The sequence below is a fragment of the Nicotiana tabacum genome, chromosome 12, assembly GCF_000715075.1.
Source record: "Nicotiana tabacum cultivar K326 chromosome 12, ASM71507v2, whole genome shotgun sequence".
NCBI lineage: Eukaryota > Viridiplantae > Streptophyta > Magnoliopsida > Solanales > Solanaceae > Nicotiana > Nicotiana tabacum.
In genome coordinates, this window is record NC_134091.1 from 48,677,783 (window position 1) to 48,749,871 (window position 72,089).

The window sequence follows — 72,089 nt, forward strand, 5'->3', positions numbered from 1 at the left end:
GACTTTAATTGGTTGTAATATAGGCTGCGGAATGGGTGGAATACATTTAGATATAAGAGTGATTACACCTCCCTAAGCACTTTAATAAATATATTTAACCTTTCAAACCCCCACGCTTATGTCAAACCATAACTCCACCTTCACATCAATATACATTAACTCCCTACTTCTTTAAGCACAATTACATCAAGAGATACCACTATCAATGAATATTTTGCACAACAATACAACTATTTTTTTTCTTTTCTTTGCTTTTCCAATTCAAGTGGCTCTTACTTTTTCAAACATTGCACCTTTCTCCTATTTCAATAGTTCCTCTCAAAAGCCACCAACCACCCCACACTTCAACTTTTACAAAGTTCATATCAAATTCAAGTGCTCAAGAGGTACAAGGTTCAAATAGATGGTCAATTCAAACAAATGGATAAGGCTTGTAATGTGGTTGCCAAAGAAACAAGATTACATGCTCAAAGGGGTTAACTAAGATACATAACAATTAGGTGGGTAATAACATATAATTGGCTCAACAAAGAAACGCCTATATCACTTCCAAGACTGAACAAAACTACTATTTCGCTATGCAAACACACGGGGCAAGTTTTAGACATCAAATGTAATGCTAATACAAAACCTCACACACATATGGTACATAACTCACTCAATATTGGACCATCAAGATACTCTAGTCAAAGCAGTTAAGCAAAGTTAAAATCATACAATTTAAGATACTTATACAAGAGTCAAAAACTGAGCCTAAGCATCACAACTAAAACACTCACTATTCTCAAGGCATAACAAAGTCAAGAGATATTGCTTCAATTTCAAATCACAGCACAAGGTTTTCTACTATTCTACAAACCAAAAACTAACTACACCTGGTTCAAACAAAACCCTTGGAAAAGAACCGCGACACAAAAAAAAAATCAAGGGTGAATTGTTACAATACAAATTCCAGTTGTGTGTTGCTGCCAAAGCTAGGAATACTCTGACTGTCACCATCTTGACTACAAGAGAAAAGGTTTCCTGGTAATCTAGCCCTTCAATCTGATTATTACCTTTGGCGACTAATCGAGCCTTTTATCTCTCAACCTCTCAATTGGCTCTATACATCATTTTGAATAACCACTTACATCCAATAGGTACCTTGCATGCTGGTAAATCTACTAATCACCGAGTGCCATTTTCTTTGAGGTCAGTCAACTCTTAGGTCATGGCTTCAACCCACTTGGGATCTGCTGCTGCTTCCTCATAGCTTACAAGCTCCTTCAGGCTGGTGATTTTGGAGAGATAGGATCTATACTTGACTGAAACACCAGCATGACTCAAGTAGTATTGCATTGGATACTTGCAAGAGAGTCTGTCAACTGAACTTGTCAATGACCTATTACATACATAATCCTGCATCCATAAAAATTCCTTCACAATCCTGCCTGATTTCCTGAGCTGACCTTCTGGATTAGTGGGGATAACTGCTTCTTAGGATAGTTGTACTTGCTGCTATGCATCTTCAAGGATTGGTTAATGTGATAGGGATGGTGTCTCTGTAATAGATTATGCTTCTTGAGTGCATGTATCTTCAGTTAGAGGAGTTGGTGCTGCTGAACCATCATTAGTGTGAGCAGGTACATCATGGATACTGGTGGATTGCTCTATCACTCTATTGGGAAAAACCTGTAGCTTCCCTTCCTTTAAAAATTAAAAAGAGAAGATGTGCTCCATGAACTTCACATCCCTGCTAACGTAAAAGGTGTTAGTCAAGATGTTATATAGTTTGTAGCCTTTCAGGGATGACGAATATCCCATCAGAATAACTCAAATAGCTCTTGCTACAAATTTGTCCCCTCCTACCAGGAGTTTAGCAAAACAAAGGCATCATACGGTCCTCATATACTGCAAGGATGGTACTTTCCCATACATCATCTCGAAAGAGGATTTGCCTGACAGTACTGATAAAGGGAGTCTATTAATCACATATATTGTTGCCTGCACACACTCTCCCCATAACTTGAGAGGTAAATGACCCTGCAATCTCATTGCCCTAGCTACCTCTAGTATTTATCTGTGTTTCCTTTCCACCACATCATTTTGTTGTGGGGTGTAGACACAAGAAATCTTATGAATCATTCTATAAGAATGATATAAATTGCTACATTCAAAATTAAAAACTCAGATCCATTGTCACTTCTTAGAATTTTGACTGTTGCACCAAATTGAGTCTTTATTAAGGCAAAAACGTGTCTCATGCATACAACTATATCACTCTTGATTCTTAACAGATAAATCCATATCATCCTACTGTAGTCATCTACTATAGTAAGGAAAGATTTATGTTCATATCATCCTACTGTAGTCATCTATTATAGTAAGGAAAGATTTATATCCATTGTGAGTTGCCACTCTATATGGACCTCATACATCTACACGAATTAGCTCAAAAGGCTTATTTGATCTACTTGTACTCTTTAGAAAGGGAAATCTTCCTTGTCTAGCTAGAGGACAGATTGTACAATCTCTTATTCTATCATTATTGGTCTTGAACTTCATGTTTGGAATTTATTTCACTACTTTATCTGGAGCATGTCCAAGTCTGCCATGCCATATTCTCAAATCCTCTTCTTTCATAGAATCATCATGCACTTGTACAACTGTAGTCTTGACTTCATTTTTCTGGTGCTGCAAATTGTACAAGCCATCTAGTTCCTTATCAATCCCCTTCAGTTTCCCATTATGAAGGTCTTGCATGATCCAAAAATCAGAATAGAAAGATATGAAGCATTTTAAGTCCCTTGTAAGTTTGAAAACAGACAATAAGTTGTATTTAAAATCTGGAATATAAAGCACATTCCTAATGACACCACTTTCACCAATTTTACTTTCTCCAGTGCAAGCAATGTCTAATGAAGTACCATCAGGCATATACAGTTTAGATTCAGTCTTCATGCTATCAGTGTTTATCTTTTCAAGAAATTCTCTAGTGTGAACCATGTTATTGGTTACACCAGAGTCTACTATCCAATTTTCATTCTATACTTTGTCATTTTTTGCATTGGTCTTAGTTGTACCTACAAAACTCTTTATGTTATCACCTGCATCCTTGTTAATCAGCTTTAAGATTTGATCATATTGTTCCTGAGTGAACATGATTGGTTGAGCTTGTGTTGGATTTTCCATTGATGTGTTCATCATCTGATGTCCCTCCAGGGATACTACAATAGTTTATGCCTTACCCATTGACTGTTATGCTTTATGTGTTGTTGCATTGACCATTGATCGTTAAGGGAAGTTATTGGTCTTCTTTCTCAATTTGAAGTCAGCTGGATATCCATGTATCTTAAAGTAGGTCTCCCTTGAGTGTCCTTTATAGTTGCAGAAATCACAAAATAAATTGTTCCTCCTAAGCTTGTAGTTGTTTCGTGTTGTCACTCCTCCTTTATTAGTGAACAATGTTGTACTATCTGCTATGTTAATCGCCTGTGTAAACTTTCCCAAGGATCTTTGGCTTTTCTCAGAAAATAACATAGAATATGCCTTATTAACAGAAGGCACTGAACTCATCATCAAAATTTGACTCCTAGGCTGTGCATACGATTCATTTAGGCCCATTAAAAACTCTAATAACCTGTGATATTCAAAATGCTCTGAATAGCTTTTAGATTTTGGGCAATCACATCGAGGACAAGGCATCAATGCATCATATTCTTCCCAGAGGTCTGTCAACTTTGAGAAATAAGCATACACGAAAGAAATTCTCTGTGAGAGAGTAGTTATTTCTTTATGCAGAAAGAAAATTCGAGATCCATCCACTTTGTCATAGTTATCATTCAAATCTTTCCAAACCTTATGCGCACTTGATTTGTACACAATTTCACTAAGCAATTTCTTGCTAACAATATTCATAATCTATGACAAAACCATTACATTGCATTTCTCCCAAAGTTCATGCAATGAACGATCAAACTTATCCTTAGTACACCGTCCATCAACAAAATCTAGCTTAATTTTACCAATCAATCCTATTTTCATATGTCTACTCTATAACGCATAGTTCTCAGTTCTAGTCAGTTGATTGAAATCAATGAGCTACATGGAATGTCGTATGGCTTTAAAAATAGAGGATGATGATGATCGATGGTGGTTGTGGTTGTTCATGTGCTGGTTCAAGTTGAAACTTCTTCTCCGACTGCCATAGTTGTTAAATCAAGCAATCTAAGTCTTCAATTTCACAATTCACAGAATCTCCAGTCACAAATTGAAGAAATCAGCAAACCCTAGCTTAATCGATCAAGAAAATTACAATTGATCTATTACAAAAACTTTGTAGAAAACAAAAAATGAAAATTGCAGTGAATAGGAATCTATCTCCCGTGCTCTAATACCATAATGAAGATTTAAGAATAACTCAGTAAAGTTGTTGGATAAGGAAATGAATGAGAATTTTCTAGAGAGTAATCTCCATTGAAAGTAATCCGAGCTATTTTATTGCAAATCTTAAGAGATACAATGAGCTAATGATATATATATACACACACTACAATAGAGCAAGTAATTTATAACTCTACCGCTACTTTCAATGTACTCAATCACATAATTAATTATAACTAACTAACTAACTATTAAAAAACTAAACTTTCTGCCCTCAAGGGCCAGTCATATGCTCGTTCCTTTCCTCAATATCATTCAAGATTCATGAACAATTGTTAGTATTGCACCCTATTTTGCACTAGTCAAGACATGATTCAACTGGTAATTTTTTTGTTGTTGATGAACGAGAGTCACCACCTAATATTTAAAGGTATACTAGGGTACCTGTTTAATTACTAAGTTATATTCCTTATAGGTCTGCAAACCGAAGAATTATGGGTAAGTGTTCTTGTTTTTCTAAGGGGAAGGTGTTAGACACCCCTTAAAAACTACCTGAGGTAGCTCCATAAGACTTAGACTAATTTTAAGGAATCAACTATTTATACTATGCTTAGTTACTACTAAGGCATGACTTACTATATATTAAAGGAAGTATGTATGTAAGACTTTGGATGGATGTGGGATTATAAAAGAGTTATTTAAGGTTAAGAGAGTTCTGAAAGTGGTTTATATTTTAAGGCTTGTAATTATTAAGTTATAAAAGTAATTACTTTGAAGAACATATGCTTGTATATTTTTAAAAGATGTACGTAAGAAAAGTGATTCTAATTTACCTTGGTTTTAAAAATTCTGAAGAAGGCGAATCTTTGAAAATTTATTTGGGTGATCGTTCGTTAATGTTTTTATTAAAAAATTTGGTTTCATTCCTTATTAGCAAAGATCGGTGATTCTTTTCTAATTTCCCTTTGAAAGCGGGTTGTTGTTTTGATTAGGGGCCTGAGCTTCAAAAATCTTTAAGAAAGGTGAGTGTACAAGATGAACAAGTTATAATTAACGGGGGCGGAGATTAATTACTAACTAATTCCCTTTAAGTCCTATATTAGTTAAAGTTTGCCTATATTTCATGTAGTGTAAAGCATGAGGATAAAATATATAATCTAATATATGAGTGTTGAATACATAATAATGAAATATGATAAAACAACAAAGCCAATAAGTGAAAAATAATGAAGCAGTAAGCTAGGCTATGGAAATAATGAGCAGCAACGAAAGAAGTAAGGGAGAAAGAACTGGGCTCAGATGGTTGGGCCTCAATAAGGTAAGCCCAGCAATGGAGTGGAGCAGCTGTAGCTGACTGGACTCTTCAGAAAATACTGCGAAGCTGGTTTGGGTCTGCTGAGTTCCTAAGGATTTCTACAGAATCATACTCCTAATAGTGTTAGCTTCAAACAAATCATCATGTTCAGATAGCATCAGCAAAGGTCCATATAAGACTTTTAGGGATCAGATTTGGTTTTAAAGTTAACAGTAGAGAAAGGACTGGAGTGATCCTGGACAAGGTATAAGATCAGAAATTAAGCAGGAACATACAGTATTCAATTAGTTACTTGAACACTTCAAATACAATAATAATTTATGTAGATAGGGGAAACTTTACACATTTGTAGAATTAGATTAAGCATGTCATGAGGAGAGAGAGTTGCAGATAAAGGAAAGATATTGCATTAGAACAGGTTTAACTCAAAACTTAAGTCTAGGTTAGTACATAAATATGGAAAGGATCATGCTTCTCCTTTTACAAGTTACCACTTAGTTAAAGCAGAGTAACTAGATATTTTTAAGGGAAGACAATCTTAAAAGATAAAATGCATGTCAGTTTTCAAAGGTCAATGATAACCCTAAAAGATTAGAGGCAGTAGGTATGATACCAAGTAAGTTTAAGATTGAGCATGTAGTTGAAGATGTTAACTAATCAAGAAAACAATCAAGTTCAGCCTAAGTTATCAGTCTTTTATAACAAAGTAAAGAAGGATCATGTTTGTGTTATGAGGAAGGATAAATTAATTTTTAACAAATGTGTACAGTAAGACTACTGGAGAAGATAAGAAAGTTTAATTCAAACAAGATTAGGTCAACAGAAGTGACAGCAACTAGACAAAATAAAAGACCACAGTGGTAACTCAGAAGTAGTTTAACAAACATAAGTAAAGAAGAAAACATATAACACTGGGAGTTTATGCTTAAGGTTAAAGGACATAGGATATGAACTTAAATACCTTCAGATTCATTTCAGTCATGGTTATCAAATAATAAGCTCAACTTCAAGATTCACAAACTACAGAGATGAAACAGATAAGGATAAAGGTCATTGCATATCAGTAAAATAACTATGAGGTTCATGTGAACATGAACATGAACATGAACACATAATAACTCAAATATGTAGACTGTTGGAAACTCGAGAACAAAGATTAGCAAGAATCAATTAATAGTTTAATCAATCATCGATTAAAGACTCAGAAGTAGGACACACAATCACAAGTAGATATTAAACTAACAGAACATAAACATTTACATACTAAACACCATAAAATAATTGTAATACCCAGGGTATAATGATCATATTTGTAGCATCCAAAAAGATGAACAAAAGTGAAGAATGAGAGATATGCTGATCTTTTTGAAAGTAACAGACCAAACGGGAGCTCTTTCTCAATTTCTTAAGACCCCAAAAACCTCAAACTTGCACCAGCGACAGTACTCAGCAAATAAAAAGAAAGGAAACAGTAAGAATACCTAAGGCTTTGAACTCAAAATTTCATAGATGGCTGATATCGTTTGTGTGTGTGATTTTCTTCAGTGTTAGGTGGTTGGTCGTGTCAAGGTGAGAGAATTGAAGGCTCCTATTTATAGTGGTTATTGAAGCCTCTAGGGTTTCAAAGGATTCAAATCAGATAGTGAAAAAAGACTGTGGTCTAGTGATGATAGCAAAGCAGAGGTAAAACCATAGAACACAGGGGGGAATAATGATGAGTTTACCTGAGAGGAGAGAAGTCCTTTGAAGGCAAAAACCATCGGGTAAGAGCACTAATGTCCAGAGGTCACTTCGCTTGACCTCTGGACCAAGAATAATCATGATAACCCTGAGAAATGTTCATGCATGCCATAGATTTAGCAAAATAGAGGAGATTTCATAGATTTGACCCTTGCACGATTTGGTCTAGGGTTATCGGATTTGGGGTTTTGAATATCTATCAACGAAAATGGAAAGAAAATAACTTTCTTCATATCCCAGAGACAAAACGGGTGATTCTCTGAGTTTGATTTGAAAGCAAAGACGGAATGGTGTTTCAAGCTTAAGAGATTAGACTGTAATGATCTAGATTTAGTGAACAAAAGGGGAAATAACAGCAGGATTCTGGCTAGGATAGCAAGAAAGGATGATTTGATGAGAGCTTTTACGACCTTGCACGGATTTGTACAAGGTTTTGTTGATTGATGTTCATGGCAATTTGAGAGAAAAGAGAGCAAAAGAGGAAATGAGGGCTGCCGTATGAGTGGGGAAATGATTAGGGTTTCTGAGTGAGACCAACTGGTCTCTAGGTTAAGAATGAGGGAATTGATTTGGGCCGTTGATCTTTTAGATCAAAGGTCCTAATATTTTAGGATTAAAACATTTTAAATGGTGAAATATGAGGGGGCGTCGGATCTCTGGGTTTGGACGACAGAGATTGAGTCTTATAAGACTAAAGAAAAAAATAGAAAAATAAAGATTAAATGCGGACCGTTGATAGATAGACCAACGATCCATATTCGTTTGTGTTTCCTTTGTGAGTGGGAGATACGGGTGATGTGGCGTGATCTCAATGGTCCAGAAGAGGTGACGGAGATTGCCAAGGTGGAGAGAAGAGAATTGGGTCTGGGTCAAATTTTGGCTTTGGGCTTGATAATTGGGCTGAAATTCATTTAAAGAATAGTCACCCTATGTTTAATTGAGTTACAATTATAGCCCTTTAGCCTTTTACCCTTTTGAAATTAATTTAAGTATACTTAAACTATTTTCAATAAAATATAGTAAATATTATAATTAGTAAATACTACTAATTATTGCAATCAATTATTTATAAAAATACTTTGTTTTTTTCTTCTTCTAAATTATAATACTAATTTTGAGTTATTAACGTAGTAATCTAATTAACCATAAATTGAAGAGTAATTTATTAATTATAGAACTTACGTATAGAAATTATTTTAATAATCCTAAAATAGTGAATATATTTGTAATTACATAATGTCAATGCTATGTGATTAATTTAAAAGCTAATGCTTGGTTAATTTGTAAAAAATAGATATTCATTACTGGGAAATATTTTAAAATATTTATTGTAAATTATTAAGTATAAATAAATTAATTCAAAAGGGAGGGTTAGTATAAATAAGTTAACAGTTAGTCCGAACCATTTATTACTTTTTGTTTGACATAAAAATTACCTTTTCTTTCCCTTTGATATAAATCGATTTGATAAATACAGATGTGAATCAACTTGATAATTAAAGGAAAAGATTAATATTATCATCTTTTTGTTTGTCTTCCTGCTTTCTTTTCTGCTATGGATCTTTAAGTCCAAGACACCAAGATATTCAAGTTAATTGTGGTGAACTAACATTATTTTTATGATGAGAAAATGAATTTAGCCATATCGAATTAAATAATGGAATTATCATATATTAGAACTTGCTCATTACACTTTTAAAATTATAAAAATGATATGAGGATTTGTATTGATTACGATGTAGTTAAAGATAAAATTTAATATAAAGGCGCATATGTAAAAGAATAGTTCATATATTTGAAAATTCAGTGACAAGTGGTTTTTCTTTTTTAACCATGGCAAGTCACTCATATAATTTTTGCTGCCTGTTTTTTCGTTCCAACAAATCTCTTCCCTTCTCTTTTACGTATTCAAGGCCTCGCTACCCTCAAAATAAAACAGCCAAAGAAGCTCAAATTTTCAAAGCCCAAATAAGTCTGGGGAAAGTGCACGGATAGCCATTGGTGCTGCTATTTAAGTTGGGGCATTTTCAAATATACTCATTTTTGGGGCCACTATTGAAGTAATACTTGTATTGCACAAAATTTTGCAAAGTGTAGCAGCTCGGATATGAAGTAGTTCAATCTTCAAAAATCAAATCTGAAGTTCTTCTATCTAGAAATTCGAATTTGAAATAGTTCAACCTCTTCAATACAACTTCAAAAATCAAATCTAAAGTTCTTCTATCTTTCAAATGCAGATTCAGAAATTCGAATCTTAAGTAGTTCAATCTATTGAATGCAACTTCAGATTTCAAATCTTAAGTTCTGCAACAAAAACTTGTTCTTCGATTTTCAACAATCTAATACACGATTCAATGCCTAAATCTACTCCAAATGAGCTCAAATTTGAAACATAACTTTTAAATATCATGAAAAATAAATCAATCATCAAATTGTCAAAACAACAATAAATTTAACAAAGCCATTTTGTAACTAAGAAGAAGAAAAGAAACTCAAGCACAAATTAAGAAGAAGAAAACAACAATAAAGAAGAAGAGAAAAGTGTATGCATATTAAGTTATTCAAAAATTGAGTATCAATTAACTTTTTTTGAAAAGTGGGTACAAATCCAATGGATGGCGCAAAAGTGGGTGCCCTATGAAAATTTGACATTTAAGTTGAGCTGCTTCTCTTCTTTCTCTTTCTCACTTTTTCTGGTGCTTCTCTTTTTCTATATTTTCTTCTTTAATATCCCTTAATTGTTTTTCCCATTGTACATAATATTATCTGTAAAAAAAAAGTTATTTTCTTTCACTAGTAATTCAAAAATTGACACAACTTCATACTTACACATTCAACAACGAATGTTTTTGCTATCTCTCTTATTGCGAAGACCCAAAACTCATTCGAATTCCTCCTCTTCCAATCACAATGAAAGCTTGAAAATGTTAGCTTTAATTATTCTGTAAAATAAATATATACAAGCTTGAAACTTGAACTACACAATTCGAACTGCAGGACGTAGTGGCTTGAAGTTTTGAACAGAAAAGTTAAACTTTAGGACATAGCGTCACTGAAGTCTAAACTTGAAAAACAGAACTCAAAGACACAATGTTCTAAATTTTTGAACTGAAACGTTAAACTTCAAAACACAATATCCTGAAATTTTGAACTATAAAACTAAACTTCGGGATACTCATAGTATCTTGAAGTTTTGAACTAAAAAATCGAACTTCAGGACATCCTGTCGTGAAATTTTAAACTAAAGAATTGAATTTTAGGACACGAAGAAACAACATCTATTTTGTTTTTAAGTTGTGGCTACACATTAAATAATTTGTAAGTGCTGGATAACACCTAAACAACAACCTGATAAGTGGATACCGGGTGATATTTTTGCAATTTGTCTGTTTGAGTGTGATTGACAAGAATGACCCTTTTAACAACTTGTTTGGATGGTTGTTACCTGTTGTATTATATCCTATTGTTACTTTAAATACAATATATGTTTTGATTGTTATTTGAATTTTATTGTATTGTATTATTAAATCTGTTATTACGTAACAACGAAAAGTGAAAAGTGCCACTTTATGGAACGATCTATTTGGTGTAGACACGTTATTACTTTATTTTTTTTCTCTCATCTTGTTATTATAAACTAATCCTATTTTATCTTTTACCCTATTTTTTTATACAATAAGTTTATCTCGTACGTTATTTTTCTTAAAATAATATTGCAAGTTTATTCTTTACATTATTGGTGCATGACATCATGAAACAATGTCAAACAATACAATATATCCAAACATTGTATACATCAAAACGATACAGTATAATACAAATACAATAATATACGATACATTATGAAACAATACATAACAACCATCCAAACAAACTGTAAGGTGCTGATATTTAAATAATGTCATCGTTTTTAATGTTTTAAAAAAATCTCCAGATCCACATACGTTTATTACTTGTCTTGGATTTCTCTACCCTATCTATATCTACTCTATCTATATTATTAATTATTCATAAACTCTACCCGGTTGTCATGACATTATGTTTGTTCAATTATTCATGAAACGCTACCATAGTGACAAGACTTTGTGTTACCTGTATTAATATATTTGTAAGATTATTCACAAACTCGGCCATGTTAGTATGATTTTGTATTTGTTCAATTGTTTACCAAACTCTACTAGATTAACATGACTTTGTGTTATCTGCAATCGACCTATCTGTTGAATTATTCATCCAAATCTATAAATTGTCATAATTTTTTCTGTGTTGCGTTATAAAGTGTTCTTCAAATTTGCAATTTCAGTTTCGATCAAACTACTCCAAATCTGCTCTAAATGATCTCAAATTTAAAATAAAAGCCTCCAAATACCAACATAAATGATCCCCAATCACCAACTTTGTCAAATAACACCAAATCAAGAAGATCCACTTTGTCTTTATCAACACTTTCAAGGATCAGTAGTTTTAAAATTTTTAAAAGCAAATCACTAAATTAGGAATTCAACTAAAACTTTAAGCACAAATTATAAATATTCAAACGATTTTAATAATAGTCAATTATTAATTTCTAGATTTTACCCTAAACAAGAATTTTAAGTTTTCAATATTGTTAAAAAATTCTGATGTCCTTAGTGAAGAAAAAGCCTAAATTTAAAAATGAGAATAATTTTTAGTGATCAGTTACTTAAGAGGACAACCGGGTGCAATATTGTACAAGTATTTAGACATATTGTAGGGCTAGGAAATGGGCCGAAATAGCCCACAAGAAGAGGGGTGCTTGCGGGGCATTTGCATCTATATCCAGTTTTGGGTCAACTTTTAACTTATACCCGCTTTGCAAAATCAATTACAAGCGTACCCACTTTTCGGGTAACTTCAGACATACGAGCCTGAAGTAGCAAAATTTTATGTCTGAAGTTTGAACTTCAGAATGTTTTGCCTGAAGTGTAGCAAAACTTCAGATATTTTTGCCTGAAGTTTGGCCTGACTTGCAAAGGCAATCACGCAAACTTCAGTTCATAGTACAATGGCAAACTACACCTCAATAAAACTACAGCATGTTTTGGCTGAAATTTTTGTTTTGTAATTGCTGAACTTCAGCATTCTAGGAGCTGAAGTTTTGTTTTGTAATTCCTGAATTTCAGCATTCTAGGAGCTGAAATTTTGTTTTGTCTTTGCTGAACTTCAGCATTCTAGGAGTTGAAGTTTTATTTTGTATTTGCTGAACTTCAGCATTCTAGGAGCTGAAGTTTTGTTTTGTATTTGCTGAACTTCAGCATTCTAGGAACTGAAGTTTTATTTGTATTTGCTGAACTTCAGCATTCTAGGAACTGAAATTTTTGTTTTATATTTGCTAAACTTCAGCATTCTTAGAGCTGAAGTTGTGTTTTGCCTTTCTTTGAAGTTAGATGGCTTTAAAATATAACTTAAGCCAAATTGTGATGAAGTTTTAACTGATTTTTTTTATAATATTCTAAAGTTATTTTTCCTATCTTTTATTTTTCAGTTCTGCAGCCCTTTTCTGTCGTTTTTCCTACAGATGATATCATAAAGTAAGGTGTAAGCTAATTTCAAGATATCGCGAGAGCAACTATTGTGTATAATAAATTTCACATGCGTGTGCCATTCTTGTGGCAGGTAACTTGGAAGAGAGGACATGTAGTAGTCAGTTGCTGTTGTATGTTTAAGAAGGATAGATCAGGGAAAGACACAAATCACACCTACTTTAACCAGCTTGTGGAGTTTTATTTACACGTCCTTTAACATAGAATATGGTAGTTGATAAGATTTAATAAAAACTTTACAGATCCAATCAATAATACTTATACAAAGTCTCATGTGTTTGAGAGAGAAAAGAAGAAGAGGAAAAGAAGAGGAGGAAGAAAGGAGCGCATAGGTCAGGAGGAAGAAGAGAAGGCGTCTAAAGTTGTCAAAATTAGGGTATAAGTTAAAAAATTTTAAAAATATGGGTATAGGTTAAATATGAGCGATCAAATAGGACGCCTCGTGCAATTTTTACGGTATTTGCATGTGAAAAATCGAGTGGGTTATCGAACCCCAACCCCTTGGAGTGCTTGTCTTGTTGGGCACGCTACCCCTAGGATCTTGCATATCTGTTGTTACATTCAATCTTCGCTCTTTAGAATAGTGAAAAAATGCACGTTTTTATCCGTCTTGGTAACTCTAGCTAATTTAATCCTACTATAAGTCGCACCTCAATTTATGCTAGTGTATAATTTTGTTTCAAGTAAACTGTATCATTTAAAAATTAAATAGAGATGAAATGTAATATTCGACCCTCTATTCTACATTAACAGTAGTACTACTAAGTTGACGATTTTTATCAGTAAAATAAATCTTCACCTTATACGTGTCACGCGGACAGAAATTAAACCCCTCTCCTCTCCTAAAAATAATGAGGCTTTAATTTGAGGGAGAAACTAGCATTGGAGTTGAGCTACTTGTGTGGTAAAGCTGATACAGTAAGTGATATTCTACATCCTACATGTATGTATTTCTTCTTAGTTACAACCTTGTTTATTCCGAGGATGAAATTACTCGCGATCGCCTTGCTAATGACCATACATTTTCTTGGTTAGGCATATATACTACTAGTATTAGCTAGTAATTAAAAGGACTTGTGCATACTCAAATTTTCAGTGAAACTTGGACAATAACTGCACAATAATATTTAACCAATACAATCATCGTAGTGACTACGTACCAATTTGATTATTTTGTGTCTCTAACTTGGAAATCGTTCAAATCCTTTAAAAGAATAGAGTTGGCTATTTCTACGGTCTGAAGATTAGCCTTTTTGAATTGTAATGTGCACCATTTCCATTACTAGATGGGATATGCGATGACTGTTTGTTTGCCACTGTAATATGGTCAATATTTTGGCTAATGAAGTCCATCTCACATAAGCATAAGTATCTTTGCAAAGTGTAGACTTTGTTGGTAATATTTTTTGGGACCCAAAAATATTGAATTGTGTGGTGGACATCATTTGTACAAGTTGTATCTCTTCTTTTACATCTAAGAGGCCAAAACTTTTTTGCTTATAAAAGGGAAGGCCATTAGTTCATTTTAAACACACCAACAAGACTTGAGTCTTCATTTCTTGTTTCTTCCTTTCCTCATTTATTAAGAGTGTTTTGTACGAGAGTTAAGTGTTGGGAAATACTTGTGTGAACCCTTTCTTTGGAGTGATCTTGTAAGGTTCTTCTCTTAGGGTATTTGGGATTAATTAGAGTATTTACTCTAAATTTGTACTCTCTTTTGTACTATTGTTGGTATAGTGAAATTGCTCCTCTCCGTTTGTGGACGTAGGTCACTTTGACCGAACCACATTAAATTTGTGTCTTCTTTATATGTTTTAATTGTCGTTGCTATCAACTTCCATTGTCTTTATTATTGTCGTTATACCATTGTTTGGCTAAATTTCGCACTACCCGGATTCTCGATCCTAACAAATTAATATCAAAGTCGGATCTAACTGGGTTAGTTTCAATAGCCAAAATGACTCTAACAAAGACTTATGTTGAGAAATTTAACCGAAGTGCAAACTTCGGAATGTGGTAATTAAAGATGGAAGCTATCCTAATTCAGGATGGCTTAGACTTGGCGTTGCAAGGAAAGGAGAAGAAGTCGGATAAAATGACAACTGTCACACCTCCTTTTTTCCGAAGGGATGGGATAGTTAGGGGAATAAAGGAGTTTTTCCAATTTAAGTGACATTAATCGAAATGAGATTATTTATTTATTTCAGAGTCGCCACTTGAGATAATTTATGGTGTCCCAAATCACCGGTTTATTTTAAATCGCAAATCGAGGAAATTGACTCTATTTTTAGAGTCCGCGAACACAGAAGACCGGGTAAGGAATTCTGTTAACTCGGGAGAAGGTGTGAGGCACTTCCAAGTTCCGTGGTTTTAGCACGGTCGCTTAACAATTAATACTTGGCTTGATTATCTGAATTATTACATGTTTAAAATCTATTGTGCATTTTACTTTTTAACCGCTTTTAGTGTTTATGGAGTTTGTTTGAACAAGTCGCGATGTCGCGCACTCGTTTATTTTTATACACATCGCAAATCACGTCACGTGAAACGCACCTGCAATCTACAACGTGTTTAATTTTATTTATTATTATTTAAAGTTATGGTCGAGTCACGTAAAACGCACACTCGAATTAGGGATTACGTATCGTGACCATGCCACGGGAACCGTACCCATAGTCACGATGATTTATTATTAATCGCGCCTAAAGCAAACTACGATGTACGTGAGTTGTTTATTTTGCTAACTTACTTTGATATTTGTTGTGAGGTCATTAATTAATGGATATAGGGGCATTTGGAAGTTAAGAAATATTTTATTTATTTAGAGTATTGAGAAGTTATCTACATTTAGAAATATTTACAACTATTCTTTTTTTTTTTTGTCATTTTGATATCTACTAGCTATAAGGGACGGACTAGCTTATGAATAACTTCTTACTCTAAACCATTAAAATGATCCCTTTGAACCAAATATTTTCTCGACCAAATACTATACCGAAGGCCCAACTCTGTTCTGTTCTTTAAAAGCAAACCACAACCCACTCGATTGAGCCATTGAAGGCAAAGCTCTATTTACACTTCAACAATCACTAAATTAAATCTCCAATTTAGCTACCTAAATCAATTAATGGAGGCATGACAAACACATGAAAATTTGTGCATCTTTTTCAAGGAAATCAACAAAACGAATTGATATAATAAATATAGAATCTCGGTATTCACTAACACTTGAGGACCATTAGGACATGAAATATACAGCAATGATACGACACAAAATTTCGGTTAAAAATAGAGGTAAACACCAAATCAAAATAATAGCAGAAAGTCACTAATAACCTGAGGAATGAGCATCCATTACACATAAGAATAACAAAAATCAGGAATCGAGCGGATCTTCAAATTTACGCAAGAACTCAATTGTTTAATCATTTACTAAAAAAAGCATAATACAGAGAAGTTTCAAACTAACCTGGTTGAACAAAGAAAACTCGAATAAACCGACTAAAGGCAACGGCAAAACTCGACCGAAGCTCAGCAAAACAGAAACAGCTACGACAGTAATCTTCAGCAGCTTTAAAATCTGGGCAAGGGTTCCCAAAATCTCAACCCCAAATCTCGATTTTTCTTAGTTTTGAATTTCGGAATCTCTGCTTCTTAGTGAGCAGATTTCTTTTCAATTAATAGAACTCTGAATTTATAGCTCTGTTAAGTTGAAAAGCGACGAGAATCCAGCCGAAAAATTGAGCAACGACCAAAGAAGCTAACAGGGACACGAACACGACGGAATATCGAACAGAACCCCGTGCCGACGACAAATCGACCTTCTACGCTTAGACTGGAATACTCGATCAAAGTTCTGTTTTCGAAGAAACAAACCCGAAAGGTCGCCGGAGCACCGATTATGAATCTTTATGGATTTTCTCAGTTGCAAATTTTAGAAGATGAAACTAATCATAAGTGAAAGAAGAAGGATTTTCTGGGAAGGATTGAAAGGTTTGCTTGCTCTAAAGAAGAGAATGATTCTAAAGGAGAATGATCCTTCTGCCCGTTTCTTTCTTTTGACTCTATCTATAAAAAAAAAGAATTAATCCCTCTCAATCTCTATCCCTTTTCCGTCCGTTTCCCCTCCATGTTCATGTACGTGAGTGCGTGTGTGTTTATATGTGAGTGATTGGAGAATTGGTGGGCGCCGCTGCCTAGGTTCTCAAAGTGGAGAGGGTCTATTTTTGATCGTTCTCCTGATCTTCTCCGATCTTTTTTTTTTTAGGGTTGGGGAGAATGGGTGTCTTAAAGAGAAGGGGGATCCGGTTGGGCCAGGTGGGTCATGAAAATTGGGCTTCTAAAGGGATGGGCTTGACTAAATCAATTTGTGTGGCTAAACTATTATATATATTTTACTCACTAATTGACTAATGACCTAATTAATTAACTAACCTAAGAATGCAAGTAGAGTTACTAATGTATATTTTTTTTTGGTATTTTAGTTTTTTACAAATGCAATTGATTATGCAATTAAAATTTAAAAAATATAAAAATTCAAAATATTTTTTATATTTTCTTTAGGATTTAAAATGCAACTTAAAAAATGCATCAAACATGAATACGTACAAAGCAAACTAAGTAAAAACTAAAAGAAATAATTTAAAGCTATTTTTGGAATCTTTTATGAGTAATTTTATATTAGGGCAAAAATTAGGTGCTCACAACAGACGAGGAGTTTGCCATCATAGATAAAAAGAAAAAATCAGGTATCATCTTAAATCTCTCAAATGAGGTTTTACGTGAAGTTTCTGTAGAAACCACAGCAAAAGGTATGTGGGAAAAATTAAAAACCTTATATATGAAGAGGATGGTGGAAAATAGACTTTACCTGAAGCAGAAGCTTTATACAATTCGTATGGGTGAAGGTACCTATATTCTCTCTCATCTTTACACCTTTGATTCCATTCTTATGAATTTGAGTAATATAGATGCTGAAATTAAAGATGAGGATCAAGCCGTGTTACTGCTTTATTCTCTACCCCAATCTTTTAAGCATATAAGAGATACTATGATTTATGCAAAGGATAATATCTCTTATAAGGATATTAAATATATTTAAAATCAAAAGAACAGATAGATAGTAGTATTACTGGGGAAGCTAGTGGAACTCAAGCGGAAGTTGGCTTGTTTGTTAGGGGCAAATCCGATTCCATATCTAGATACAATAATTTAGAGTGTCGCTATTGTCATAAGAAATGTCACATTATCTCCGAATGCTATAAGCTGAAAAATAAAGAAAAGCATAAGGAAAGGAAAAATGAGCAAAAAAATACTGACACTGCCGAAGCAAGTATAGCTGCTGATGAGACTGAGGGAACTGTTTTTTTAGCAACTAATAATAGTTTCAAATCTAATAATGAGTGAATTTTAGATTCGGGTTGCTCTTATCATATGTGTCCAAATTGGGATTTATTTACTACATATGAATCTATTGGATGCCTGCAAAGTTTTTGGAAAATGTACAATCCGAATCAAAACGCACGATGGTGTGGTGAGAATTCTCACCGATGTTAGACATATTCCTGACTTGAAGAAAAATCTCATCTATTTGGGCACTCTAGAATCTCTTGGGTGCAAGTACACAAGTGAAGGTGGAGTTCTGAAAGTTTCTCATGGTGCTCTTGTGATTATGAAAGCACACAGATCTGGTTCGTTGTATACTTTATTGGGATCCACTGTTATTGGCCCTACTACAGTTTCGGTATCAGACAACTTGTCTGATTTTGATGGCGTTAAATTTTAACATATGCCCATTAGGGCTTTTGCGGAGAGGGTGGAGCAAATTTACTATATTAATCAAAATTAGGCCAAGGTGGAGATTTGTAATATGGTCAATATTTTGGCTAATGGAGTCCATCTCACATAAGCATAAGTATCTTTGCTAAGTGTAGACTTTGTTGGCAATATTCTTTGGGACCCAAAAATATTGCATTGTGTGGTGGACATCATTTGCACAAGTTGTATCTCTTCTTTTACATCTCCATTAGTTAATTTTAAACACACCAACAAGACTTGAGTCTTCATTTTTTGTTTTTTCCTTTCCTCATTTATTAAGAGTGTTTTGTATGGGAGTTAAGTATTGGGAAGCACTTGTGTGAACCCTTTCTTTGGAGTGATCTTGTAAGGTTCTTCTCTTAGGGTATTTGGGATTAATTAGAGTATTTACTCTAATTTTGTACTCTTATTGGTATAGTGAAATTGCTCTTCTCCGCTTGTGGACGTAGGTCACTTTGACCGAACCACGTTAAATTTATGTCTTCTTTATATGCTTTAATTATCGTTGTTATCAACTTCCATTGTCTTTATTATTATCGTTATATCGTTGTTTGGCTAAATTCCACACTACCCGGATTCCCGATCCTAACCGCCAGCATGCTGCTTTCATTATGAAATTACTTTCTGCTTGACACTACTAGTAAAAGCATAGTTACATACAGAGTAAATATTTAAGGATAACAGAACTAATAGAAGGCATCATTGTTCTGGTTTCATCTTTGGATCTTCCATTCCACTTGTTAAGTTTCTTTGCATGCTCTGTCAAATCTGGCCTTTTGTCTGATTTAGCTTTTGGGATTTTGTTTTCTATATTGGATTATTGGCTTCTACTCTGATGACACTTTATCACCTTTCTTGGAATTTGGCGAGGAGAAATTACAACTTTGAAGCCTAGGTTCTAACGTTTCCCATGGTTCATAATATGCATCTCATTACACGAAGTTATGGAAATATATTTTACTGAGTGTAAAACTAGTAGCCACGGTAAAAAAATTCAATGATAGTAATAGCCTGTTTGGCCGAGCTTCAAAAATCGGCTTATTTTTATAAGTATTTTTCAAAAGTACTTTTGGTGAGAAGCAGTTTGTGTTTGGCTAATTTATTTGAAAAACACTTCTGAGCAGTAATTAGTGTTTGACCAAGCTTTTAAAAACTGTTTCTGAGTGTATTTTTCTCAAAAGTGCTTTTGGAGAGAAGCCACATTTTTCTGCTTCTCCAAAACTGCTTTTATTTCTCCTCAAAATATTTATTTTTTTCTAAAAGTTTGACCAAACACTTCAACTTTAATTTTTTTTTTTTTGGCCAAACAGGCTATATAAGGCAGTTTTGTAACATACTACTGTTGAAGCAAAAACTCGGCTGAGCTGTATTTTAGCATGAGATTAGTGTCAATTCACAATTTGAATTCGTCATGTTTTCAGAATTTAAAGAAGGCTACATATTAGGTTACAGGCCACTAAGAGATAAATTTATGGCAGCAGTTACAGGAGGTATTAACAAAGAATTGCACAATTGTTTCTAAGAATCTTTCATAGATCAGATAGGTAGACAGGACAAATAGAGCTGGATATTAATTAATGTCATATTTTTTATTTGTCTACTGTTAATCCTGATTACTTGAAAAATTATGCTAAAAGTTTGTAACTTTCTTATTTCAGGGATTGCTTTTGCAAAAGAAAAAATTGTGTCAGGCATATGTGTTCCAACTTCAAACTCAGATTTAAGGGAAAAAAGTTGATCTGCTGTGGGAAGCTGACTAGAAAGGAGAAACTCATGTGCAGATTTCAGAAAAGGAGTGGAGATCAGGAGATTAGGACATTTTTTGGCCAAATTGTTTGGAAGAACTTATAGCTGTAGAGAATAGGATGTCACAGATTTTAATATTATGGGTTCAAATCTTATACGCATTTGTTGAAATTATTGTAAGTCTTCACATAAAAATCTACACTGTGTTAAAAATATTGGATTAGGATTGGATCTGCTCCTGATGATAACTTAGAGTTACTTTGTCGGCTATGAGCTTAAGTTGACTTGTAAGAATATTTTTATATCAAGCCTGATGTGATAACTTAAAAAATAGAATGAATGAAATCCTAAAATCGTGAATTTGCCTACTTGTATAAAATCATTAGTATATGTAATTTTAACTCTTTCAACAAACCATAAACAGGAAGCATCAAAGGTGTGATCCAGATCAATTTAGTATTGTGCCCGTAACGGATTACTGATAAAGGCATAAACATAATTGCATATATAGGACAGAGAAATCATATTACTAGCAAAGCAACTGAATTATAAAATAGGCCAAAAAAGAAAAGAAATGAAGGAGCTAATGAACCAATAAAATCCTAACTAGGTGAGGAAATTGAACATTCCTCAGTAGAGAGTCACAATTTTAATGAGATTGGTTACGTTGGCAGGTCATGCAAGAATTTATTAGCAAGAATTATATAAATATTTTTTACATAGAATTTAAACTCTTATTTCTAGATTACCATATGCACGATATGGATTTTTGCGCGCTCTCAACGCAAAGAGCATAAAATCAAGTTATATTTAGGAGCAAGATAATCAGACAGAACATAATCTCAAGTTATTTTAGGAGCAAGAAATTTAGGAGAGTCTGGATTAGGTGTGAATCAGCAATCCGCGGATTGAATAATCCAAGAAGCTAGACTAAATTGGATTGGACTGCTAATTAGTCAAAGTCAATGAACCTCATAGTCTCACAAAGAATCAGACATATCACATACTCATATTTTGTCTTTCAAGGAACAGTGATTTTCAAATATTCACACACTCCCACGCTAAACACGCACTCATTGTTCTTCTGTTTTTTCCCCCACCAAGTTTGAAACCTTCTAGCCCAAGATACTAGTTTGAAATTCAACAAGGAACTGCGACTCCACTATTATAATATTATTACTACTTTCTGCAACTATTTGGGCACTTCGCTTAATACCCCAAAAGTTACAAAAAAGTCATCCCTATTATTTTCCCCACGTTATTAGATGTCTGAAATTTCTATAACCTTATTGACTAACTCATACTTGCAGGCTGCAGCACCAAAAAGAGGAAATGGCCTTGTCTTTTAAGTTTTAATTCCTTAATTTCTTCATCTAAATTAGTGAACTCACATTTTGTAGATAATATATAGATAATGAAATGATCTTATATAACCAGTAGAGGGGCTAACCTTGCAATTGTTAAAAAGTCTAGGGACTAGGGATCTAAGAACAGTTCTTTGTAGTATTTGTTTGACTATTTCTGGAGACTGAAACTCACAATTTGGAATTTAAAAAGCTTTACTGTCTGTATCGTTACGTCCATTCGTTGAAAACTTGTCTATAGATTATAGTCGTCTTTGTCACGCAAATACATTAATTTTCTTCAAGTTTTGAAATGATTAGAAGTCGATTCGAACATGATTACGAGAAAACATGTATCGCCTTTTGACTAGAAAATTTACAAAATGTTAGAAAGAAAGAACAAACAATTTATTTTTTTTTAAAAAGGAGGAGGACGATAACCTTTCAAATTTCGAGTAGCTCTTTGGGAATCAAGACAAGTTAACTTGGGTCGCGTTTACATTTTGGTCCTGATTATACTAGTTTAAAATTGAATTTCTCGCACTGTTTTTTTTTAAGTCGTTTAAAGAAGTATACATAAAAATTTTCGATCCGAAAAGTTTTATTGTGTGCCTCACACATTAGTTCAGTTGTGTGAGACTCCTTTTTGTCTCACAAATTTGTTGACTCCAATCTTACACTTTTGGGTCCACAAAATGGTGAGACAAAAAAAAGGCCTCATACAACTAGTGATAAAAATTTTCGATCCTATATATGAAAATTTATTAATATCTTCATATTTTGGTTGCAAATATTAAGATAAAGTTTGCATCATGAATCGTGATATGATGTATCAAATTTATTCTTGATGTGTGACGTTATAAGAATCCTGTTAATCAACTTATTTTGATGATAATTGAATGAACCACCAAAACAGACAAGAGCAAACAGCCATTCTGCCTTCTCCTCGGTCAATACACTAATGCAATATATATATATATATATATATATATATATATATATATATATATATATATATATATATATATATATATGCTTTCTTGTGCCCTCCTTTCTAGTTGGTTTTATAGAAAAATACTTAACCACACTCAGTGTTTACATTCTAAATAGTATAATTTGACTTTAACAATTACAAACTAAAGTGAGTATACATATCTGATTAACTAATACTCATATCATAGTTAAGCAATAATTGTTATCTGTGAAAAATATTTTTCGTGTGCATTGATTTGACGTAAAAACTATAGTGTGATCGTATGAGTAAGTTTTTTGTTGATTTTATTATGTTTCTTTATTTAATTCCTTTGCCACTTGGTACAGGAGATATTTACTCCATCCATGAACCAAAAATGTTCTAGTATATGCATTAAATACGAAGAAATATAGAAAAAAATATTAAAACTTAAGAGAGAGAGACGTGCGGTCTGTAATAATGCAGTGTATTCATAATGTACGATGGAGGTTCATGTGACATAAAACATTAATTCCTCTATCTTTGTGTAGTTAGGGTGGAAGTTCACACAAAATTGAAGAGAGAGTAGATGCTACCGTATGGTAAGGTGAAACTAAGTGAAAAGACACCCATATGTCTATATGGTCTAACATATATCTTCCTTCAGTTTCAAGCAACCTTATTTTGGATAGAGATGAAGAAATTTCTTTATGTCAGATTAGTAATTGTATGTAAATTATAAGTTCTATTATAATCTCTAATACTATCATATATGCCTTCTTGATTAAGTTTAATGCCGATGTATTTCGGACCAAGGGTTGGAGCTAGATTTAGGATCATTATTATGGTAACTGGTAGTTAGTTAAGTTAGTAAAGAATGCCGCAAGTTGTGACTTTTCATAACACTGAAATCGTTGAACAAATTTCCTGAAGAGTTATTTATTGTCATTAGGTTAATTTAATTTGATATTATATAAACTAATAAACACTATCAATTTCTACAACTTAAGCCCTTAAACTTTAAAGCATACATCGACAATTACGTGGAAAGTAAAATAAACATGAAAATCAAAGCAGAGTTCCACAGTTCAAGTGTTTGACACTTTGACTTACTAAAATCAAACCAAGAAAATCATGCCCCTTCATTTCAACGTGTAGGCTCCACTTGAACAAACCCGAAAACTTGGACTTCGCTGTCCCCTGTCCCGTTTTACACGCTTACCCTATATTCTTATATACTTCCTAATCATCTTATGTCTATCATTATATTATTAATAATTAAAGGGACCTTGTTAAGCCCACTAATTAACATACATAATTGTACTTGATGTGGATCAATTCTTTGATTAATATGGATAAAATTAGTGGCAATTGATTGAGTGCTCCCTAACATATGTACCTTTTTCTTCACTTCATATAATCTCTATTCTTAAACCTCTCCATACCTACAACAATAAGATCTCAAAAAGCATTATAAAAGATTGATCGGACTTTCTTGGAGAAAATGATCAAAGTGGTCCTTAAGTAAGGGGTATAATATATAGGGGCGGAACTATTTTGGTCCTTGATATATACCTTTTCGAATATTTGGGTAAATTTAACTGACAAAGACTACATATTTTTATATTTAAAATAAATTAATTTTAAAATTCTTATTTTATCCTAGATGACATGTTTTTATGGACTAAAAAAATCTTATGGCAGATTTAATATCACTAGTTTTAAAAGCTTTTTTTCTTTTTTCTTAAATTTTATATTCGATCAAATTAGACCGGAAGGGAGTAACATTCATGTCACATCTGCACGTTTTTAATAATCTTACAAGAAAATAAATAAACCAAGAGAAATTTTTTTTTTTTAAAAAAAAAAAAAGATAGTGTGCAATGCACTTAAAAAACAGCGCATTATCTTAGCTGCATATGAAAAGAAATCCACTTGTTTACTTAAACAAACCCAATATAGTTGACCAAATCGACGTCACCACTTTCCACTTTGACTCTCCCTTTTATAAGCACAATCACCGTCCACATAACTAGCTATATTATTCCCACAAGGCAGAAAATAGAAAGGATAGCAAAAAATGATGAGAAATAGGAGAGAAGAATTAAACGTTACCGTTCCGAGCCTTTTCCGATGTCCGATATCAATGGACGTAATGAAGTCTCCGGTAAGTCTCTGCACCGGCGTCACATATGATCGTAGCTCCATTCAAACTTGGCTTTCCCAAGGCCACAATACCTGTCCCGCCACCATGCAAATCCTTCCCTCCACCGATTTCACACCTAACCTCACTCTCCGGCGACTCATCAACGTCTGGCTTCAGCATCAGCCGGCTAACTCACCCTCTGCCGCCACCACGCCGTCTTCCTCTCCCGCCGTCTCAAAGTCAGAAGTTCTCGAAATTGTCAAAAATATCAACGGCGAGAATCGGTTGAGTTCGTTGGTGAAGATTGCGGAGTTCGTGAAGTATTCCGATGAAAATCGAAGATTTTTTGTGAATTCGTGTGGTGCGATTGCGAATGTTGTTGGCGTTTTGGTGGATTGTGATGTGGTTGAGATTTGTGAATCTGTTATTGCGGTTTTGGATTTGGTTGTATTAGAGAATGGAGTTAAAGAGCAGTTCAATAAGGAGGTTTTGCGGAGCGATCGAGATTTTCTCTCAAAGTTTCTACTGATTCTTCGAAATGGAAAGCTGAGTTCGCGCATTCAAACCGCTCGGATTCTGGAATTCATCGCATTAGACGCCGATTCGCAACGAAAAATCGTAGAGGATCAAGGTTTACTCTACGAATTGCATGTGTTCACCCGCAAGGAGACCAACCGGTTCGCGGTCGAGGCCGGTTTATCAGCTCTAATCGCGGTCTCAACCATCAGACCGGCGAGAAAAGAGCTAGTCCGGCTCGGAATCGTGCAAACCGTCGGGAAAATCCTTAGCGGTTCGGACTCCGCTAGAGCGGTGGTGGAGAGGTCGCTGAAGCTGTTGGAAACGGTGGCGACGTGTACGGAAGGCAGGGCGGCGATAGGGAAGGGCGAGGAGTGCTTGACGGCAATAGTTACGAGACTCATGAAGAGCTCGAGAGCTGCGACGGAGCACGGCGTGACGGTGCTGTGGAGCGTATGTTGTTTGGCGCGTGATACGGCGGCGCGTGAGGTTATAGGGAGGGTCAATGGGCTGACCAAGGTGTTGCTGGTGATGCAGAGTGATTGCTCCACCGGCGCACGGCAGATGTGTGGGGAATTGGTCAAAGCATTGCGAGTGGTGAATAATAATAATAGTAAGAATTATTCAAAGTCGTGTTTGGCGAGTTATGATACCAAGACTACTCACATCATGCCCTACTGAAAATATTTATTAAATTAAATGCCACTCCTAATTGTATTGACTGACCAAACCAAAAGAATCGAACACTAGCTTTCTTTATTAGTATTTGTTTTTAGAAATTGGATTAGGTAGATTCATGTTGTAAATTCAAAGGAATTTTGCTAATGATACAATGACATTAAATTGTTCAATACATCAAAGCTCATTATTGTTGTCGTTTTTTATATTGGTGGTTGCATTAGGTGTTTTATTTATTTACGGATGATTTGATGTGTTTATTATCCATTGACGTGTAAAATTTGATGAAAATTACTATATTTAAAAAAAAAAAAACTCAATAGTCAAAGTCGTTTAATAGGACCAATACTCTGTAGTGTTAAAATTCGTCTCAACTGCTACATTTTGGAGTTTGGACTATCCATAAAATCATCAATCCTCAAATAAAAATTTAGTCTAAAACAAGAAATACTGTAGGATTTCCTCCGGTATATACATTGGTCCCATATACGAAACTTTATTGTGTTTTTGGCTGAGAAATTTGGTAGTTCCAGCTAAGCATATCCATTTGAATTATAGTATAAGTTTCACTAATCATGACAGGTTTATCGGTTGACTATGCAATAGTAGTAAAATAGATTAGAAGGTCGTTCACGAATCACGAGTTGAAAATTCGCAGTCGTACAAGAGAAAAGCAGAAACAAACAAGAATAGAAAAAATAGGCGCGGGCGAGAATTTCCTCTAACCAAACGATGAAATTAATCTGAATCGTGTTTACCCGAAAAATCGGATATAGTTAAATTTATAAGGAGTTCTAAGGATATGTGATATAGCTTGATATAAATCGTACGTAGAAGTGAAAATATTTAGATTCTTGGCTATAGAAATGGAATATAAATTATTGAACTAGAAGAGTGAGTATGTTGAGTAAAACAAGCTTAAGAGATTTATTCTTCAATAAATAGAAGTAGTCTTTTCTTACAATGTGTGAACCTGCTTGTACTTACAAGGATTCCCACTTTATAGTAGATGAATCTTACTTTATTTATAATAAGAAATATATAGTGGAGAACCCATGATTAATTGTCTCTTCCTACCAAGATTCTCTCCCCCAGTGCGGTTGCAACAGCCCCTGTCTGCGAGCTCGATACTGGTTCGAGCTCGGTATTGGGTCGAGCCCTCGGCCTTGAGTTCGAGTTCGACATTCGGGATGAGTGTCAATCGGTCTGTGCATCTCCGACAACCTTCTCTTTGCCTTGCGGTTCGATTTGGCCATGGGCTTGATAATGATACCGAGCCGATTCCTCGATCGGTCTTGGAGCTCGAGGCTTGTTTGTACTATCCTCGAAACTCGTCTCGAGCTCTCACTTCGATCGCTTACCATTCGAACTCGATCAAACGTATGGAGGCCGAAATTTATTTCGATCGTATACAGATAGTCCCCTCATTTCTCAGGAAGAATGTGGTGAGAAGCGATATGATTTTCGACTGCTCGATCGGATTATAAGCTGATGTTTTTACTGGGCTAGATCATAAAATATATTATAGTTGTCCCATCGATTTAGTCTTTCAAGGAATTTAATGCACGTCAGACGGTGGTCGGCCACCGCTGATACTGAACCGCCACGGTATAAACCTATAAATAGCCCTTCCAGTTATCATTTACCACTTTTACATCTTCAATCTCCTAAATTTTCTTACTCTTTCTACCTCTATTTCGCCGCTTGTAGAGCCACCTTCATCAGCGTTTGGCACCATCAACCTTTCATCTTCCTTTGCTTTTTTTTTTCTCTTACATCAATGGCAAAAACTTCAAAAACCGTATGTTACAACCCAAATTCGCATATCATAGATCACGCCGTAAGGTAGTCGACGTAAATCCAAGAAGAGATTATCTTTGAGATGATAATAAGTTAATCCTATTGGTCTTAAACGATACAAGGGTGTATAAGAGTGGTTAACAAGTATTTGAAGTTAAGCTAATCAAGGATGTTGTAACCCGTATTTTCGGATAACACTAGAGGTGATTAACTGTCCCAAGAGGTCTTGTTTTAATGTATTTGAATCATATAATATCCGCATCATAAGTCTTGAAGTCAAGCGAGTTATGAAATAAAAGTCGATAAAAGTTGTCGCAACTTAGGTTTATAATTTTACTTAAACTTTAGGTCAAATGTTACTGCATTTTACTCCCAATGTGCTTGGAATTATGGGGTGATCTACCTATCAAATTGAAGATCTATGAGTCTAGTTTCCAACGCATTAAACCGTTCGTCGATACGATCTCGGAATAGAGAGATATTCGCGTTTTCGCGAGAGTGCGCCAAGCTGCTCTCTATGGGGCCCACAAAGGCGGTTTAAGACATTTGGACATATATAAGATAACTCAACCCCGTTTTAAGTCATTATTTTTCAGTATATTCAGACCTTATAACCCTAAAAACAGTCTCTCAAGGTTCTCTCATGATCCAAGATCCAAACAAAGGGAAAACAACACAAATCAAATATCGGGAATCCCGTGGCGCTAGTAAGTTTCTTGTTCTTCTTGTTGTTGCTGATTTTTGTGTTGTTCCAGCTCGTGTGGGAGGTTGTTTTAAGTGCTTTATGTTCTGTAAATACACCTTCAAGTTTTTAATATCAACCCTAGGTGATTTCAAGTCTTCTAAAGTAATTCTAGTGCCGAAAAACCCGAATTAATTGCTAGTTTCGCTTCCTTGTTCTTGTGGCAGAATTGAAGGGATATTTCGTGGAAAATTAAGGTCAAATTGGAGTTGTTCTTTCTGTTTAAAGGTAATGAACCTCTTACTCTATATATATTTAAGATTATCCAAGTTGTGGCTAAGTCGTTGATGCTAGAACTTGTGAAATATATATCGAAAGGCTTGGTAGTAACGTTGTTAGTTGGTGGACTGTTTTGGAGGCTCAATATGATTATTAATGATGTTGTTTGGGCTGTTTGGTGATTGTATTGACTTGTGTGAAGTCATATAAATAGGGGAGGTGCTGTCCGTTTCATCGTAAAATAGGTTGCGGTCGATACATAATAGTTACGACGCTTAAACGATAATGATAGTGTCATTTCTTTTATTGTAGACTAAGGAGTCGTGATATTTGCATAGCTTGAGGTTGGGCAGTATATACAAGGTATGTGAGGCTATCCCCTTCATTCTTTTGCACGACTCCAATTGTACATAATGTAATGAACGAGCTCCCAAAGATACTCTACTCTTAGAAGCTAGCAGTACTTACATTGCTGCCCTTCTTATGAAACGATTGATATTGATGTTACTTCTCTTATTCTTATATTATCAATGTTGTTGGTAGTTCCTGATTCTTATAAGATTCTTGATGAAGAGTTAATCCTAATAACGTGTACGAAGGATACCGACCTTACGTCACTCTGAAAGGTTCAAAATGTGATTCCAATGAGTCCAGCATGCATCATATATATATATATCTATTTTACTCTACCGAGCCGCGCTATAGTTGGCCGGGTATGGCACCTATTGTGCAACCACTGATCAGTTGGGTTTTACCGAGCTCCACGTGGCCGGGTACGATTCTACCGAGCCCTATGATGGCCGGGTACGTTTTACCGAGCCTATTATGGCCGGGTACGATATGATGATGATGATGCCCACAAAGGCATATGTTTTAAACGTTTATGTATATATATATGTATGTATCATGTATTTCATGTCAGTAGCCCTCAGAGGTACCCAGATGTCATAGGTTGTATATTCCCTATCACTGTTTACATTATTGTTCTTACTTATGCTATTCTGCCTTACATACTCAGTACTTTATTCGTACTGACGTCCTTTTTATTTGTGGATGCTGCATGTCGTGCTGCAGGTCCTGATAGACGGGTAGACGCAGCTCCCCCATCACAGTAGGCTATCCGGTTCAGCGTTATTGGCAAGATCCTTTCTCCGGACTTGCCGTGGTCTTGGTATGCATTTTTGTTATAGACATTATGGGTATGTCGGGGCCCTGTTCCGGCAATGTTGTAACACTTATGTTCTTTTAGAGGCTCATAGACAGGTGTCGACTCATGTATGGTTTGGAATGCCTTGTCGGCTGATTTTTGTTGTATAGTCTTTCATGGCACCATGGTAGCTCGTACCTTATATATAGTTTCTTGACAGTCTTGTCGTCCCATGTTACGTATGTTCATGACATTATCTTTCATTGTTGGATGTTCATGATCCATGTCTTTCATTTATATTGGTCTTGTCGGCCCTTAAAGATAATAAGGAAGGTTAGATAAAATGTACGTTGGTGCTCGGCAAGTATGGCCCGGGTGCTAGTCATGACCCTCCAGTTGGGTCGTGACAAACTTGGTATCAGAGCAAGTCTATCCTAGGGGTTGTCTATGAGCCGTGTCTAGTAGAGTTTTGATTATGGATGTGTAGCGCGCCACATTTATAATCAGGAGGCTACATGACATCTAGGGTTGTTACCTTCTTCCTAAATCTAGATCGTGCGTAGAGTTGAGTTGTAAGTGTTCATATCTAATATTCACATTGTTTTCTTTCAGCGATGCCTTCGACTAGGAAGCAAGCGATTAGTAAACGGCTTGATACAGCTGTGGGCGAGGGTAACATTCAGGTCCCTCCAGCCAGAGCAGGCCAAAGTGAGGCTCAGAGTGAGATGCCGTCTCATACCTCTCCGTCTCCTCCAGAGGATATTAGGAGGCACCCAGTACATCCAGTTCCACCGTCTGGCACTACAGACCACGATATGCGCAGTGTAGTGCAGTTGTTGACTAGCTTGGTAGCTGCTCAGGCTCAGAGGCAGAATACCGGTGTTGCTGATAAACCGGTTAGTGCGAGAGTTCGTGATTTTATTAATCTAGACCCTCCAGTGTTTACCGGATCAGATCCCAAGGAGGACCCACAAACATTTATTGATCAGGTTCATCGTACATTGCGGGTTATGCATGCTAGTGATACGGAGGCAGTAGAGTTGGCTTCTTATCGGTTACGTGATTTAGCGGTTTTCTGGTATGATAGTTGGGAGAGATCTAGGGGTCCGAACGCTCCTCTAGCCGTGTGGAAGGAATTTTCTGAGGCCTTTCTTCGTCACTACTTACCAGTTGAGATACGACGAGCAAGAGCTGATAAGTTCTTGAACCTTCGACAGGGTAATATGAGTGTACGAGAGTATAGTATACAGTTTGATTCTTTAGCAAGGTATGCTCCCCATATGGTGTCAGAGATGAGTGATAGGGTGCATCTGTTCGTGAACGGGTTGGGACCACATCTGATAAATGAGTGCACAACAGCCTCCTTGGTAGAGGGCATGGATATTTCCCGTATTCAGGCTTATGCCCAGACCCTAGAGGATCGTAAGCGCCAGCAAAGGGCAGATAGGGAGCAGGATAGGGGCCAGCATAAGAGGGCAAGATTTGCAGGGTATTCTGATGAGTTCAGAGGCAGTATCAGGCCCCAATCTTCGAGGAGTTCGGCGCCACCTGTAGCTAGTGCTCCTCCACAGTTTCAGAGGCCTCGGTATGATCGATTTACCTATTCTGGTTCAGGTCAGAGTTCGAGGGCATCAGGCTCACAATTTCATAGAGATACTAGTCAGACGAGACCCCCAACACCTCGTTGTGATCAGTGCGGCAAGGCCCACTTTGGACTGTGCCGTCGAGGTTCCGATGCGTGCTATTCTTGCGGACAGCGTGGCCATATGATGCGGGATTGTCCTAACAGAGGAGGTGGTGGTATGGCTCAACCGACTGGATCTGTGTCTGGTTCTTCCTCATCAGTTCAACCTCCAGCACAAGGTTTTCAACAGTCGACAGGTCGTGGTAGAGGTAGAGGTTCAGTGCCGAGTTCGAGTGGTGCTCAAAATCGAACCTATGCTCTAGTAGGTCGACAAGATCTCGAATCATCTCCGGATGTTGTTACAGGTATATTGTCTGTGTTTTCTTATGATGTATATGCGCTAATTGATCCAGGATCTACCTTATCATATGTTACACCCTTTGTGGCTAATAAGTTTGGCATTGAACCTGAATTGATAAGTAAACCACTTGCGGTATCCACTCCGTTAGGAGATTCTGTGATTGCTAGAAGGGTATATAAAGGTTGCACTGTGATGATTTGTAGTCGTCAAACCTCGGCAAATTTATTTGAGTTAGAAATGGTTGATTTTGATGTGATAATGGGAATGGACTGGTTGGCCTCATGCTATGCAACTGTTGACTGTCGTACGAAGATGGTTAGGTTTCAGTTTCCGGGTGAACCCACCATTGAATGGAAGGGGAACATTGCTATGCCGAAAGGTAGGTTTATTTCCTATCTTAAGGCAAGGAAGATGATCTCAAAAGGTTACATTTATCATCTTGTTCGTGTTAGGGATGTGGAGGCGAAGCCGCCTACTCTACAATCCATCCCCGTGGTCAATGAATTTCCAGATGTTTTCCCAGATGAACTCCCAGGCCTTCCTCCTGAAAGGGAGATTGAGTTTAGCATTGATGCGTTGCCTGACACTCAACCGATCTCTATCCCTCCATACAGGATGGCCCCGGCAGAGTTGCGAGAGTTGAAGGTTCAGTTGAAGGACTTGCTGGATAAGGGTTTCATTAGGCCTAGCACTTCACCTTGGGGTGCACCAGTCTTGTTCGTACGGAAGAAAGATGGGTCGTTAAGGATGTGTATCGATTATCGACAGTTGAATAAGTTTACAATAAAGAACAAGTATCCACTTCCAAGAATTGATGACCTATTTGACCAACTCCAGGGTGCCAAGTATTTCTCCAAGATTGACTTGCGTTCAGGGTATCATCAGGTGAGGGTTAAGGAGAAGGATATTCCAAAGACGGCCTTCCGGACAAGATATGGGCATTTTGAGTTCTTGGTGATGTCGTTCGGGCTAACAAATGCCCCAGCAGCTTTTATGGATCTCATGAATAGTGTATTCAGGCCCTATCTTGATGTGTTCGTGATCGTATTCATTGATGACATTCTGGTGTATTCTCGTTCGGAGGCGGAACATGCGGGCCACTTGCGGATAGTATTACAGACCCTTCAGGATCATAAGTTATATGCTAAGCTCTCTAAATGTGAATTCTGGCTGAACTCAGTAGCATTCCTTGGCCATGTGATATCTGATGAGGGTATTAGTGTCGACACTCAGAAGATCGATGCAGTGAAGAATTGGCCGAGACCTACAATACCGTCAGAAGTCCGCAGCTTCCTGGGGCTAGCAGGATATTATAGGCGGTTTGTAGAAGGGTTTTCCTCTATATCAGCACCATTGACTAAGTTAACACAGAAAGCTACCAAGTTCCAGTGGTCTGATTCTTGTGAACATAGTTTTCAGGAGCTAAAGAATCGATTGACATCTGCGCCAGTGCTCACTCTCCCAGAAGGAACAGAAGGTTATGTGGTATATTGTGATGCCTCAGGTATAGGTTTGGGGTGCGTATTGATGCAACGTGGGAAGGTGATTGCTTATGCATCACGACAATTGAAGAAGCATGAAAAGGATTACCCGACTCATGATTTGGAATTGGCTGCAGTAATATATGCTTTGAAGATATGGCGGCACTACTTATACGGCGTCCATATTGACATCTACACAGATCACAAAAGTTTACAATACATCTTCAAGCAGAAGGAGTTGAATTTGAGGCAGCGTAGGTGGCTTGAATTACTGAAAGACTATGACGTCGAGATATTGTACCATCCTGGTAAAGCCAATGTTGTGGCAGACGCTCTCAGCCGTAAGTCAATGGGAAGCTTAATACATATTGAGGCAGGTAGACAAGGGTTGACCAAAGAGCTTCACCAGCTGGCCAATATGAGAATCAGATTGTTGGACTCTGATGACGGAGGTGTTACTGTACAGAATACAGCAGAATCATCTTTGGTAGCCGAGGTAAAAGCACGGCAATATGAAGATCCTACCTTAGTAAGATTGAGAGAGGGAATTCAGCAGTGTAAGATTACAGCTTTCAAGATCGGAGGAGATGGGACACTGAGATACCAGGGCCGATTATGTGTGCCTAGTGTGGCAGGGTTGCGAGAGAAGATTATGATTGAGATTCATCAGTCCCGATATTCTATCCATCCTGGCTCGACAAAGATGTATCATGACGTTAAGGAGCAGTATTGGTGGGACAACATGAAGAAGTCTATTGCAGAATTTGTAGCCCAGTGTCCTAATTGTCAACAAGTAAAGATCGAGCATCAGAAACCCAGTGGATTGATTCAGAATATAGAGATTCCGACCTGGAAATGGGAGGTGATTAATATGGACTTCATTATTGGATTACCTCGCTCTTATCATAAGTTTGACTCCATTTGGGTGATAGTTGATCGACTTACAAAATCTGCCCATTTTCTACCAGTTAAGACAACTTACACGACTGAAGATTATGCGAAGTTGTATATCAAGGAGATTGTTAGGCTTCATGGTGTGCCGGTATCTATTATATCAGACCGAGGAGCTCAATTTACGGCTAACTTTTGGAGGTCTTTTCAGAAGGGTTTAGGCACACAAGTAAATCTCAGCACTGCATTCCATCCGCAGACTGACGGACAGGCTGAACGTACCATCCAGACGCTGGAAGATATGCTACGAGCATGTGTTCTAGATTTTAAGGGGAATTGGGATGACCATCTGGCACTTATAGAATTTGCCTACAATAATAGCTACCATTCCAGTATTAAAATGGCCCCGTATGAGGCACTGTACGGGAGGAGATGTAGATCACCAGTTGGATGGTTCGAAGTCGGTGAGACAGAATTATATGGGCCAGATTTGATTCACCAAGCCATTGAGAAGGTGAAAGTGATACAAGAGAGACTGAGGACGGCACAAAGCAGGCAAAAGTCTTATTCCGACGTCCGACGTCGTGATCTGGAATTTGAGGTTGGTGATTGGGTTTTCCTGAAGATCTCGCCGATGAAGGGTGTTATGCGTTTTGGGAAGAAGGGTAAGTTGAGTCCACGGTATATTGGGCCGTACAAAATTCTTCGACGAATTGGACAGGTTGCTTACGAGTTAGAATTGCCATCTGAATTGGAATTTGTCCACCCGGTATTCCATGTATCTATGTTGAGGAAATGTATTGGAGACCCTTCTCGGGTCATCCCTATCAAAGATGTACAAGTTACAAAGGATCTATCATATGATGAACTGCCAGTGGCTATATTAGATCGACAAGTCCGCAAGCTGAGAACAAAGGATGTAGCTTCCGTGAAAGTATTATGGAGGAACAAGAATATAGAAGAAATGACATGGGAAGCAGAAGAGGAGATGAAGTCTAAATACCCTTACCTATTCCAGAGTGAAAATAACGAGGATACCGGGGGAAAGAAGGACGCATTATAAGGTGAAACGGCTCTATGAGGTAAGCAATAGCTTGTGAATACTCTTTTTTTAAATACAAAATGGTGATATGCAGATAATGTACATATCCATAATGCTTTGTATAGTCTTGTATGGCCATAGGTTGGGTTTAACTGCTTGCAAGTTTGGCTAGTGTCCATTTTATGGGGGAAACTCAGCCGGAAATCTCCGTCGGAATCCACGATGAGTTAGACACCCCATAAACCCTTACATTCGAGGACGAATGTTCCTAAGGGGGAGAGGATGTTACAACCCAAATTCGCATATCATAGATCACGCCGTAAGGTAGTCGACGTAAATCCAAGAAGAGATTATCTTTGAGATGATAATAAGTTAATCCTATTGGTCTTAAACGATACAAGGGTGTATAAGAGTGGTTAACAAGTATTTGAAGTTAAGCTAATCAAGGATGTTGTAACCCGTATTTTCGGATAACACTAGAGGTGATTAACTGTCCCAAGAGGTCTTGTTTTAATGTATTTGAATCATATAATATCCGCATCATAAGTCTTGAAGTCAAGCGAGTTATGAAATAAAAGTCGATAAAAGTTGTCGCAACTTAGGTTTATAATTTTACTTAAACTTTAGGTCAAATGTTACTGCATTTTACTCCCAATGTGCTTGGAATTATGGGGTGATCTACCTATCAAATTGAAGATCTATGAGTCTAGTTTCCAACGCATTAAACCGTTCGTCGATACGATCTCGGAATAGAGAGATATTCGCGTTTTCGCGAGAGTGCGCCAAGTTGCTCTCTATGGGGCCCACAAAGGCGGTTTAAGACATTTGGACATATATAAGATAACTCAACCCCGTTTTAAGTCATTATTTTTCAGTATATTCAGACCTTATAACCCTAAAAACAGTCTCTCAAGGTTCTCTCATGATCCAAGATCCAAACAAAGGGAAAACAACACAAATCAAATATCGGGAATCCCGTGGCGCTAGTAAGTTTCTTGTTCTTCTTGTTGTTGCTGATTTTTGTGTTGTTCCAGCTCGTGTGGGAGGTTGTTTTAAGTGCTTTATGTTCTGTAAATACACCTTCAAGTTTTTAATATCAACCCTAGGTGATTTCAAGTCTTCTAAAGTAATTCTAGTGCCGAAAAACCCGAATTAATTGCTAGTTTCGCTTCCTTGTTCTTGTGGCAGAATTGAAGGGATATTTCGTGGAAAATTAAGGTCAAATTGGAGTTGTTCTTTCTGTTTAAAGGTAATGAACCTCTTACTCTATATATATTTAAGATTATCCAAGTTGTGGCTAAGTCGTTGATGCTAGAACTTGTGAAATATATATCGAAAGGCTTGGTAGTAACGTTGTTAGTTGGTGGACTGTTTTGGAGGCTCAATATGATTATTAATGATGTTGTTTGGGCTGTTTGGTGATTGTATTGACTTGTGTGAAGTCATATAAATAGGGGAGGTGCTGTCCGTTTCATCGTAAAATAGGTTGCGGTCGATACATAATAGTTACGACGCTTAAACGATAATGATAGTGTCATTTCTTTTATTGTAGACTAAGGAGTCGTGATATTTGCATAGCTTGAGGTTGGGCAGTATATACAAGGTATGTGAGGCTATCCCCTTCATTCTTTTGCACGACTCCAATTGTACATAATGTAATGAACGAGCTCCCAAAGATACTCTACTCTTAGAAGCTAGCAGTACTTACATTGCTGCCCTTCTTATGAAACGATTGATATTGATGTTACTTCTCTTATTCTTATATTATCAATGTTGTTGGTAGTTCCTGATTCTTATAAGATTCTTGATGAAGAGTTAATCCTAATAACGTGTACGAAGGATACCGACCTTACGTCACTCTGAAAGGTTCAAAATGTGATTCCAATGAGTCCAGCATGCATCATATATATATATATCTATTTTACTCTACCGAGCCGCGCTATAGTTGGCCGGGTATGGCACCTATTGTGCAACCACTGATCAGTTGGGTTTTACCGAGCTCCACGTGGCCGGGTACGATTCTACCGAGCCCTATGATGGCCGGGTACGTTTTACCGAGCCTATTATGGCCGGGTACGATATGATGATGATGATGCCCACAAAGGCATATGTTTTAAACGTTTATGTATATATATATGTATGTATCATGTATTTCATGTCAGTAGCCCTCAGAGGTACCCAGATGTCATAGGTTGTATATTCCCTATCACTGTTTACATTATTGTTCTTACTTATGCTATTCTGCCTTACATACTCAGTACTTTATTCGTACTGACGTCCTTTTTATTTGTGGATGCTGCATGTCGTGCTGCAGGTCCTGATAGACGGGTAGACGCAGCTCCCCCATCACAGTAGGCTATCCGGTTCAGCGTTATTGGCAAGATCCTTTCTCCGGACTTGCCGTGGTCTTGGTATGCATTTTTGTTATAGACATTATGGATATGTCGGGGCCCTGTTCCGGCAATGTTGTAACACTTATGTTCTTTTAGAGGCTCATAGACAGGTGTCGACTCATGTATGGTTTGGAATGCCTTGTCGGCTGATTTTTGTTGTATAGTCTTTCATGGCACCATGGTAGCTCGTACCTTATATATAGTTTCTTGACAGTCTTGTCGTCCCATGTTACGTATGTTCATGACATTATCTTTCATTGTTGGATGTTCATGATCCATGTCTTTCATTTATATTGGTCTTGTCGGCCCTTAAAGATAATAAGGAAGGTTAGATAAAATGTACGTTGGTGCTCGGCAAGTATGGCCCGGGTGCTAGTCATGACCCTCCAGTTGGGTCGTGACACCCACCTGGCTGGAGAAAGTTTCCTTTTCACGGCCGTCCGGCGACAAGGCGCCGGTAGAGCCGCCTCTCCATGAGTATGTTCCTGGCCCGTGTACTCTAAAGATCGATTTTAAGGTTGAAAATCCTTCGTCGGTTCCGGGTCGATGTGAGCATGTGTCGATGTACATGTACTCGATAACAAAGGGCCATCTCGAGGCTGTGAGGAAAGACTGCAACTGGGTCCCGAGGTTGTGTTGCAAATTCCCTCTCCCGAAGAGAGCGTCATCACTCATGTGGAGGGGGTTTTAAGTGTTTATACTTACCCCTTCACGTTGAGTCCCGTCGACCCAGTGATCATTGATTTTTGCAAAAGATATCGGGTCACCCTTGGTCAAATTCATCTTTCTTTATGGTGCATAGTAACCGTACTTCGCTTCTTCTCCAACAAGGCCGGGGGGCCTGGATTTCACCCTAAATCACCTCATACGATTGTATCGGCCTCAAATCTTTCGAGGACTAATCAGGCTTCATCGTCGGGCATCGAAAGCTTTAATGTCGAGCATCGACAAAGACAAGGATCGGGGTTAGATAGGCCGTTATATTCGGGTGAGGACCCGTGACCTCATTCCGGAAGAGAAGATGTCGTTCCCCGATGAATGGAATTTCAACCGTAAGTGGTTTTAATAAGGCGTTGCTTTTCGTATCTTTCTCTGATTCTATCTGATATCTTTCTCTGATTTACAGCTGCCCCTTGGATGCCACAAGCGGTACCCGACCTCGAGGATTGGGTTCGAAAGTTAGCCTCAACTTCATCTTATGCCGAACGCGCTTGGCGTGATTTGGCAAAAGGTAGACGGGAGGCCAAGAATCACGTTAAGGGTCGCTTCTCGTGTTCTTCGAAATATTTTTTATGCTCCATTCGTTACCGATTTCCTTTCATGCAGTTGTAACCAAGGATGCCATTTTGAGGCCTTCGAGTGGTGAGGAAGGAACCAAGTCCCCGATCCCGGAACCGGGGAAAGATAAGAAGCGAAAAGTTGTCTCTCGGTCAGAGGATCCTAAGCCCAAACTCGAAGGGTGAGGAGGAAGGCAATCGCTCTTTCGACGGACTCAATCTAACGACTGAGAGAAAAAGAAGAAGATGCTGCCTCGGCTTTGGTGATCCGATCTGCGAAAGCTATCAAGGTTACCCGAACTTCTAAGCCGATGACAGTTATGCCGGTCGGGGTCAGTTCCGATACCCGAGTCTCGATCAGAGAGCCCCGAGCGATTTGCTTGGGACTATGATAGTGGGTTATTTGCCTTCTCTTCCGACCTTTTCTGAGGAGGCATTAAAGGAAGCTCGAGAATTGAAGACCCCCGATATGGGCGGAGACTCTAGTGTAGGGGACCCGTTTCGGGATTGCTTTACTGGAGTCGATGATGCCTCCGACATTAGTGACGCTTCTCTTCTCCTAGAAGAGGCCCAACGTTTCATTTCTCGGGTAATGATTTTACTGTGCTTGGTTTCTTCATTTTTTTCTAAACTTGACTTGTTTTGTTTCCCTACTGTGCAGGCCATTAGAAGGTTTTGAGTTGACCTCAGCCAATGTGAGGTCGAGCTTCAGAAGGTCTCGGGGGAGAGAGATGCTCTGCGGCTTCTTTGCAGCCAAAAGGACGAGGCTATAAAGGACCTCCAAGCTGATTTGGCTAAGGCTCGTGAAGGAGAGGCCGAACTAGATAAGTAGGTGAGCCTCGTTCTGTTAGAGTATGGGTTTGACCCAACTGTGGAAGCTAACCCTTCGTTATCTCAGCTGCAGCAAAAGGTTGAAAAGATCGGGTTGCTTCGGGAAGAAGTCGATTAAATCAAGGCAGAATGTGACCGGTGGAAGGAGACTATCGACCGCCTGGCTGCAGAAAAAGAAACCATTTTGGCCAAATTATTATCGTCTGATGTTCAGCTTCGAAGCGTCAAGCAAAAGGGTTCGGCTCAGGCCAAGATGATCGAGGAGCTTGAAACACGACTTGCTAAGGCCAAGGCGGAGATTGAGTCGTCGAAAGACATGGCGGACAAGTCCATTGCCGTGTATCGGGCCGATGCCGAGGCTGCTCAAATGGAGGCAAGAGAGGTAGCGGATACTGCCGACACTCGAGCACATTGGGTTGCCGAACTTGCTAAGTGTCGGTCTCGGAGAGAGACCCCCGAGGAGATATACGCTCGAGGTTTCAACCTCGCTGTAGAGATAAAAAGGGCTAAAGAACTCGAAGTTGAAGCTGAATCCTTGGCTTCTGATGGCGATGACGACGACGACGATGATGATGGTAGAAAGAGCGGGTCCGAAGATGGGGGAGCTCGGTGGAGAAGAGACCACTCTCGATGATAACCCAGAAGCTTAGCCCTTAGCTTCTTCTATGTCGCATTTATTTATGTAAACCATCCCTGTATATCTATACAAATATCTTTTTCTTTTACTGACTTGCTTCGTGATTTCATTCATGCCTTGCGAATGTTTTAATGAGGATTTAGGTGATTTCATCGAATTCGGCCTTCGTAGCCTTTATGGCCAAGTGAGTGTTCGCTTGAGCTCGAAATAAAAGTAGCCCACAGGCTTAGTGGTCGAGTGGGCGCTTGCCAGAACTCGAAAAATAAAAGTAGCCCACAGGCTTAGTAGTCGAGTGAACGTTCGAACTCGAAGTAAGATAGCCCTTAGGTTTTGATAATTGAGTGAGTGATTGTTTCGAACTCGAACTCAAAGTATATTAGCCCGTAGACTTTTATGATCGAGTGAGTGATTGCTCAGACTCGAAGTAAAATAACCCTTAGGTTTTAATAATTGAGTGAGTGATTGCTCGAACTCGAAGTAAGATAGCCTTTAGGCTTTAATAATTGAGTGAGTGATTGTTTCGAACTCGAACTCAGAATATCTTAGCCCGTAGGCTTTTTATGATCGAGTGAGTGATTGCTCAAACTCGAAGTAAGATAGCCCTTAGGCTTTAATAATTGAGTGAGTGATTGTTTCAAACTCGAACTCATAATATCTTAGCCCGTAAGCTTTTTATGACCGAGTGAGTGATTGCTCGAACTTAGAATATCTTAGCCCGTATGCCTTTTATGATCGCTTGTATAAAAAATCCCTTTGATGGTGGTTTGCCTTTAAGCCTGTTTGAATCATGAAGCAGGAAAATCTTTTCAAAGTGTGAGATATATGAAAAAGAAGTTCTCCTTTTTAAGTCATTACACATGTGTTTGTATCTTGTGTCGGAGTTCGAGAAAAACTACGTGGGCATGGTTCGTTTTGACCATTTGGCCCTTACATTTTTCTCTATCGAGACCTTGTTTGTCATGAATTTGATATGGAGCAACTTTCTTGTGCCGAACTTGATTTATTCGCTTGGTAGCCCCCCTCCCCCTGTATTCGAGGTTGATTATGAAGGAGCCTCGGATACTAATGATTTTTCCCTAGGTAGCACATAGTTGTGTCTAGTTAAAAACCTTGCCGGAAAAACCCATTTGGGATAAAAGTCGAACTTAAGGGAAAAAGAGTACAACGCGTGCTTTAAAACCAGAGGTCTTGATGTTTTTCGTCGAATTCCTGCAATGAGTTAGTGTCGAATATACGTATATAGACGATAGAGGAGAAAATCATACCTTAACAGTTATATCGTTTGAGAAGCGATATGTTCCAATTGTTTGGTAATGGTTTTCCATCCATTGCTCAAGTTTATAAGACCTTTTCCCGATTATATCGAGGACTTGATAGGGTCTTTCCCAATTTGGGCCGGGCTTCCCTTCATTAGAATCTCGAGTATTGACGGTGACCTTTCTTAGGACCAAGTCCCCGGCCTTGAAATGGCGGAGGTTGGTTCTTCTGTTGTAGTACCTTTCGATTCGTTGTTTTTGTGCAGCCATTCAAAATAGTGCCGCCTCTCATTTTTCATCTAATAATTCGAGGCTAATATTCACTGCCTCGTAGTTCGATTCTTCCGATGTATGTCTTCGATTCTTCCGATGTATGTCGGAACCTTGCGCTTGGTTCCCCGACTTCGACCGGAATTAGAGCTTCGGATCCATACACTAGGGCAAATGGGGTTGCTCCTATACTGGATTTAGATGTTGTCCGATATGCCCAAAGGACTTCGGGCAAAATTTCTCTCCACTTTTCTTTAGCTTCGTTCAATCTTTTCTTTATGTTTTGGATGATAATCTTGTTCGTTGATTCGGCCTGTCCGTTCCCGCTAGGATGATATGGTGTAGACAGTATTCTTTTTGTTTTATGGTGTTCGAGGAATTTCGTCACTTTACCGCCGATAAACTGTCTACCATTGTCGCATGTTATTTCTGCTGGTATCCCAAATCGACACACGATGTGGTCCCAGATGAAACCTATAACCTCTTTTTCTCTCACTTTTTCGAACGCTTGTGCTTCAACCTATTTAGAGAAATAGTCAGTCATAAACAAAATGAATTTAGCTTTACCTGAGACTGATGGTATAGGGCCGACGATATCCATTCCCCATTTCATGAATGACCATGGAGAAATGACCGAATGAAGCTGCTCTCCGAGTTGATGGATCATCGGTGCAAAACTTTGACATTTATCACATTTTTGAATAAATTCCTTAGTGTCCTTCTCTATGCTATCCCAGTAGTATCCTGCTCTGATTATTTTGCGAATTAATGGTTCGACGCCGGAGTGGTTTCCACAAGTGCCTTCATGGACATCTCGTAAAACATAATCGGTGTCTCCTGGTCCCAAACATACCGCTAGTGGTCCGTCGAACGTCCTTCTGTATAATGTTCCATCTTCAACCAGTGTGAATCGAGCAGCCTTGGTTCGTAGAACCCTCGATTCTTTAGGGTTCGATGTGAGTTTTCCGTTCTTTAAATATTCAATATACTTATTCCTCTAATCCCAGGTTAAGCTCGTGAAATTTATTTCGGCATGTCCATCCTCTATTACAGATCTCGAGAGTTGAACGAAAGTCCCCAAGTTGATCTTATCTTCCTCGACCGATGACCCCAAATTTGCGAGTGCGTCGGCCTCACAATTTTGTTCTCGAGGCACATGTTGTAGGGTCCATTCTTTGAAACGGTGTAGAGTTACATGTAATTTGTCCAAATACCTTTGCATCCTATCTTCTTGAACCTCGAAAGTTTTGTTTACTTGGTTCACCACTAGTAAAGAGTCACATTTGGCTTCAATGACTTTTGCTCCCAGGCTTTTAGCTAGCTCGAGACCTGCAATCATGGCTTCGTACTCGGCCTCATTGTTAGTTAATCTAGTAGTTTTGATGGATTGTCTAATAATGCCACCTGTGGGAGGTTTCAGTACAATGCCAAGCCCGAACCCCTTCACATTTGAAGCACCATCTGTGTAGAGGGTCCAAACCCCCGACGACATACCCGATTTTAACAAGAGTTCCTTTTCAACTTCGGGTACGAGGGTTGGCGTGAAATCGGCCACGAAGTTCGCTAAAATTTGGGACTTGACGGTCGTACGGGGTTGATATTCAATATCGTACCCACGGAGTTCGACGGCCCATTTGTCCAATCGACCCGATAGTTCGGGCTTGTGCAAAATATTGTGAAGTGGGTAAGTGGTCAAAACGTATATGGGGTGACATTAAAAGTATGGTCTTAACTTTCTAGAGGCGCTTATTAGTGTAAGTGTTAATTACTCTAAGTGAGGGTATCTAGCCTATGCTTCCCCTAAGGTCCGACTTACATAATAAATATAAAACTGTGTACTTTGCTCTTCTCGAATTAGGACGCCACTTAGCGCAATTTTCGATACCGCCAAGTATAAGTACAACTTCTCATCTGTCCTCGGAGTGTGAAGTAGTGGTGGGCTCGATAGGTACCGCTTCAATTGTTCTAGTGCCTGTTGGCATTTCGGGGTCCAGGCGAAATCGTTCTTCCTTTTGAGTAGAGAGAAGAATTTGTGGCTTCGATCTGATGACCTCGAAATGAATCGGCCTAAGGCAGCTATCCGTCCGGTCAGCCTTTGCACTGCTTTCACGCTATCCACGATGGTGATGTCTTCGATGGCCTTAATTTTGTCGGGGTTGATCTCGATTCCCCGATTCGATACCATGAAACCAAGGAACTTGCCGGATCCAACCCCGAAAGCACATTTCTCGGGGTTGAGCTTCATGTAGTATTTCCTTAAGATCTTGAACGTTTCCTGCAAATGAGTCAATTGGTCTTCTGCGCACAGGGACTTAACTAGCATGTCATCAATGTAAACTTCCATCGACTCACCTATTTGTTCTTCGAACATTTTATTCACTAGACGTTGGTAAGTAGCTCATGTGTTTTTAGCCCGAATGGCATTACATTATAGAAATAGGTTCCATACTTGGTGATATATGAAGTCTTTTCCTGGTCCTCCGGGTTTATTCGAATTTGATTAAACCCGGAGTAGGCGTCGAGAAAAGTAAGGATCTCGTGGCCGGCTATGGCATCGATCATGCGATCGATGCTAGGCAGTGGAAAAGAATCTTTAGGATATGCTTTGTTTAGATCTTTATAATCTACGCACATTCTAAGTTTGTTCCCCTTTTTAGGTATTACAACTACGTTGGCTAACCACTCGGGATATTTTACTTCCCGAATTGACCCTATTTTGAGAAGTTTAGTTACCTCATCCTTTACAAATGCATGTTTTACCTCGGACTGAGGTCTTCTTTTTTACTTCACCGGTTTGAACCTAGGGTCCAAGCTCAACTGGTGCGTTGTTATCAATGGTGGGATCCCTGCCATGTCTAAATGGGACCAAGCAAAACAGTCTATGTTATCGATGAGAAATTGAACCAGTTTTTTCATGAGTTCGGGGGTCAATCCCGTTTCCAGGTATACCTTTCTCTCGGGCAGATATTCGATTAATATAACTTGCTCCAGTTCTTCGATCGTAGATTTGGTGGCGTCGGAGTCATCGGGGATAATGAAAGCTCGAGATGTCAGAAACTCTTCCTCGTCATCCTCTATTTCCTGTTCCACCGGTTCGGTCGAGACTGGTGGATGTGATTGCTATTTGGTTTCTCGTCTATCTTTAGTGCTCGATCTTTCCGAGACCGATAGCGTTGGTATCGGTGTTACCTCATTGACTGCAAACATTTCCTTCACAGCATGTTGCTCCCCGTATACTGTTTTCACACCGTCCGACGTAGGAAATTTCATTACTTGGTGGAGGGTCGAAGGCACTGCCTTTATATTGTGGATCCAGGGTCTTCCGAGTAGGGCATTGTACCTCATATCCCCTTCGATTATGTGGAATTTGGTATTTTGGATGGTTCCAGCTACATTCACTGGTAGAGTAATCTCACCTTTAGTTGTTTCACTGGCCATATTGAAACCGTTCAATACCCGAGCTCCGGGTACGACTTGATTCTGCAAACCGAGTTGCTCCACTACCCAAGATCGGATGATATTCCCAGAGCTACCTGGATCCACTAAAACACGCTTAACTTGAGCTTTATTTAATAGGATAAAAATTACCAGAGCATCGTTGTGAGGTTGAGAGATGTCCTCGGCTTCTTGAATTTCGAATGATAAAGTGCCCTCGGGTTCCTAACCTCGAGTTCATTTTTCCCCTTGTGGCCGGTATCTTGCCGTACTTGAGCACGGGTCCCTATGGAGTATCGACCCCACCGATGATCATATGAATGATATGCAGAGGTTCCTCTTGTTTATCCTTTTTGCTGGCGTCCCTTTCTCTGAAGTGATTCTTGGCTCGGTCACTGAGGAACTCTCGAAAGTTGCCCTCATCGAATAGGCGGGCTACCTCTTCTCTTAATTGTCTACAATCCTCGGTCCTGTGGCCATGCGTGCCATGATACTTGCACATCGAATTCGGCTTTCTTTGGGAAGGATCGGTTTACATGGGTCTGGGCCACATGGTATCTTTGATTCTTCCGATCGCCGATACAATGCCCGATGCGTCGACGCTGAAATTGCACTCCGATAGCCGAGGTGCCTCTATAGGATTGCCATATTTATCGAAGCCACTCTTGCTCATAAGCCCTGGAGAATTTTGTCCTCGATCACTCCTTCGATTGTTCCGAGCGGAATTGCGCGCTGAGCCGTTATTCATTTAATCTATGACGTACGGTTGATATCGGTCTCTGTTTGACATTCCTTCTCTGTCGATATCCCTCTGGTTTTTAATAGCTACCCTGTTCTGGTGCATGAACCGGAAGGAGCTCCCAACTAGTCGTCTTCGACCCTGATTTTTAACTGATATCGGTTGTGTACATCCGCCCAAGTTATTGCTGGATACTCGATCAAATTTTGCTTCACCCGACGTGATGCTATTGAACTTTGCTCGTTCAACCCTTGGGTGAAAGCTTGGACGGCCCAGTCATCTGTGACCGGTGGCAATTCCATACGTTCCATTTGAAATCGGGACACGAACTCCCTCAGCATTTCATTACCGCTTTGCTTTACTTTGAAAAGGTCCGATTTCCTTGTTGCAACCTTTATGGCATCAGCATGTGCCTTTACAAACGAATCCGCTAACATGGCAAAAGAATCGAAGGAATTTGGGGGCAAATAATGATACCAAATCATCGCTCCCTTCGAGAGGGTCTCTTCAATTTTTTTCAATAACACGGATTTGATCTCGTCGTCTTCCAAATCGTTACCCTTGATGGCACATGTGTAAGAGGTGACATGTTCATTGAGATCGGTCGTATCGTTATATTTGGGGATTTCGGGCATACGGAATTTTTTGGGGATTGGTTTTGGGGTTGCACTCGAGGGGAAAGGCTTTTGGATGAATTTTTTCGAATCCAGCCCTTTTATCATTGGTGGAGCTCCCGGGATCTGATCGACCCTGGAATTATATATTTCTACTTTTTTATCATTGTCTTCGACTCGTTTTGTGAGTTTCTCGAGCAATTTAGTAATTTCGGGAGTAGTCCCCGATTCTTGCTCGTTTGACTTCACTATGGCTGGCTCCTTTCTGTGGGTGATTTCCCGAAGCGGATTGGTCTCCGGCCTGCTTTGTACCTGAGTTTGGCTCTACAACTGAGCTATCATTATTTGCTGGGCTTGTAACATCTCGAAGATCATCTGTAAGCTGACTCCGATCTCCTCCACATTATGAGCGTCTCGAGCTACGGATCGAGCACCGCCCTGAATGCTTTTTTTCGGTTCAGAACGTTAGTTCGCCTCAAGAGCCACTTGTGAATTGACATCTAGTGGTATTTCGACTCGGATTTTAGGTACTTCGACTCGAGCTTCAGTGACATCGTTAAGTGGCCTTCCGGCCCTGGGTATCAAGTTGTTGGTTTCATCCTGAAGGCCGGCTTCTTGGTCGATAGGTAAAGCCATAAATCAAGGGTCTGCCATTGCTGATTCGGAGTTGTAAACTGGTACGTATTGCAGATTTGTATCAAACAACCACTGTTATCCTTAGCCCCACGGTGGGCGCCAAACTATTTACTCGAAAAATCGGATATAGTTGAATTTATAAGTAGTTCTAAGGATATGTGATATAACTTGACATAAATCGTACGTAGAAGTGGAAATATTTAGATTCTTGGCTATAGAAATGGGATATAAATTATTGAACTAGAAGAGTGAGTATGTTGAGTAAAATAAGCTTAAGAGATTTATTCTTCAATAAATAGAATTAGTCTTTTCTTACAATGTGTGAATCTGCTTGTACTTACAAGGATTCCTCCCATTTATAGTAGAGGAATCTTACTTCATTTATAATAAGAAATATATAGTGGAGAACTCATGATGAATTGTCTCTTCCTCGATTCCTGCCAAGATTCTCTCCCCCAGTGCGGTTGCAACAGCTCATGTCTGCGAGCTCGATACTGGTTCGAGCTCGGTATTGGGTCGAGCCCTCAGCCTTGAGTTCGAGTTCAACATTCGGGGTGAGTGTCAATCGGTCTGTGCATCTCCGACAACCTTCTCTTTGCCTTGCGGTTCGATTTGGCCATAGGCTTGATAATGATACCGAGCTGATTCCTCGATCGGTCTTGGAGCTCGAGGCTTGTTTGTACTATCCTCGGAACTCGTCTCGAGCTCTTACTTCGATCGCTTACCATTCGAACTCGATCAAACGTATGGAGGCCAAAATCTATTTCGATTGTATACAGATAGTCCACTCGTTTCTCATGAAGAATGTGGTGAGAAGCGATATGATTTTCAACGGCTCGATCGGATTATAAGCTGACGTTTTCACTGGGCTCGATCGTAAAATATGTGATAGTTGTCCCATCGATTTAGTCTTTCAAGGAATTTAATGCACGTCAGACGGTGGTCGGCCACCGCTGATACTGAACCGCCACGATATAAACATATAAATAACTCTTCCATTTATCATTTACCACTTTTACATCTTCAATCTCCCAAATTTTCTTACTCTTTCTGCCTCTATTTCGCCGCTTGTAGAGCCACCTTCATCAGCGTTTGGCACCATCAACCTTTCATCTTCCTTTGCTTTTCTTTCTCTTACATCAATGGCAAAAACTTCAAAAACCGTACCTCAGAAGGAGAAAGTTTCCTCTTCACGGCCGTCCGGCGACAAGGCGCCGGTGGAGCCGCCTCCCCATGAGTATGTTCCTAGCCCGTGTACTCTGAAGATCGATTTTAAGGTTGAAAATCCTTCGTCGGTTCTAGGTCGATGTGAGCATGTGTCGATGTACATGTGCTCGATAACAGAGGGTCATCTTGAGGCTGTGAGGAAAGACTGCAACTAGGGTCCCGAGGTTGTGTTGCAAATTCCCTCTCCCGAAGAGAGCGTCATCACTCATGTGGAGGGTCTTTTAAGTGTTTATACTTACCCATTTACGTTGAGTCCCGTTGACCTAGTGATCATTGATTTTTGCAAAAGATATCAGGCCACCCTCGGTCAAATTCATCCTTCTCTATGGCACATAGTAACCGTACTTCGCTTCTTCTCCAACAAGGCCGGGGGGATGGATTTCACCCTAAATCACCTCATATGATTGTATCGGCCTCAAATCTTTCGAGGACTAATCAAGCTTCATCGTCGGGCATCGAAAGCTTTATTGTCGAGCATCGACGAAGACAAGGATCGAGACCTCATTCCGGAAGAGAAGATGTCGTTCCCCGAGGAATGGAATTTCGACCATAAGTGGTTTTCATAAGGCATTGCTTTTCGTATCTTTCTCTGATTCTATCTGATATCTTTCTCCGATATACAGCTGCCCCTTGGATGCCACAAGCGGTACCCGACCTCGAGGATTGGGTTCGGAAGTTAGCCTCGACTTTCTCTTATGCCGAACGCGCTTGGCGTGATTTGGCAAAAGGTAGACGGGAGGCCAAGAATCACGGTAAGGGTCGCTTCTCGTGTTCTTCAAAATGTTTTTTATGCTCCATTCGTTACCGATTTCCTTTCATGCAGGTGTAACCAAGGATGCCATTTTGAGGCCTTTGAGTGGTGAGGAAGGAACCAAGTCCCCGATCCCTGAACCGGGGAAAGATAAGAAGCGAAAAGCTGTCTCTCGGTCAGAGGATCCTAAGCCCAAACTCGAAGGGTAAGGAGGAAGGCAATCGCTCTTTCGACGGACTCGATCTAACGACTGAGAGAAGAAGAAGAAGATGATGCCTTGGCTTTGGTGATCCGATCTGTGAAAGCTATCGAGGTCACCCGACCTTCTGAGCCGATGGAGGCTATACCGGTCGGGGTCGGTTCCGATACCCCGAGTCTCGATCAGAGCGTCCCAAGAGATTTGCTTGGGACTATGATAGTGGGTCATTTGCCTTCTCTTTCGACCTTTTTTGAGGAGGCGTTAAAGGTAGCTCGAGTATTGAAGACCCCCGATATGGGCGGAGGCTCTTGTGTAGGGGACCCTTTTGGGGATTGCTTTACTGGAGTCGATGATGCCTCCGACATTAGTGACGCTTCTCTTCTCCTAGAAGAGGCCCAACGTTTCATTTTTCGGGTAATGATTTTACTGTGCTTGGTTTCTTCATTTTTTTCTAAACTTGACTTGTGTTGTTTCCCTACTGTGCAGGCCATTAGAAAGTTTCGAGTTGACCTCAGCCAGTGTGAGGTCGAGCTTCAGAAGGTCTCGGGGGAGAGAGATGCTCCGCGAATTCTTTGCAGCCAAAAGGACGAGGCTATAAAGGACCTCCAAGCAGATTTGGCTAAGGCTCGTGAAGAAGAGGCCGAACTAGATAAGCAGGTGATCCTCGTTCTGTTAGAGTATGGGTTTGACCCAACTGTGGAAGCTAACCCTTCGTTATCGCAGCTGCAGCAAAAGGTTGAAAAGATTGGGTTGCTTCGGGAAGAAGTTGATCAAATCAAGGCCGAATGTGACCGGTGGAAGGCGATTATCGACCGCCTGGCTGCAAAAAAAGAAACCATCTTGGCCAAATTATTATCGGCCGATGTTCAGCTTCGAAGCGTCAAGCAAAAGGGTTCGGCTCAGGCCAAGATGATCGAGGAGCTTAAAACACGGCTTGCTAAGGCTAAGGCGGAGATTGAGTCATCGAAAGACATGGCGGACAAGTTCATTGCCGATGCCGAGGCTGCTCAAATGGAGGCAAGAAAGGTAGCGGATACTGCCGACACTCGAGCACATTGGGTTGCCAAACTTGCTAAGTGTCGGTCTCGGAGGGAGACCCTCGAGGAGATACACGCTCGAGTTTTCGACCTCACTGAAGAGATAAAAAGGGCTGAAGAACTCGAAGCTGAAGCTGAAGCCTTGGCTTCTGATGGCGATGACAATGATGATGATGATGGTAACCAGAGCAGGTCCGAAGATGGGGGGAGCCCGGTGGAGAAGAGACCGCTCTCGATGATAACCCAGAAGCTTAGCCCTTAGCTTCTTCTATGTTGCATTTATTTATGTAAACCATCCCTATATATCTATACAAATATCTTTTTCTTTTACTGACTTGCTTAGTGAAGATTTCATTCATGCCTTGCGAATGTTTTCACGAGGATTTAGGTGATTTCATCGAATTCGGTCTTCGTAGCCTTTATGGCCGAGTGAGTGTTCGCTCGAGCTCGAAATAAAAGTAGCCCACATGCTTAGTGGTCGAGTGGGCGCTTGCCAGAACTCGAAAAATAAAAGTAGCCCACAGGCTTAGTAGTCGAGTGAACGTTCGAACTCGAAGTAAGATAGTCCTTAGGTTTTGATAATTGAGTGAGTGATTGTTTCGAACTCGAACTCAAAGTATATTAGCCCGTAGACTTTTATGATCGAGTGAGTGATTGCTCAGACTCGAAGTGAAATAACCCTTAGGTTTTAATAATTGAGTGAGTGGTTGCTCGAACTCGAAGTAAGATAGCCTTTAGGCTTTAATAATTAAGTGAGTGATTATTTCGAACTCGAACTCAGAATATCTTAGCCCGTAGGCTTTTTATGACCGAGTGAGTGATTGCTCGAACTCGAAGTAAGATAGCCCTTAGGCTTACTCGAACTCATAATATCTTAGCCCGTAGGCTTTTTATGACCGAGTAAGTGATTGCTCGAACTCGAAGTAAGATAGCCCTTAGGCTTTAATAATTGAGTGAGTGATTGTTTCGAACTCGAACTCAAAGTATCTTAGCCCGTAGGCCTTTTATGATCGCTTGTATCAAAAATCCCTTTGATGGTGGTTGGCCTTTAAGCTTGTTTGAATCATGAAGCAGGAAAATCTTTTCAAAGTGTGAGATATCTGAAAAAGAAGTTCTCCTTTATAAGTCATTACACATGTGTTTGTATCTTGTGTCGGAGTTCGAGCAAAACTACGTGGGCATGGTTCGTTTTGACCATTTGACCCTTACACTTTTCTCTATCGAGACCCTGTTTGTCATGAATTTGATATGGAGCAACTTTCTTGTGCCAAACTTGATTTATTCGCTTGGTAGCCCCCCCCAGTATTCGAGGTTGATTATGAAGGAGCCTCGGATACTATTGATTTGTCCTCGGGTAGCACATAGTTGTTGTCTAATTAAAAACCTTGCCGGAAAAACCCATTTGGGATAAAAGCCGAACTTAAGGGAAAAAGAGTACAACGCGTGCTTTGAAACTAGAGGTCTTGATATTTTTCGTCGAATTCCTGCAATGAGTTAGTGTCGAATATACGTATATAGACGATAGAGGAGAAAATCATACCTTAACAGTTATATCGTTTGAGAAGCGATATGTTCCAGTTATTTGGTAATGGTTTTCCATCCATTGCTCCAAGTTTATAAAACCCTTTCCCGATTATATCGAGGACTTGATAGGGTCCTTCCCAATTTGGGCCGAGCTTCCCTTCATTAGGATTTCGAGTATTGACGGTGACCTTCCTTAGGACCAAGTCCCCAGCCTTGAAATGGTGGAGGTTGGTTCTTCTGTTATAGTACCTTTCGATTCGTTGTTTTTGTGCAGCCATTCAAACCAGTGCTGCCTCTCATTTTTCATCTAATAATTCGAGGCTTGTATTCATTGCCTCGTAGTTTGATTCTTCCGATGTATGTCTTCGATTCTTCCGATGTATGTCAGAATCTTGCACTTGGTTCCCCGACTTCGACCGAAATTAGAGCTTCGGATCCATACACTAGGGCAAATGGGGTTGCTCCTGTACTGGATTTAGATGTTGTCCAATATGCCCAAAGGACTTCGGGCAAAATTTCTCTCCACTTTCCTTTAGCTTCGTTCAATCTTTTCTTTATGTTTTGGATGATAATCTTGTTCGTTGATTCGGCCTGTCCATTCCCGCTAGGATGATATGGTGTAGACATTATTCTTTTTGTTTTATGGTCTTCGAGGAATTTTGTCACTTTACCGCCGATAAATTGTCTACCATTGTCGCATGTTATTTCTGCTGGTATCCCACATCGACACACGATGTGGTCCCAGATGAAACCTATAACCTTTTTTTCTTACTTTTTCGAACGCTTGTGCTTCAACCCATTTAGAGAAATAGTCAGTCATAAACAAAATGAATTTAGCTTTACTTGAGACTGATGGTAGAGGGCCGACGATATCCATTCCCCATTTCATGAATGGCCATGGAGAAATGACCGAATGAAGCTGCTCTCCGGGTTGATGGATCATTGGTGCAAAACTTTGACATTTATCACATTTTCGAACGAATTCCTTAGTGTCCTTCTCCATGCTATCCCAGTAGTACCCTGCTATGATGATTTTGCGAATTAATGGTTCGGCGCCGGAGTGGTTTCCACAAGTGCCTTCATGGACCTCTCGTAAAACATAATCGGTGTCTCCTGGTCCTAAACATACTGCCAGTGGTCCGTCGAACGTCGTTCTGTATAATGTTCCATCTTCAACTAGCGTGAATCGAGCAGCCTTGGTTCGTAGAACCCTCGATTCTTTAGGGTTCGATGTGAGTTTTCCGTTCTTTAAATATTCAATATACTTATTCCTCTAATCCCAGGTTAAGCTCGTGAAATTTATTTCGGCATGTCCATCCTCGATTATAGATCTCGAGAGTTGAACGACAATCCCCGAGTTGATCTTATCTTCCTCGGCCGACGACCCCAAATTTGCGAGTGTGTCGGCCTCACAGTTTTGTTCTCGAGGCACATGTTGTAGGGTCCATTCTTTGAAACGGTGTAGAGTTACCTGTAATTTGTCCAAATACCTTTGCATCCTATCTTCTCGAACCTCGAAAGTTTTGTTTACTTGGTTCACCACTAGTAAAGAGTCACATTTGGCTACAATGACTTTTGCTCCCAAGCTTTTAGCTAGCTCGAGACCTGCAATCATGGCTTCGTACTCGGCCTCATTGTTACTTAATCTAGTAGTTTTGATGGATTGTCTAATAATGCCACCTGTGGGAGGTTTCAGTACAATGCCAAGCCCAAACCCATTCACATTTGAAGCACCATCTGTGTAGAGGGTCCAAACCCCCGACGACGTACCCGATTTTAACAAGATTTCCTTTTCAACTTCGGGGTACGAGGGTTGGCATGAAATCAGCCACGAAGTCCGCTAAAATTTAGGACTTGACGGTCGTACAAGGTTGATATTCAATATCGTACCCACGGAGTTCGACGGCCCATTTGGCCAATCGACCCGATAGTTCGAGCTTGTGCAGAATATTGCGAAGTGGGTAAGTGGTCAAAACGTATATGTGGTGACATTAAAAGTATGGTCTTAACTTTCTAGAGGCACTTATTAGTGTAAGTGCTAATTTCTCTAAGTGGGGGTATCTAGCCTCTGCTTCCTCTAAGGTCCGACTTACATAATAAATAGAAAACTGTGTACCTTGCTCTTTTCGAATTAGGACGCCACTTAGCGCGATTTTCGATACCGCCAAGTATAAGTACAACTTCTCATCTGTCCTCGGAGTGTGAAGTAGTGGTGGGCTCGATAGGTACCGCTTCAATTGTTCTAGTGCCTGTTGGCATTTCGGGGTCCAGGCGAAATCGTTCTTCCTTTTGAGTAGAGAGAAGAATTTGTGGCTTTGATCTGATGACCTCGAAATGAATCGGCCTAAGGCAGCTATCCGCCCGGTCAGCCTTTGCACTGCTTTCACGCTATCCACGACGGTGATGTCTTCGATGGCCTTAATTTTTTCGGGGTTGATCTCGATTCCCTGATTCGATACAATGAAACCAAGAAACTTGCCCGATCCAACCCCGAAAGCACATTTCTCGGGGTTGAGCTTCATGTAGTATTTCTTTAAGATCTTGAACGTTTCCTACAAATGAGTCAAATGGTCCTCTGCGCGCAGGGACTTAACTAGCATGCCATCAATGTAAACTTCCATCGACTTACCTATTTGTTCTTCGAACATTTTATTCACTAGGCGTTGGTAAGTAGCTCATGCATTTTTAGCCCGAATGGCATTACATTATAGCAATAGGTTTCGTACTTGGTGATATATGAAGTCTTTTCCTGGTCCTCCGGGTTCATTCGAATTTGATTGTACCCGGAGTAGGCGTCGAGAAAAGTAAGGATCTCGTGGTCGGCTGTGGCATCGATCATGCAATCGATGCTAGGCAGTGGAAAAGAATCTTTGGGGCATGCTTTGTTTAGATCTTTATAATCTACGCACATTATAAGTTTGTTCCCCTTTTTAGGGACTACAACTACGTTGGCTAACCACTCGGGATATTTTACTTTCCGAATTGACCCTATTTTGAGAAGTTTAGTTACCTCATCCTTTACAAATACGTGTTTTACCTCGGACTGAGGTCTTCTTTTTTGCTTCACCGGTTTGAACCTAGGGTCCAAGCTCAGCTGGTGCGTTGTTATCGACGGTGGGATCCCTGTCATGTCTAAATGGGACCAAGCAAAACAGTCTATGTTATCGATGAGAAATTGAACCAGTTTTTCCCTGAGTTTGGGGGTCAATCCCGTTCCCAGGTATACCTTTCTCTCGGGCAGATATTTGATTAATATAACTTGCTCCAGTTCTTCGATCGTAGATTTGGTTGCGTCGGAGTCGTCGGGGATGATGAAAGCTCGAGATGTCAGAAACTCTTCCTCGTCATCCTCTATTTCCTGTTCCACCGGTTCGGTCGAGACTGGTGGCTGTGATTGCTATTTGGTTTCTCGTCTATCTTTAGTGCTTGATCTTTCCGAGACCGATAGCGTTGGTATCGGTGTTACCTCATTGACTGCAAACATTTCCTTCACAACATGTTGCTCCCCGTATACTATTTTCACACCATCCGACGTAGGAAATTTCATTACTTGGTGGAGGGTTGAAGGCACTGCCTTCATATTGTGGATCCAGGGTCTTCCGAATAGGGCATTGTAGCTCATATCTCCTTCGATTACGTGAAATTTGGTATTTTGGATGGTTCCAGCTACATTCACTGGTAGAGTAATCTCCCCTTTAGTCGTTTCACTGGCCATATTGAAACCGTTCAATACCCGAGCTGTGGGTACGACTTGATTTTGCAAACCAAGCTGCTCCACTACCCAAGATCGGATGATATTCGCAGAGCTACCTGGATCCACTAAAACACGCTTAACTTGAGCTTTATTTAATAGGATAGAAATTACCAGAGCATCGTTGTGAGGTTGAGAGATGTCCTTGACTTCTTCAATTCCGAATGATAAAGTGCCCTCGGGTACATAACCTCGAGTTCGTTTTCCCCCTGTGGCCGGTATCTTGCCGTACTTGAGCATGGGTCCTTGTGGAGTATCGACCCCACCGATGATCATATGAATGATATGCAGAGGTTCCTCTTGTTTATCCTTTTTGCTGGCTTCCCTTTCTCTGAAGTGATTCTTGGCTCGGTCACTGAAGAACTCTCGAAGGTGGCCCTCATCGAATAGGCGGGCTACCTCTTCTATTAATTGTCTAAAATCCTCGGTCCTGTGGCTATGCGTGCCGTGATACTTGCACATCAAATTCGGGTTTTTTTAGGAAGGATCGGTTTGCATGGGTCTGGGCCACCTGGTATCTTTGATTCTTCCGATCGCCGATACAATGCCCGAAGCGTCGACGCTGAAATTGTACTCCGATAGCCGAGGTGCCTCTATAGGATCACCATATTTATCGAAGCCACTCTTGCTTATAAGCCCCGGAGAATTTTATCCTCGATCACTCCTTCGATTGTTTCGAGCAAAATTGCACATTGAGCCGTTGTTCATTCGATCTGCGACGTACAGTTGATATCGGTCTCTGTTCGACCTTCGTTCTCTGTCGATATCCCTCTGGTTTTTAATAGCTGCCCTGTTCTGGTGCATGGATCCGGAAGGAGCTCCCAACTGGTCGTCTTCGACCCTGATTTTTTACTGATATCGGTTGTGTACATCCGCCCAAGTTATTGCTGGATACTCAATCAAACTTTGCTTCAGGCGACGTGATGCTATTGAACTTTACTCATTCAACCCTTGGGTGAAAGCTTGGACGGCCCAGTCGTCTGTGACCGGTGGCAATTCCATGCGTTCCATTTGAAATCGGGACACGAACTTCCTCAGCATTTTATTACCGCTTTGCTTTACTTTGTAGAGGTCTGATTTCCTTGTTGCAACCTTTATGGCACTAGCATGTGCCTTTACAAACGAATCCGCTAACATGGCAAAAGAATCGAAGGAATTTGGGGGCAAATAATGATACCAAATCATCGCTCCCTTCGAGAGGGTCTCTCCAAATTTTTTTAATAACACGGATTCGATCTCGTCGTCTTCCAAATCGTTACTCTTGATGGCACATATGTAAGAGGTGACATGTTTATTGGGATCGGTCGTACCGTTATATTTGGGGATTTCGGGCATACGGAATTTTTTGGGGATTGGTTTTGGGGTTGCACTCGAGGGGAAAGGCTTTTGGATGAATTTCTTCGAATCCAGCCCTTTTATCATTGGTGGAGCTTCCGGGATCTGATCGACCCTGGAATTATATGTTTTTACTTTTTTATCGTTGTCTTCGACTCGTTTTATGAGTTTCTCGAGCAATTTAGTAATTTCGGGAGTAGTTCCCGATTTTTACTCGTTTGACTTCACTATGGCTGGCTCCGTTCTGTGGGTGATTCCCCGAAGCAGATCGGTCTCCAGCCTGCTTTGTACCTGAGTTTGGCTCTACAACTGAGCTATCACTATTTGCTGGGCTTGTAACATCTCGAAGATCATCCGTAAGCTGACTCCGATCTCCTCCACGTTATGAGTGTCTCGAGCTACGGATCGAGCACCGCCCTGAATGCTTTTTTCCGGTTCAGAACGTTGGTTCGCCTCAAAAGCCACTTGTGAATTGACATCTAGTAGTATTTCGACTCGGATTTCAATTACTTCGACTTGAGCTTCAGTGAAATCGTTAAGTGGCCTTCCGGCCCTGGGTATCAAGTTGTTGGTTTCATCCTGAAGACCGGCTTCGTGGTCGATAGGTAAAGCCATGAATCAAGGGTTTGCCATTGCTGATTCAGAGTTGTAAACTGGTGCGTATTGCAGATTTGTATCAAAAAAATACTGTTATACTAAGCCCCACGGTGGGCGCCAAACTATTTACCCGAAAAATCGGATATAGTTGAATTTATAAGTAATTCTAAGGATATGTGATATAACTTGACATAAATCGTACGTAGAAGTGGAAATATTTAGATTCTTGGCTATAGAAATGGGATATAAATTATTGAACTAGAAGAGTGAGTATGCTGAGTAAAACAAGCTTAAGAGATTTATTCTTCAATAAATAGAAGTAGTCTTTTCTTACAATGTGTGAACCTGCTTGTACTTACAAGGATTCCCCTCTTATAGTATATGGATCTTACTTTATTTATAATAAAAAATATATAGTGGAGAGCCCATGATAAATTATCTCTTACTCGATTCCTGCCAAGATTCTCTCCCCTAGTGCGGTTGCAACGACTCCTGTCTGCGAGCTCAATACTGGTTCGAGCTCGGTATTGGGTCGAGCCTTCGGCCTTGAGTTCGAGTTCGACATTAGGGGTGAGTGTCAATCGGTCTGTGCATCTCCGACAACCTTCTCTTTGCCTTGCGGTTCGATTTGGTCATGGGCTTGATAATGATACCGAGCCGATTCCTCGATCGGTCTTAGACTCGTCTCGAGCTCTCACTTAGATCGCTTACCATTCAAATTCGATCAAACATATAGAGGCCAAAATCTATTTCAACCGTATACAGATTGCAATAGCTGAATCCTCATGGCGGCCACAAGAATAGACGTAATTCACAAATTCATACACAAACTAGAAGATTTATAATAACATCAAATATTATGTGATCAATATTACTCAGCTAAGTACAAAATTGTCAAAAAACTTAGAGATGCTCAAAGTAAATACTCAATTCTCTCTTTCTTCTTCTTCTTCATCTTTTTTTTGGGGTTGGGGGTTGGGGCAGGGACGAGAATAGTAAAGAAAGAAATAAGTGAATGAGAATAGAAGAATTTAGTAGGAATCGAATCTGTGCATTTTAAGATGCAATAAAACAAGTCTGCCACAAAAATGCCATTTGCTTCAAAATTTCGATATTTCTTTGTTTTCCTTATCAAAAGTTTTATATTCTCTCAAGATGACATAATAACAAAGTTGGAAGGAGATATGCCTTGGTTGGTGAATATCCAAATAATGGATAGTGTTCTTCCTTTTTATGCATAGATTGTTAATATAGAAACGACGACAGAAGTCATTCAACAATCCGTTGTAGTCTAGTCGGTTAGGATACTCGGCTCTCACCCGAGAGACCCGGGTTCGATTCCCGGCAACGGAATATTTTTTCCCATTTGCTCTCAGGTGTTAGTTTTGATAAGTCGGATTTAAGATAATTTTATGTTTTTGTTTTGTCTCTTACCTAATTTAATGTCCGTTTAAGATCGAAATTTGTTTAACGAATATTAAGAATTATAATATTTACATATTTCTCTAATAAAGGAATTTATATTAAATTAATCTTTTGGTAATTAATTAAATTTTCATTACCAATGGAGAATATTTACACGTATAACTAGTACCGTGAAGTTGGACATTGAACCCCAACTTCAATACTATTTCCTTCTTCTTAACAACTCGACAACTACAAAACAACTACACACAAATCCTGCTACGGGTAAAAATTCAGTTTTTGCATCTGCCTAGCTAGACATAGTTTCAAACTCCCTCAACAGTGCACATGTTGAACTATTATTCTAATCATCTTTGCACAACTCCGTTTCTTGTTCTGAAATACTCGATAATTCCTCTCCAACCAGATGTGGTATACAACAACTGCTAGAACCATTTTCAAAGCCGTTGCATGTGAGCTCTGTTAGTATATGTTATTACCCATTTTATCTCCTCATTCAAGAGTGGGTTGCTCTACTGGTGAGCACCCTCCACTTTCAACCAAGAGGTTGTGAGTTCGAGTCACCCCAAGAGTAAGGTAGGGAGTTCTTGAAGGGAGGGAGCTGAGGATCTATCGGAAACAGCCTCTCTATCCCAAGGTAGGGGTAAAGCCTGCGTACACACTACCCTCCCCAAACCCCACTAGTGAGATTATACTGGGTTATTATTGTTGTTGTATTCCATCCCTGGGCTGGTTTGCTCACTCCTCGCCATTGAAGTAGCTTTAGCCATATTGTTTCTGAGAATCTGCATTTGAATAGCTAGTTTTAGGTACGCACGTTGCGTGTGTACTTAATTTTAATGCATATAAAATTTTAAAAAACACACAAATATCACTAAATTATGTGATTGAGTTAAAAATAAAATTTTAAAAAGTACAAGTTGTCCTATTTAAACTTAATAAAGAAAGAAATTATGTCATAAAAAAGTTTTATAATGTCTTATCACAACTCCAATAGGAGAGTTGGACATTAGCATTAGTAGCTCATACATAGTAAAATAATATCTTGACTTGTACACAAATATCATGCAAATATACCCTGTTCTTCATGGTTTTAAAAAATTAATTCTATTTACTCAGGTACCTAATATGAATTTCATATTACTCCACATTGTTAGGTTTAATTAGTATAGGCAAAATTTAATTGAATAGATAATATTTAGTCCAACTAAATTTGTTTTAGGAAAGAAATAAAATGATTAATTGTCATATAAATTAAAAGAGAAATTTAATATTTATTATTATTATTATTATTATTATTATTATTATTATTATTATTATTATTATTATTATTATTATTATTATTATTATTATATCCAACATAATTATATCGTAATGTAATATAATTCTCAAATAGTATAATCTTATTAACATGTCATGTATATTTAAAATGTATTTGTATAGATCATTACAATAATATCTAAAATATTTATTGTTATCTCCATACACATTTTAAGCTCTTTTTTTTTGAGTTATAAAATAAATACAGTTAACTAATTAAAAATTATTCTTTGGTAATATCTTAGTGACAGAGTATTTAAATTCAACTGATTGAATATTATCTCATTAAATCACGAATGTCCTGATATATGTTCTCTTTAACACTGATATTTGACTTGAATTTTATAGTTATATTATAATTAAAGAAAATAATTTAATAAAGTAAAATCATAATTGATTTTAAAATTTTAGAATTGAAAGGGTAAAAAAACGCACATAGAACAACTCATCTCAATACCAAAAGCCATCTTAACCCAGCTATAGTCCTCACATAAACATCTTCCTAACTTAGATCCTAATCTCCATCATTCAAGAGATCTTAAAACCTTTCCTCGGTAGCCTTTGCTAGGATAAGCCAAACTAAAACATTCCTATTGTATATTCTCTTTTCCCTCGTGATTATCTTGAACAATATACATCCAAATTCTCAATAAAAAATAATAGAGCAAAAAAATAAAAAATAAAGAAAACAACATAGTATATTATAGTCATTAGTGTGAACATATACATATTGAAGTCACATAATGAATTATAGAAATAAAAACTTGACTTTAAATTCTTGTTTATTAGGGTTCTATACCTAATTCAAATAAGAAAATATTTAATGGTCAAAATTTAGTTGGTTTCAAAGTGCTAATATTAAGAAATCAATTAAATGTTAATTTTATAATATAAAATCTATCTTTAAAGGCGTGTACCATATCTCAATTAGTAAATCTTTTTGAAACTCACATTAATATAATATCACGGTTATTTTGTATTATGAATTCAAAGCATAAGTTCCTAAAAATAACCCAATAAAGAAAGAAATTCCGCCACATAAAACTCCTCAATCATCATTCAACATATTCAACTAAAATTTTATTTTAATTTTATTATTTCATCACTTCAATTTCACAAGAATACCTTGGTTGTTTATTTTTAAAATATTTTTAATGATTGTTTGTTGTTTCAACATACTTTTTAAAATTATTTTAAGAAACAACATATACAAAGATATATACTTTGCTTCTTTGATTTTTATAAAATTTAGTTTTATGATTTTTATCTTGTTATATTTATTTTTTACTTTCATAAAGCATATTTATAAATTGTTTTCTGCCGATTATAACCTTAGATTTCTGTTTACTGTTTTGTTCTCACGGGAATTGTTTAATATTACTTAGATTTTTAACTAATTTGTACTCGTAAATTTATATCTTTGAAATATATAGTTCTTAATTTAAATGTATTCTAATAAAATATAAAGGAAACGAAAACAGAAAATATATTTTAAATGAATTTAATTTTAAAATTCTATTCCTATTCAAATAATCCAGTCTGAAATCGTTATAAACTATTTATGTCCTAATTATACACAAGTTGTAGTTGAGCTTGTATTGATAAGGTAGGCAACATAGAATACGCTTCTTTAGCTTTTATATTATTTATTATTATTATTAAAAGAATGCAAATTCAAATTGGAATAGGCAATTCAATTAATGTTGCAATTTACGTCTTGCGATGAGTACAATTTTTTTTAATGAATTTGATGATTGACGTTAAAATTCCTTAAAGTTAGGATTTTATACACAGTTCAAATAAGGAAAATATTTAGTAGTCAAAACTCAAATTTTAAAGTCTTAAATATTAGAAAAGTAGCTTAAATTATAATTTTTGACAGAAATTCGTGTTTTTAATATAGTATAGATAAACGTTGATATTTCTCCCCTTCGTCCTCACACAGTGGACTTACTGGACTGGTGGGATCCCCCACTTTGTTAGCTTGTCCCTGGTATATAATCTTCTATGGGTTGCTAAATATAGTATGACATCCATTTTGGGCTTCCCTGATGGTTGCATATGGTTCTTCTCCACATTACTTTAGGAAACTCTCCTCTTAGCTTGTTGTATACCTGTTTGGTAGAATAGCATTCTGCATTAAGCACTTCTTCTCCCCTCAAACCAGCTTCTATTAGATATTTTGCGGCCTTAACTATTTTCTGTTGGGTTTAAGCTTCTTGGAGCTTAAAAGATGGTGAATGAGAAATAGAAGAAAAAATAAAATTTTAATTTTTTCACAAAGGGACATTGTCCCATATTAGAGGAGGAAAAGATTTTTGATGGGTATATATACAATTGCTCTTCTTCTAGCTTTTAAAGAGTTAAAAAGAAGGCAAGCCTCGCGTTGTTGTCGCTCGCTCAGCTTCGAATTCGGTCAAATGATTGATTGATTAAGTTTTTGGACCAAATTTATTTGTTAATATTAAGATTAACGTAATATTATTTTAATCCAAATTAGTCGTTCTTGTAACGGTAAATTAATTTTCCTCCGCGTTTTGATTTCCCGTTTTATTTTGCATAAATAGCCATTTACGTAATGGCCGTTTTACGTGAACAGTCTATTCCCTCAGATTTTCTTTACGAAACTTCTGAAATCTCCTTCTTCTTTCTGCATTGTTTTAACAGAAAAGAAAGCAGTAAGTGTGATTTACTACTGTTTTTTGCGTTCGTTGTCACTGGGGTTTGAAGTACCGCTATACCAGTGAGGTTATCTGTTCTATCCTGGGAGGAAATAATCATAAACCTCGGGTACAAGGAGGGGATTAAGTTACTTAGGGAAACACTGTGAATTCAGTGGGCTCAAATTAATTATGTTCTTCCGCATTTCTGATTTTACATAGTTTTAATTTTTTGAATATATTTTCGTATATAGAATACTAACATTTTCTGAATTAGCCATGACGCTTACTTGCTCCGTACACTCCAGGACTTCTTTTCCTTTATGTAATACATGTGCACCCACAGAATCCACAGTAATATTAAATTAATTTTTAAAGAGATTTCTTTCCTTCCTATTCTATTTATGAAACTTTATTACCCTCACCAATTAAGTTTTAACTTAATTACATGGGCATATACAATTTACCAATTATATACAAATTAGTATTAATGAATATCCCTTTATATTAGGAATTGATGTAACGAACCGACCGGTCTTTTTGAGAATTAAAGTCCCGTTCGGCGGAATAAGGTCTCGAGAAGCTTCATATTATGTGTTATGACTTGCATGTATTGCCGACTTCAGTTTTCGGATGATTGCAATTCCGTTCCCCATTTACTGCTCAAATTGTGAATTTCAGTTATTATTTGGCTTACCGGGGTAATTGGTTTAGGTTTAGTGAGGCTTTAAAATGATTTAGAGCGCTTAGTTCCAAGGTTTAGAATTTAAGTTGAAAATGTTGACCGGATGCTAACTTATGTGTAACGACCTCGGAGAAATTTTGCTAAGAAAATTAAGTTTTGGTGGTGCCGAGATAGATTAATTAGTACAAAGATTATAGAAATTTCTCGCGGCAAGCTTGCGAGTCGCGGCTCGAACTTTTTGGGTTGAACAGTGCACCGAAGTATAAAGAAAAATTTTATCGGAAAATGGTCGTTTCTGCAACCACTATGCGGTCGCAGAATCACTCTGCGGACCGCATAATGGTCGCAAAGTGGAACAGGAGGAGGACAAGATTTGAGGAAAATCTGCAGCGCACTATGCGACCGCAGACCTGTTTTGCGGTGCATTATGCGACCGCAGAACAAGTATGCGGACCGCATAATGACCGCAGAACAAGTCAGTAACGCCCAACTTTGGAGGCCAAATTATGCGGACCGCATACCTGTTATGCGATCGCATATGCGACCGCATAACTGCGTCGGAGCTTCCATTCTTTCTAATTTTTTACTCGACCCCAACTTCGATTTAAAGCCCTTGAAGCTCATTTTTGAGCCAAAATCTGATATTTTAGAGAGAGGTGAGAGCATTTTAGAGAGAGAAAGTGAAGACTTGGTCATTTATCCATCAATTCTTATTCAAGGTTTGAAGTTTTCACAAGGATCTTACTAGGGCTTCAAAGAGGTAAGAATTTCTTTCCCTAATTCTTCAATTTCAGATTTGGAGTAAAGATGAGTGATTAATAGTATAATTTTTGGGTGTAGTGTATCATATATACATACCAATACGTTTGTGAAAAGATTGTTAAGTTCAAATGGGTAAGGATTGGGTTGAAAATGGTAGAAATCTTCATAGACTTTAATTGAAGATTTGAGGGTCGAGTTGGTGTCGGATTTTGGTAAAATTTATATGGTTGGACTCGTGGTTGGATGGGCGTTCATATTCTATAACTTTTGTCGGGTTCCAAGATGTGGGCCCTACGGTCGATTTTTGAGTTAATTTCGAATTTTATTGGAAAAAATTATATTTTCTTATGGAATTAATTACAATAATTTGTATTGAATGAATCGAATTAATTGTGGCTAGATACGAGGCTTTCGGAGACCAATTCTCGTGGCAAGGGCATAGCGGAATAAATAATTACACGGGTTGAGGTAAGTAACAGTTATAAATCTAGTCCTGAGGGTATGAAACCCCGGATTTTGTGTCATGTGATTATGTTAGAGGTGACGCACATGCTAGGTGACGGGCGTGTGGACGTGCACAGAAGGGATTGTGACTTGGTCCGTCCCGTGAACTGTAACATTGAATAACCTATTGTTAGCTATAAGCTCTCTTTGTGTTGGAGAAATTTGACTGTAAATCATGCTTAGGCTATGTGATAGTACTGTTGGGACCCACAGAGGTCACGTACTTGTTGAATTATTTACTAATTGCTATCTTATACTCAGTCATGATTTTTACTAGCGTATCATACCTCAGTCTTTCTTGATATTTGTTAATGCACTATGCTATCTTTGTTTGGGCTGATCTTTGTGATTTTTGAGAGCTCGAGAGACTTGAGAGGTTGAGGACTGAGTAAGGCCGAGGGCCTGTCGGTGAGGTAAGGATATTATGACATGTGAGTTGTCCGTTCAGGATATTATAGCACATGAGTTGTCCGTACAGCACGTGAGTTGTCCGTGCAGATTATGGCGCTTGGGCTGTAGGAGCCCCTCCGGAGTCTGTACACACCCCCAGTGAGCGCGGGTACCCATTGAGTGTGAGTGCTGAGGGCTGAGAGCCAAGTGGTTGAGTTGTTGTGGTGAGCTGAGTGACTGTTACCTGAGAGGCTGTACTTGCTTTGCATTTGTTGTTGCACTTGGTTGCTATCTGTCATTGTTGTGAAATCTCTGAAAGAATTTATGTCCGGATTACTTGAAATTGAACTGTATAAAATTGATTTGACTTAAACTTTTGGAATTGAAAGCATGTCTATTCTTTGCTGGAACTACTGAAAGTGAACTATGACTGTGTAGCTCGTCATTATCTTCAGTTCTTTAGTTATTATTGTTACTTGCTGAGTTGGTTGTATTCATACTATACCTTGCACTTCGTGTGCAGATCCAGGTGTTCCTGAACATAGCGGGTGTTGATCATTTCGCGCAGTTGATTTTCAGGAAATTTTGAGGTAGTTGCCGTGTTCCGCAGACCTTGTCTATCCTTCTCTATCTCCTTATTTACTGTATTTGATCTCAAACTATTATAGACCGTATTTTTCAGACTTGTACTCATATTAGATGCTCATGTACTCAGTGACACCAGGTTTTGGGAGTGTTATATCGAAAATTGCTAGATTTTTGGTATTGTATTAAATGTTACGTTTTTAAATTTAAAGGAAATCGTGGGTTATTGATGTTGTCGGCTTGCCTAGTACTGAGATAGGCGTCATCACGACAGGTTAGGATTTTTGGGTCGTGACACTCCCTCCCACCGTTTCTCTTCTCTCTCTCTCCATCTCTCTTTTTCTCTCATCCTCTGTTCTTTCCCCAATTTTTCTTCGTTCATTTTTCTATGATTTTTATCATCTCTTTTTTTTTCAAGGAATTCATCAATGAATTTTAATTGTTTTAATATAGAATTTTAACTTAGCAATTTTCTTTCATCTTGCACAATTGGTGTTCGAATTGAAATTATCAATCAATAAATTTTGAAGGTGTTTGACTCTCCACCATTGACAACCATTAAAAAGTTTTGAATTCAAATTTGGGTTTTCTAAAACTATTATTTATTTGGATTGGGTATTGTTGCAAACAATTAGGAATATTCTTTGGAGCTTATATCTCAAATTTGAGGGTGTTTGGTGAAGATTAGACTTGGTTTTGGCCGAATTTCAGATTGAAACTCGAAGAAGAAGAAGAAGAAGAAGAAGAAGAAGAAGAATACGTGTCATACAATAGTTACGAAATTGTATTAAAGTTGTATGCAAATTGTATTTAAATTATATTCTGTTGTAGTTATATATTTTTTTTATTTGAATGTTGTATGAAAGTTGAAAAATAGTTGTATAATATATGAATCGTTGTATGATAATTTGTATTTAAGTTATCAATACTAAAATGCTCTCCTGACCACTTCAAATGTATCAAAATTGTATTAAGAGAGGAAGCTTTGAAGGAATTTCAGAGAGGAAGAAGAACAAAACACATACAAAATATATACAAATTATATACAAAATACATACAAAAGATATATTGTATAAAATTTGTATAGACATTGTATTTAAGTTGTATAATGTTGTAGATGTATTTAAGTTCTAAATTAAAATTGATATTTTAATTTATCAAATTATATATAAATGATAAATTTTATATAGAAAATACATATTACTTGTGACTTGATACATCGAGTAAATTTTTCTTCTTTGTGTTGTTGGAACTTCGGTGTTTCTTCATTTGTTTTTTCTTGTTCCGTCAGCTTTTCTTTTCACCAGAAACTTTCCGATCAATTATGTTCTAGTGTAAATATAAAAAATTAAGACATCAATTCTTCCATCTTCCTTCAGTAAAATGTATATATTTATAAAAAATTTACAGTAAACTATTAAAGAAAATATTTCAAAAATTTAAAGCCAGAGAAAGAATTGTTTGTGTTCTCAGATAATAAAAGCGTACAAATGTTTGTAAATTGTATCTATTTGATCAAAGCCAATTGCTGAATTAGAATAATAATATAATACTCGTAATTAATAACAAGAAGAAGTGTACAAATTTGATGAATTGTACGAAAATTCTGCTTTCAGATTTCGTATCTTTAGCAGAACGAAATGATGTGTAGTTTGTGTTTGGTACAAAAATACAGAGAATCAGCTGGAAATTGGATTGTTTTACAAGCAATTAAGGCAGCAAAAAGACAAGGAAAGAGGAAGGAGAAAAAAAAAAGGAAAATTGTGTAACTGAATCCCCTAATTTAATGCATTAATCATGGATTGTATATAATTTGTAACAAAAACTTGTTTAGAGCAGGTAACATATAATATTTAGCAATTTTGATAAATAAGTTTCATATATTATATAGGAAGGAAGAAATCCCATTTTTAAAATAGAGGCTTTATACAAATAAGTATCATAATCCAAACAAAAATAAACTCTTAAACCCCGACAGTCAAGTAAAATTCTATAAATTTATTAGATACAAATTATGTGAGCATCTTTCTTTTCTGGACGAATCTAGATGTTTGACTATTCTATTTTAAGCAATTTTGACAACTTTCAAAGCTTCCCGTTTATGAAACCGTTCAAATCTGTTATTTTTATCTTGCTAAAATTTTAGTCATTACTTCAATATGTTATTCCACAATCACTGATATAATATGTACTATGTCAAATTAATAAAATTTTATGACAAATCAAACATCACGTAACGGAGGGAATGCAATCTCAAAATTAATTTGTAGTTGGGCTGAAACTAGCTACATCAAGCCCATCCAAGGAAAAATGCCATGGTTCACGTATCATTTGTCACGACCTCAATTTTCCTCCGTAGGATGTCGTGACGGCTTACCTAGTCTTTAAGACTAGGTAAGCCTAACACTTACTGAATTAATAGCAAAATTTAACCAACAACTCTTAAATATGAAATAGAAATCTGTATACAAAACTTACGATCCCAAAACCGATAGTACAAGTCATAAGCTCTACTGAGTTTACTAGAAGATCTCTATGTACAACTGTTCCGGAATAGAAATAAATAGTACAAAGTAAAATTTCAGAAGGTGACTCCGAGGCTTGCGAACGCAACAACAGGTATACCTTGAGTCTCCACAGCAATGCCGGTATACCTTGAGTCTCCACAACAATGCCCGATCAGCTAGCTAATGAACAACAAACTCCGAGTACCTGGATCTACACAAAAATGTGCAGAAAGCATAGCATGAGTATACCACGGTGGTACCCAATAAGTATCAAGACTAACCTCGGTAGAGTAGTGATAAGGGACAATTAAGACACCTACTAGACGTAATAACCTGTACAAGTATGAATGTGAAACTAACAGAGAACAATATCAATCTAAAGCTAAGCATGGTAACAATAATAAAACAATGCTAGTAATAGGAAACTAAAAGCAGCAATTAGCAACGAGACACAACAGGTAATAACGTCGTGGAGTAAGCTGAATGCAGTTTAAGTCCGATGAAACCAAGTAAGAAAAAACAAGTAACACTCAATAAGAGCAACCACTTTCTCACAAGATTTGTTCAAGGACTTTCCCGAGGTACTTCACCTCATAGTCACATTTCACGGGTCCCAACTCATGAACCCTAATCACTCGGCATCTTGTGCCAACATTATAATTCATAACCGCACGGATGACTCACGTGCCAAGGGAGTGATAATATCTCATACCCACACGAAAAACTCACGTGCCAACAATAATAATGACCTTGACTCCACGTACAATTCACGTGCCAGAAGAATAACTTTCACACAGAAGGCAAGTATACGAGAATATATGTAAATGATCAATAGACATCAGGGTTCATCCTCTCAAACTGATATGAGTGATTAATTACGTGTATGCTTGTGCAAGTGTTCTATTACAACTCGAGTCAAAATGTAAGAGTAGAGACAACAAATGGCACATAGAAAACAACACAACAAGACGTAAAATGCATGACTCACACCAGGTAGGCACACCACTACACAAATATCAGTAACAATAATGCCCCCAGGCCATCACAAGTCATCACAAATCATCCCCGACATAGCTCACCTTGTCTCGCCACGTGCGCAACAATAAAGTACATGCCCACCTTGTCTCGCCATACGCGCATAATAACATTCACACCTTGCCTCTCCACATGCAGAACCCACATATATAGCCCGCCTTGCCATGCCGCATGTGTAAATATCAATAATAACAATAGCACGGATAACTCACGTGCGAACACCCCAACAATCCTCTTAGCAATATCACGTGTGCCAAAATATAACAACATAATATAGGGTCTTTCACCACATGTGCCCATATGCCACAACTTTTCCTCAAAACAATTTCAATACCACAACCACGCATAGCCCTCGGCTCAACAACACTGAGTACAATAACATCAACAACAATAACACGAGAGTACGACAAGTAAATCAACACAAGAACTTCAGAACACAAAGGAACGGAAGAACGAGCTCACAAAGAAAGACATAACAAGGAATAATGGTCTCAACAAGAATAGCTCAACAAGGGAAGAGATAATGTGCAACACTGATGTTACGCTCAGAACCTGGGGGCGAGACCGGGTGCCGGTCTCGCCCCCCAGGTTTGAAGCGTGATAAAAGTGGTATCAGAGCAGTTCTGTCCTAGGGAGTCTACAAGCCGTGTCTAGTAGAGTCTTGTTTATGGGTGTGTTGTGCACCATACCTATAAGCAGGAGGATACATAGCATTTAGGATTATCAATCTTTCTTCTTACTCTAGTTCGTGTGGTAAAACTCAGTTGTAAGAACTCAATTTTCTAAACTCTATCTTATTCATAATATGACGATTCCTACATCCAGAAAGACGGTTGGTAAGAGATATAGCTGTGGAAGAGTTGAGTCAGAGGAACTCGATTTTTGCATCATGCTTATGATGGATAAATACGAGGTATTCAACAGATTATGTATATACCAGGATGTGTAAGCTTCTTGATAAGGATCCTAAGCCAAGAATGCCTATCCACTTTTACGATAAAAAGGAATAAGAGAATCGGAAGGTAGACGTAAGTTTCAGCAAGTAAAAGAAGCAATGTGAAAAAGGGTACGAGGTACCCAGCTAATGAAGATTATCAGTATTTACAATTCAGGCAGAGGAATATAAGCCTTTTGAGTTACCTTCGACAATAACAGAGGTATGTACAATTGGCCATACCCATCTCATTTATTCCCTATGGGGGCTAACAAAAGAAGTATAAGAGAAGGACGGATATCAGGATCCGACTGGAGTTAGAATGACCTAAAATGATGGATAGATTGTTTGCGTTAATTGACATTTCCGAAGGATATTACAAATGTGCTAATAGATCTCCTAGTGAGACACCCAGATAGTGTACTCTAAAATAGTACAACTAGATATGAGTACTATAAAGATAGGCACTGGAAGCCTTGAAGGGATAAGTATTACCTTAGTATGGCTCCCATCCCTAGTAGATAAAGAATGTTAGGTAACCCAAAGGTCTAGTAGATTGAGCAAGGGAAGCTAAAAGCAAAAGAATGTCTTGTTCGAGTTTTTATAATAAAGTGATAGACATAAATGTTAGCGGGAAATAAGAAGAGAGTTAATGAAGCATTATGAGTAAGATGTGATACATGGATGGCAACGGTAGATAAAAAAGATGACAGTATTACAGAGTCAATAGTCAAGTGAAGGAAAAGACGAGAGGTGACAGGACTTGAGATAACAAAAGAGTATAGGCCATAAAGTCATATCCTCATTTCGAGAAATAAGTTCGTGACTCTAACGCAACTACCAGAAGGAAAAGTTAGACCCAGAGTACTAGAAATCAGTATGGGTTGGTGAACAAGATAAACTAAACATGGATTAGGGACTGAGTGATTTAATAATGGTCGACATCATGAGAATTTCAGATTGCGTTCTGGCGATAGTAGAATGGACAACAGAAGAATAACCTGTAAATTTCATTCATGAAGACACTTCCCTAATGCAAGCAGTGTGAGCAAAGTTAAGCTTAAGGGACTGTATGTGCCAGTTATACTAAGTGTCACCCTCGTAAGTAAGGAATTTCGTTATCCTTGGTGTAGAAGGATTACCGCAAGGCGAGTAAGGGTCATCGATGATGTGAAAAGATGCCAAAAATGAAGAGGTAAAACATCTATAGGTGGATCGTCGTAGCTCTAAATCTTAGTACTTCCCTAAAAGGGGAATATGTAGTGATGTGGCATTAAGTCAGAATTA

At 38.3% G+C, this 72,089-nt stretch overlaps 2 protein-coding genes and 1 non-coding gene across 3 annotated transcripts; 2 read left to right on the plus strand and 1 right to left on the minus strand.

Annotated features, from left to right (window-relative positions):
- Positions 1–3,273: 3,273 nt before the first annotated feature.
- On the minus strand, positions 3,274–3,897 carry LOC142167147 (uncharacterized). Its single transcript, XM_075227306.1, has one exon. It carries the CDS (start codon positions 3,895–3,897, stop codon positions 3,274–3,276), a length of 624 nt encoding a protein of 207 aa, XP_075083407.1.
- A 20,972-nt stretch (positions 3,898–24,869) lies between these two features.
- Positions 24,870–26,373, plus strand: LOC107797581 (U-box domain-containing protein 27-like). The gene has a single exon (XM_016620478.2). The coding sequence runs from the start codon at positions 24,920–24,922 to the stop codon at positions 26,180–26,182; it is 1,263 nt and encodes a 420-aa protein (XP_016475964.1). The 5' UTR covers positions 24,870–24,919; the 3' UTR covers positions 26,183–26,373.
- Positions 26,374–59,275: 32,902 nt separating this feature from the next.
- TRNAE-CUC (transfer RNA glutamic acid (anticodon CUC)) lies at positions 59,276–59,348 on the plus strand. Its single transcript has one exon. It is a non-coding gene; the product is annotated as a tRNA-Glu (tRNA).
- The last annotated feature ends 12,741 nt before the right edge of the window (positions 59,349–72,089 follow it).

Bases quoted from the DNA above. Each gene is read 5' to 3' on its own strand.
- LOC142167147 (XM_075227306.1), bottom strand. From the start codon at position 3,897: ATGAATATTGTTAGCAAGAAATTGCTTAGTGAAATTGTGTACAAATCA.
- LOC107797581 (XM_016620478.2), top strand. From the start codon at position 24,920: ATGATGAGAAATAGGAGAGAAGAATTAAACGTTACCGTTCCGAGCCTT.